Source organism: Zootoca vivipara, chromosome 1 (assembly GCF_963506605.1).
Source record: "Zootoca vivipara chromosome 1, rZooViv1.1, whole genome shotgun sequence".
Lineage (NCBI taxonomy): Eukaryota > Metazoa > Chordata > Lepidosauria > Squamata > Lacertidae > Zootoca > Zootoca vivipara.
Window position 1 is genome coordinate 86,759,274 of NC_083276.1, and position 72,089 is coordinate 86,831,362.

The window sequence follows — 72,089 nt, forward strand, 5'->3', positions numbered from 1 at the left end:
GGAGGAATTACCTGAAATCAAACAGAAGTCTCTTCCACCAGCCTTTTGCAGTTAAAAAAAAAATTCTGGCTCAGCATAATCCCAAATCCCAAAACTAATAAGGTGGCTCTGGAATTTCTTTGGAGTAAGTTGAGGCAGTTGGGAGGTGAGGAAAGGGGAGGGAAAAAGACAAGGCAGGGAAGGGTCTCTGCTTCATTGCCTCTTTCTCCCACTCCACCCTCATGGTCTACTACCACATAATTAATTAGGTTTCACACCCTAATTCACCATCAGGGCCATGTTAGGCTCCCAGTTTGGCTTGGCATTAGGGTTGGGGTAGGCTCAGATCAGTCCAGTTTAGGGCCTGATCGGGATCACTGAATTGGGCTCTGAACCAAATCCGGGGTACCTTGCACAGTCCTAATAATGAAAAGTCTCTTTTATTGCCAAGTGCAATTCCCGGTGTGATTCTACTGGGAATTGCAGGTGAGGCGAGTGCTGATGTGCTCAAGTCTTGCTTCCGGTTGTCCTGTTGGTAACTGGATGGCTGCTGTGAGAACAGGATGCTGGACTCGATGGGCACTCTATCCCAAATAATAATGCTGCTTCTTCTTCTTCTTCTTCTTCTTCTTCTTCTTCTTCTTCTTCTTCTTCTTCTTCTTCTTCTTCTTCTTCTTCTTCTCCTCGCTCTCTCTCTCTCTGTCTCCACACACACACACACACACACACACACACACACACAGTTTGAAACTCCCAGACCTTTATATTGCCATATTTGTTTTCCTTTTGGAGAGTGATTTGAGTGTTTGGGTTGCTTTTTCTACAAAGCAATGCCTCATCTCTCCTTATTGCCGTTAATTAAGCAGCACAATATTTTCCATGTGAAGTCACAGGACTTTGAACGAACACATTTTCAGCATCAGTGACATGTTCTTCTCATGAGAAAGGTCCAGCTGCACTCTGAGTTCTATTTCTAAGATGGTAAGAAGCCAGTCCTCACCACGCTTGGTTTGGAGCAAGCACTAGTCTGCGCCTTCTTGAAAATGATTATAAATATGTGGATCTCTCTCTTAAGCTTTTTTTTCTTTCCCAGAAACTATGTTGGATAAAATTTACTGTTTTTTTTAAAAAAAAAAACATAAAATAGGCTGGCAGCATTAAATCGGATGTTATTCTTGGTGACTGCTTAATTTTTTTCTATTTCCCTTGGAAAAAGGCATCCATCGAAAGTGTAAGCTGTTCCTTTGAACAGTTCTTTTAAGGGGGAGTCCAGGATGGTGTTTGGCACCTATCCCCTTGCAGAGACCTTTAAAAAATTATTCCAGAGCAGAGATTTAGAGATCTAAACAACTTTTCCTGATGGATGGCAGAGGCGGCAGGATCAGAGAAGAAAAATGAGGTTCAAGAAGAACTGGTAAACCTCAAGAAGGATTAAGCAAAGCCAACTTGAATAAAATAAGAAGTGACCAAAATTGAAGTGTTGCATTCAGTTCCAATCAACCTGACACTGGGGTGGGAAGAGAGTCATCTTACTCAAGAAAGGTCTATGTTGTCACAGCCTGTTCTCCTGACATCTGCTTCTTCTGGGTCATGATTCAGAATCTCCTACCCCACCCCTCTCCATGCGATTTACACTTCTAAGACTGGCTCCAAGCACTCCAAGATATTATTTGTTCTGAGACTTCACAATAGGGGCTGCATACTGGTGTTTCCAAACAATCATCCTATGTACTACACATTACAGCACATTACAGTCTAAATGTTCTGGATGCTAAAAGTCAGGTCATCTCTGCCCAATAGGGGCGACAGCTGATGTGACTGTCTATTGCATTAGTCTTCAACTGGTGGACCAGGACTCACTACATGGTCACAGCCTGGTCTATGGTTCTTCACAGCAGCAGAAGCACTACTGTACGAATACATGGGAAGAAGAAGAAGAAGAAGAAGAAGAAGAAGAAGAAGAAGAAGAAGAAGAAGAAGAAGAAGAAGAAGAAGAAGAAAGGAAGGAAAGAAAGAAAGAAAGAAAGAAAGAAAGAAAGAAAGAAAGAAAGAAAGAAAGAAAGAAAGAAAGAAAGAAAGAAAGAAATGGGTCCCCAAAATGCATATTTTAAAGCTGGATCCTGGGTCTGAAAATGCTGAAGACTACTGGTCTGTTGCTGTCAGTCTGTCCTAACATAAGCACATACATGCAAGACTTTGAGAAGAGCAGAACAATTGTCAAGCAGGTGGTTCTATTGACGTGGCACAGCTTGTAAGACAGTATCATTGTATTCTTGGATCACTGGGCCATTTTTTTAAAAAAAATAATTTATTAGGTAAAAGAATCTGCCCTGGTAATTTGTATTGTTCATTATTGTTCATTGAGCAACCTACCTGTGTTGTGACAAAGCAAGAAGCCGCAGATAGAAAAAGGGAAATCCATTTATTCCTCAAAGAAACAAACTTCATAATGTCCTATCCCCTATTTTAGGGGTGAGGAACCTGTTGTGCTCCAGATGTTTTTGGGGGATACAACTTGATCATCCCTGATAATCTGCTGTGTGAGCTAGGACTAATGGAGTTTCACAACATCTGGAGGGCCACAGGTTAGCAACCCGTTTCTAATTTTGACACTTTTCCCCCAAGACATTTACTTTTTGATCCAATTTGTCTAACTTCTGTGACAATACTTCCTTAGAGTTCTCTATATCTGACCTAACTTCTGCAAATTGTTTACTCATAGTCTGCTCCAGTCCTTTCCTGAATTCTAGTAAAAGTTCTGCCATATCTGGTCTTGATGCCTTCTCAATGTCTTCTTTAGCTGATGCTCTCCATTTTTCTAATGCTTTCTGTCTAACTACCTCCTGCTTTGCTTTCTCTGCCATTTCTGTCCTCAAAACAATTCTTACAAATCCAGCTCTGTCTCAAGGTCGTTACTCTTGCTTATCTCTTTCTCACTGTTCAGGCTGAACACAGAAATTCCCCTACCAATCCTATCCCCTCACCATATAACTCAGCACAGAGTGAAAGCCTTAAATTTCCAAACTCATTTTGATATTTTTGTCTAGGCACTGAAGTGCTCCTATCAGTGCAGTGAGGATGCCCCCTTGCTCTGTTTTATGTGGAGGAGAAAGGCTCCCCAAAGGAATGCAGGTCTTGGGTACCTCATTAATGGACTCTCTTTGAAAGAGGTGCACTTTAGAAGTCCATGTGGGCGCATCTCACTGCAAATTCTGAATGGTCTTTTGTGGGGCAAATCCAATTAAAGAGCTCAGCAGTAATCCATTTTAAAAGCCAGCAAGGTCTGGATGAAGGTAATAAGATCCAGATGTAGAAGCAAAGATTGTAATTCCCAATACATGATGGCTGCTACTCTCTACCCATGATCCCAGGACGACAAGTGAGTGTTAAAGACATACTTCTGGAGGAAAGTGACTTGAAATACTCTGCAAGATTCTTTCCACGAACCTGTCTTTACAGACAATTCCAGCTAAGCTTTCCTTATTTCAAATATTGATACCAAGAAACATCACTGTGCTGCTGGCAGGGATGGAATTTTCTGAAAATCTCAATGTTGAACTTAAATGCATTTCCCTCCTAATTCCCATCTTGCTCCATGATTGTGACATGAAGTGTGGTTTTTTAAACCAGTTCCACTAAAGAGATGAGCATGGGTAGGCAAACTAAGGCCCAATTGCCTTCTGGATCTGACCCACAAACAGTCCGGGAATTGCCGCATAGATCACCAGTGTGCGCGTTTTCCCCCCCTCTCTCCCTCCCTCTCCCTCACATGGTGGTGGTGGCGCCTCCTCCCTCCCTCCTCCTGGCTTCTCCCCGCCCTGCCTAGAGGAGGAAAGGGGCTGGGCTTTGTTGGTGCAAGCAGCAGCAGCACTTGAGCGGCCGCCATTTTAAGCAGCCCATCTCCAGAGCCCTTTCGCACACCACTCATCGTCCCGCTGCCCCCTGCCAATTGCAAGACACAGGTAAGCAGCCACCGGGGCTCGTGGTGCTTGTGCATCATCCCCCCTCCGAAATATAGTCTGCCCCCCCAAGGTCTGAGGGACAGTGGACTGGCCCCCTGCTGAAAAAGTTTGCTGACCCCAGGAGCCATTCTTGCCAGGGGTGGTGGCTATAGGGGGCAGAAGGGGCTTCAGCCCCCTCAATATTTTGAGGCAGGGGGCTGAGCTCCCCAATATTGTGGGGGCCACCATCCCCTGCTGCCCCTGGGTGGGGGAGGGAGGCTTGGAGGGCAATTTCCACCCCCTACCTAGATTGCCAGAGCATCTCAGCAAGTGCCTGCATGCCATAGCATGTGTGGCCAGATGGGGGACGTGGGGGCATTGCATGTGTGATATTATGCACACACGACAGCACCCCCAATGTTGGGCCTAACTCAGCACACCTGATTCTTGCACAGTATATGCATTATCATTCACATAGTTATGTGAGTGCTGTTGTACTGAGGTCCTGCTTGCAGGCTTCCCATAGGCATCTAGTTGACCACTATGAGAACAGGATGCTGGGCTAGATCAGCCTGGATTTGGTGGTGTACTGAATAAGAGCTTGCAGCATCTGAAGACAGAGGGTGCGCAGTTCAAGACTCCAGATAAATTATCAATTAGCAGCTTTGGATGGGATTATGCTGCCCCTGAAGGAACACGCTTGTAGTGTGGGAGTGCTCTTGGATCCAGCTCTATAATTAAAGACCCAGGTGACCTCAGCAGTTGTTGTTGTTGTTTAGTCGTTTAGTCATGTCCGACTCTTCGTGACTCCATGGACCAGAGCACGCCAGGCATTCCTGTCTTGCACTGCCTCCCGCAGTTTGGTCAGACTCATATTGGTAGCTTCGAGAACACTCTCCAACCATCTCGTCCTCTGTTGTCCCCTTCTCCTTGTGCCCTCCATCTTTCTCAACATCAGGGAGTCTTCTCTTCTCATGAGGTGAAAGTGAGGAGGAATTTAAGAACCTCAGCAGTTAGGAATGCCTTTTACCAGCTGTGACTGGTATGGCCATTTCAGGCTGACCCATTGTAGCCCATTTACTGGTAATCTCCAATGTGCACTGCCATTGAATTTTCAGCTAGTCCACAACTGCTCACCAGGGCTGAAAATCAACAACATATTATGCCGCTGCTGAAAGAACTGCCTTAGCCGCTAATCAGCTACTGGACTAATTTCAAGGTGCTAGAATACATATCCCTATACAGCTTGAAATCAAGATAGCTAAAAGAGCATATGACCATCCAATCACTGGAGAGCACCTCCTGCAGATAACATCTTAACAAGAAGTCTGTTCTGCACCATGTCAGAATCAGGCCATTACAGACAGTTGTTTCTTTATTGTTTTTTAAGATGTGTTGAAGACTTTTCTTTCTCAACAAGGCTTCAAAATGCCGAGCTAGACCTATGCTATAAAACAGGTGCAGTCACACCAAAGTCACAGTCCACCATCTTGATTCAAAATGGCATCCAACAGCAACAAGGTCCATGACCTCCAATTCAGGAGACCTCATGTCAAGTTTGATGGTGATACCTCAAGGAAATGGGTAAATAATGGGCAAAGTCGTGTCTAAGTGATATTTCAGTCCCCCATCTTGATTCAAAAGGGTGCCTGGCATACAAACATGAAGAGCACCATTGCCATTTTGGGAACTCTCATGCCAAATTTGGTGATGATATCTCAAGAGGCATCTGAATGTGTAGAGATCAAACAAACCACTTTCTAAAATATATAGTAGATTTTAGGGGTGTGCAAAGGCACGAAGATTAACCTTGTATCATTACATATTTTTTTTTTAAAAAAAAATCTGATTTGCTTCTCAGTGGCTGTGCGCTCTCTCTGCTTTGATCTAGGTTTTGGGTTCCAAGCTGCTCTGTTCAAAATGAAGCTGACTAAAATTAGGAAACAAAAACAGCCCCAAGTCCCCCCCCCCTTTGGACAAAGGAATGAATTTTACAGACACAGCTTTACAGGCACAGAGCAGATTATGCTTGCCAAACTTGAGACAAATAGTTCCAGGGGCTTTTTGTGGGAGACGTAAAAGGGATTCACTTTCCTTTATAATCCCTTGTGGTGCAGGGGAAGCAGGGAGAAGAATCTGAGGATCATTTCTTGCTCTTTCTAACCTTAACATAATTAAGAAGTGGCTGGGTAGTATATATGCTTGCTTTTACATAATATATATATGCTCCCTCATGCTGACCTTGCCTTTCTGGTCCTTGTGTCTTCAGACAGGGCCTATAAGCCTTGCAATGTGTCCCTGTATACAGGCAATATTTTGGACAGCCTCATTTCTTGTAAAGCACATGCCTATATGAAAACATGGAGCTATAAAGTATAGAAACTACAGAGCAACATGAGGGTTGTGGGTCCCTGACCTGACTTGGGGAGGAAAGCTATTTATAGTTTATTTATACATAATTATTTATATACAGCTATTTTTATTATTATTTACAGTTATTTATATTGTGTTTTGACTCGGGAGCTGGGGAAGCCTGTCAATTTACCCTGATAAACCTCATTATTCACTGAGAGCCAATGCAAGCCCCTAATATTTTTTTCCCCCCTGAAAGCATATCATATTTTCTAATACTTCGTCTTCTGAATTACAGAAGGGTGAAATATTTTGATATGGTGGTTTTCTGGTATTTGATGCCTTTCTTTTCCCGATTCCAAAATATAAATGAAAGGCATGAGCCACTTGAGTTTAAAGACCCGCTGTTTACACACATAGAAAATTTCCCAGAACCTCTGTGGGTTGGTATCAAATTGCCAGCAAATTCTGCTTCAAGTGGTGTTCAGATTTGAAACAGCAGCTAACCATTCTGCCCGTGTCGAAACAGCACTCAAATGGGCACATTGCCCAAATCCAGTTCATTTCTTTCATGGTTCTTGAGGCTATTGATGCCTCCATGCTGATATGGTACGGTGACATACAGAAGACTAAAAGTCTCTGTAAATATGTGAAGAGGCCTAGCAGTCATTCCAGGGCCATTTTGAATGGAGCCCAGAACAGTCATTCTGGAATCTTGTTGGCTACTCATGAATCCCTGTGATTCTTACATCCAGACTAAACAAATGTGTTCTGCTGAACTGTGCTGGCCTTCCTGGAATACCTGGATCTAATCCTGACATTTGAGCAGAATCCAAACTCAAAAAATAACTTTAAAAAAAATTAATATCCAATCCTGGTCAAATAGAGTAGAACCTGGCAGTTCAATCTTATCACTCTGTATGTTCAGTTTACATCTTCCAAGCCACTGGCACACAATCTGCTTTTTCCAGATAGAAGAACAGAACCGCTCTCTCATAAGGATTTTTTCCCCCAAGGATTAAGATCAGCTTTATCTGTTGGGTTCTATTCCACTTCAGTCCAGTATATGGCACTGTGTGTCTTTCTCCGACATGAATTATGTCCCGCATGGCATCTCATATCCTTCCATTAGCCTCCAAATTATACAAACAGGTAATTTAATCCATTTGAGGATGAGCACAGATCATGAGGAATCTCTCTCTTTTTCTGTCCCTTTTGACCAGCGGGGACAGGGGAGCTGCTAATGTGCCAGACTCATACGTGCAACAAAAGTAAACTCTGCCTCTGAAAATGAGTTTTAAGTTTCCTCAGAGTAGCTAGAAGAAGTTGCCTCCACATCAGTTCAGCAGCCCGTCTGAAATCAACATATCTGAGTTGCCTTCCAGAATGTTAAAGCTGCTGCCCCTATGCAACAATATAAATCTAGATTTACTTTCGTCCTGTTACAGGGGAAATGTTTATACGAAATTTACCAAAATCCAAACAAATGATGGAGTGAGCACCCATACGGGTATTTGCTTGCTTGCTTTTATTCTTATGGGGGGAAGAATTAGCTCTTTTAAGAAATGTCTTATTTTTCCCATCCATCTGGTTGCACTTAGCGCGGAGATATAATTTTCAGAACTGATCACTTATGGGCAGACCATGCAATTAAAGTATTTGAAAAACAAACAGCTCGAAACCACTGATTGTTAAGAGTGTGGCTTTGCACACGATGGCCCATTTTCCATGAAGAAATAATCAGCTTCCAGCCCAGGACTGCTTTTGGGGAAGAGAATATAAAATTCAGATTTAAAGGGAAGCCAAGACTAGGCAAAGGACAAGGCAAAATCATTGGTCTCTTTAGTTTTCACACACAGAGAGAGAGTTTAAAACCCAGTGTTGGAAGTGGACCAGCCAACGGTTCAGGGAAGGCAAATGAACCTCCATGACAGAATTTTTTTGATGAGGGAATGGGCGGGGAGGTGGAGGCTGGATAGGTTTAAATATCTGAGATGTTGACTGGAGCGAAGCCTTCTGGCCCATTCAGGTCTACATCAGGGGCGGAGTTACCTGGCCAGCTGACCTGTGATTGGCCAATTGGTAGGCAGTCTTCTACCCACTTCCTGGGCCAGCACGATGCTGAATTTGGGAGACGTGCTGGCCTGTGAAAAACTTCCACTCACATGTCCCTTGCCAGATCATGGGATGCAAAGGTGCCTGACCTTTGAAGGTGAGGGTCATTGCCAAAAAGGACAAAAAGAAAGGACACATAATAATAATAATAATAATAATAATAATAATAATAATAATTTATTTTTACCCCGTCCATCTGACATCTGTTGGGAGGGTGTTCCACAGGGTAGGCGCCAACACCGAGAAGGCCCTCTGCCTAGTTCCCTGCAACTTGGCTTCTCGCAACGAGGGAACCGCCAGAAGGCCCTCGGTGCTGGACCTCAGTGTCCGGGCAGAATGATGGAGGTGGAGACGCTCCTTCAGGTATACTGGACCGAGGCCATTAATTCATTAAACCTCTATGTGCTAATTTTTATTTATGAATGCTTATATAGAAATAATTATTGTAGTGTTTTATGCCACAATTGTAAGCAGTGTATTAATACTGCTGAGAAAATCAGTTAGTCTCACTCACTGCAACAGAACTGCATATTAGAAATTCATTACTGCAACAAAATATTACAAGCAAGATTGCATAGCTTGGCTTCAGCAGAGATAAACATGGACAGGAGGTTAACAAGGATTCCCCCCCCCAAAAAAAACCTTTTATTTTTATGTTGTTTGTGAAATTTAGTTATTAGAGGACAATTAGAAAATCTTCAGCTTTTTGCAAATGTCCCATAGCAATTTGTAAATTTCTTGTCTACTGTCTGAAAAATCTGAAAATGCAGTACAAAGAGCCCACAAATTCCTACATAATCATTCCTGAGGGTTCCACCTCGTGCAAATAAACACAGAAAAGAATATTTAAGTTTGCCACTAGACAAGCAATATAAGAACTTTTACAAACAATAATGTCAATGCAAAAAGGGTCGACCTTAGCGTCCACATTTGCCAAAAAATTGTGAATACTATGCATGAACTCCTCAGCCAAATGCTGTTCAACATTGACACTTCACCATTGGGGCAAACAAATTGCTGTTATATATAAGCCTGGAATATCCTCCCATTTCTGGGACCCAGTTAGCGCTGTGGGTTAAACCACGGAGTCTAGGGCTTGCTGATCAGAAGGTTGGCGGTTCGAATCTCTGCAACGGGGTGAGCTCCCGTTGCTCGGTCCCAGCTTCTGCCCACCTAGCAGTTCGAAAGCACATCAAAGTGCAAGTAGATAAATAGGGACCGCTCCGGCGGGAAGGTAAACGGCGTTTCCGTGCGCTGCTCTGGTTTGCCAGAAGCAGCTTTGTCATGCTGGCCACATGACCCGGAAACTGTCTGTGGACAAACGCTGGCTCCCTCGGCCTATAGAGCGAGATGAGCACCGCAACCCCAGAGTCGGACACGACTGGACCTGATGGTCAGGGGCCCCTTTGCCTTTACCTTTAATATCATCCCATTTGGTAATTGGCTTTACAATTTTAAATAACTTCTCAAATGGCTCTAGCTTACCTTCCTGGAGTCCAAATTTAGGATTGTGATGGACAGATTTTAATAACCCTTTGCATATAGTCCAGTGATCTTTCAGGTTGTCCATTATCTTATCCAGTGTCAGTAAAACTGACAGCAGTCCTTGCAGATGCTCATACATAGTCTGAAAATGAACTCCTGGTGTCTCTATAACTTTAGGTGCATTCCTGTTACTGGTATAAAGGACAGCCAACTGATGATCAACATTCATCACCATGCAGCATTTCCTTGTATAATAAGCATTTTGTACACATTTTTAACACAATACTTTTTCCTCTGTGCAACTTCACAAAATCCAGAGAAGCACATAACCTAGGTAGGAGTTGTGTTCCAACCCACAAACATATTTGGGAGCATCAGTTCAGGACCAAAAAAATATTCCCTCCTCCATTCCAAGCATGCAGACACCCAATGGTCACCTGCTCACTTCCCCTCGCAGAGCCACCCAATTGTTGCACCCTTATATGATATGAGGCTTTTCTTAGAAATAAGTGGGGCTTTTATTGCCCCTACTCCCAAGCTTCCTACTTGGCCTTGATCATTACACATCACCAGGAATGTTAAAGTTTGGGCTGATGTGTCTTTATTTGCTGCTACTTTGTCACAGCTGTTTTATGAGCCTGCAGGTGGCAGCTGGGAGATCAAAGTCTTCTTATCTTCAGTTCCAATTTTATTTATATAGCTATAAAGCCACAGGCCCTGTGTGCCAATATATTTCCTACTAAATATGGAGACATTATTATGTCCTACTTTAATTATACCAAATCTCTTCTGTGTGAGGAAAGTGGACAGACATCGTCAACTGAATTCATTTCTGGATTATTAATTGTTGTGATTAGTGAGACAAGCCTGCATTACCAGGAGAAATTAATCTAAATTAGTACCCCCAAAAATGACATCATATCTACATAATCCTGTATGAAATATATTCCCAAACTTGAAACATCACCCCTCTTAAAAATATGTAAAGAAAATTGAAGCCTAAACTGCTACAAGTGTAATCCAATTTAAGTAGGGTATGAACATCAATTCACTTGAAGGGTTCCAGGCCTAAAATCCTTGACTAGACAGGTGACTGGATCAGATCCATGGGTGATACTGAACACTATAAGCTATATGAAATATAAGAACTTGCAGTGAGGAAAATCCACCTTCTCAAATGTAGTTTTAAATATCCAGCTTTGGAATTTGCTGTGGTGGATCCCAGGTGAGTTCAGAATACAGAATTTATTGCAGAGTTGTAGCTGAGTGTCTTCCTTAGGACAGGATGGGGGGGAGACCTATAAGGCTGAGCCAAATATTCTCTATTGAAGGGAGATTTGGTGGGGCCAAAAAGTTTCCCCAAAGACCTTACAGAAGCTTACATATATCATAGTATTTCACTACTGTTTGTAGCTCAGATGAGCTGTAGCTTCAGTGCCAATTTCTGTCTGTAAAATAGCTCTACGTAGAAACCATGAGGTTGTCCGAGAACAATGCACATTGGGCTGGGTGATGTCATCACTGATGGAGAACAAAGGCAATTTAGAATAAAGGCAATGCTGAATAGACATTGGCTTCACTCTCAGCTAGCTTTGCTTGCTGTCTTAATGCCTGTGCCATGCCACTGGACGAAGGGGTGTTTTTCCTAAACAGATGCTGAATCTGCTACCCAGATCCAGTGTTCACAGTGGAGTGCAGATGCTGGAATATTAGAGGGGCATGGGCTTCTTAAATGCATTAGATGTTGGCACACCTCTGTACAGCTACCCCAACGAAAAGCAAAATTCCAAAAATGCCCACCCCCCAAAAAAAAAAATCCTCAAAAAGGGGGGTGGGCACATTTTGCAATGGAATAAAATATTCACAGTCTCCCCTCCATACTCTGTTTTGGTTCATTCCTGGTACCACAGAAGCAATCTGCATACACTATGCCAGTCTCAAAATCTAGACTGCATTCATCCATTCATCCCAAACCAAGTACTTTAAAGTCCACTGATTTCAACAGGACTTAGGGAAGGTTGAGGGAACTGCTCTTTGTCTGTTTGCCCAAGATGAACCCTTTATCATATCATTATAAGTGGCTTTTGGCAATAATGTTTAATCTTTGAGAACACCTAATATGCTTCTAGGATCTATATTAATCATTAGTAATGATAGTAATCAAAGATGAAGTTTCCAACCTGCTTTGTGCACATTTTCAACCACAATTAGTCTTACAAAAAACCACATTAACAGATTTTTGTCTTATACTTCAGTGTATCTGATGTGCACCCCATCGGCAACATAATTTTAGTCTTCCATTTTGTGCTCAGCTCAGCCAATAGGGCTCCTTCTGACATCACCTTTAAGGCAGCCTTCCCCAACCTGTAGCCCTCCAGATTTCTTGGACCACTAGTCCCATCATCCCTGATTACTGGCCATTCCAACTTAGTCTGATGGGAATTCTACTTCATCAGGCCACCAGGTTCAGGAAAGCAGTGTTTAAGGCAAAGGGCGTACTGCACAACCTGATCCCAGCCACAGAGTAGGATCCCAAGCTGGAACTTTGCCCCATGCTTTCAATCCTATAGTTTCTGAATGAGGCAACATTGGTCTGGGAGTTAGCAACAGCCTCAGCTGCCCCAGTATGTCCTGGGTTTTTCATCATTACCTGGGTGGTGTGGAACACTTGATGGTATCGTTGCTACCCTAAAAGCAATAGGTTAAGATTGCATAAAGCAAGGTGAGACTTAAAATAAGAAAACAGCTAATATCCGAAAGGGATTCAGCTATGGGAGATGGTGGGCTTCTGTGTGGAAGAAGTTATTGAGGAGCCGCAGGGTGATGGCACTGACTGCCTATCACATCACTGAAGCTTTCTGTGAGAAAATAACCGCTCTCTGGGCTGCGATTGGCTGCTTAGATTCTTCCCTTGTCATATAATTGCCTGTGAAATTGCAGCCCATACGGTTAAATTATTAAATGGGATAGCATTACACTCCTTAATCCACAGCTGAGACAAAGCGCAGATCAGGGGTAATCCACTTGACAACATGGTCTGATGTGGGAGATGTCAATTAGCCTATAAGTGGAAACACATTTTTGCAAGTTACATAATATGAAGCCCTTTTTCACCCACTTCTTTCTTTCACTCCTCAAAAAGAGGAAAAACCAAACATTATGACACATTCAACATCTCCAGGCCTGACGTTGCTGAATGTGAAGAGTCCACCTGCAGTTCTCTTTTACTCCTAGACCCATTACTTAGTGTTAATTGCTTTGTTTTTAGAGGTAACTTGTTTTTAGAGGCAACTTGTAATCTAGCAACATTTGAAGGGTCATAACTCCCGTCCTCTTTGACCATTGACCATGCTGGCTGGGGCTGATGGGAGTTCAGAGTCCAAAATCACCTGGCTGAAAATGGATTTTAAGTAACCTTCCTTAAGCCTTGGCCGTGTCTTGCCTCCATGTAGGCACTTTACCTAAAGAACCATGGCAGGACCCTCTGGTGTTATATAGCAATGTATTAGGTCCCTGTCACATAAGGATGAAGGTGGTACATGAGCCCATGAGAAAGTTTTCATCCTCTACCAATAGAAGTCTTAAGTCATTGTTGATGGTGGGGAACCATGGTGCCAATCCTGATTTCATGCAGTATGTCAGCTCTTGGGTGTTCTCCCTAAGTTCTAACTATTTCTGCCAACCTGAGTAACCCCAGAACATTATAAGGACTCCAACTAGGCATGGCCTCTGGTTCTTGTAAGACTTCCTAATCCCCCAGGACCTTGAAATTCCACAAAACGTTGCGAGTCATGGTCTCTTGTGGAGCCAAATCTGCTACTGAGGCAGTTGGCTGTTGTGCCCTGAGGGACATCCCATATTTCCAGATTCCCTCTGGAACAGAACTTGAGTAGCCTCATCACCAGCCACCAAATTGCCCTACCTCATACTGGATATCAAATCCTGAAGCAAATCTTACTTGGGTCACCTCTTCGACCCCAAAGCTGTCAATCTTGTCTTCTTTGCCTAAGCTTTTGAAATACGCATTAAAATTCTTATCACAAGATAGCAAGATAGCAATACTACCAGAGGGCTTTTCCAGTACAGTCCAGTACCTCGGTTTAAGTACACAATTGGTTCTGGAAGTCTGTACTTAACCTGAAGCATACTTAACCTGAAGTGTACTTAACCTGAAGCGAACTTTCCCATTGAAAGTAATGGAAAGTGGATTGATCCGTTCCAGAGAGTCCGCAAAGTACTTAAATTGAAGCGTACTTAACCTGAAGCAAACTTTCCCATTGAAAGTGGATTAATCCGTTCCAGACGGGTCCGCAGAGTACTAAACCTGAAGCGTACTTAACCCGAAGTATGTGTGTAATTGGTTCTGGAAGTCCGTATTTAACCTGAAGCATACTTAACCTGAAGCGAACTTTCCCATTGAAAGTAATGGAAAGTGGATTAATCCGTTCCAGATGGGTCCACGGAGTACTTAAACTGAAAGTACTCAAACCGAAGTGTACTTAAACCGAGGTATGACTGTATCAGCTTCTGACCTGGACTGATGCTCAGTGCAACAATGTTGTTATCTGTCAGACAGAAAGCTACAGTGTTTTCCAGATTTTGCAAACCTCTTCCAAATAATTATAGGAAGAGTTTTTGAAGGCGCTGATCTGCACCCCTATTTCCATTTTAGTTTATTCAACAGCACTGTGATGCTAGTCTCACTAATGTTTATGCAGTTTGGTCAGCATAACCTTGCACCTGCAAGGTGTTGCGAGTATCTCTTTATGGTGGGCTTCCACACCTTGCGACTCAACATTCTTTCCTCAGAAGCACCCAAAGGGGCATACGAATTCTGGTGCAGAGGGGGCGAGCCACCCTGCAGAGCAGCCGAGGGCGTGCACAGTCAGTATGGGTGCCATTGGCATGACATCCGTACGGGCTGCCTCTTGCACGGCAACTGTATGGGCTGCTGTGTGTGCACACTCTGTATGGGATGCTGCACATGCACAGTAAATACAGTCGCTGTGCAAGCGGAAGTCTGTACAGACACCTGTATGGACGGCACATGCGAGCGGCATCCCGTACGGAGTGCGCATGTGCGGCATCCCGTACGGTCGCCTCGCCCCTCGGTGTCCCACCCCGGGTGCTGGAGAGGGTTCCTCCACCACTGCTTGCCCATTCTGCAGCCTGTGTTTTTGTTCTGCTTCTCCTGGGAACATTCCTCCTTGCCAAGCATCACAAAGTCAATTCTGCTCTTTAGCAAGCAATGGTAGAATTGTAACAGTTCCCTCCTTTCCACAGGTGCTTAATCCCGTTCTTTGGGCTAAGGGGAAACAGAGGAACATCTGATTAGTTACAAATGTGATTTCCAAGTTTCCCAGAGCAGATTTAGATCCTATACTTCTGGTCCATGCAGGCCCTTCTGACCTCCATCCCACAGAAAGCTGCACTTGTTCAGCTAAACATTTCTTTTCCATTTTAGCCAAAGCTTCACATCCTTAAATCTTCCCCCAAATTTCACTTGAAGCAGCTGCAGGCCATTCAGTGCCAGGCCAACTCCTCCTCCCCATCAATCTTGCAATTCGCATCTTTTTAAAAAGGCTGTTCCATGCAGATGGGGGAGGTATTTGGGTAATAGGCTCCAAAAAGCAGAAGCTTCAGATATGTAGTTGCTATTCTCCTTGGGCCTTGGGGGGGGGTTATACGGCCTGTTCTTCTGGCATGGATTGCTCCTTCTTTATGCCTTTTCGGCCAGGCTGGGGATTGGAGTCTCATATCATCAGCCAGAGATGGACCTTCTAAGTGCAAGGCTAAGCTCGGGTCTCAGTGTGTCTGGTTGCTTTCCTCTCCTTCTGCTCCCTACGCAGCCAGAGAGAATCATTCCTTGGAAACTCCCCAATGTTGCTGATAGCTTGGCATTAACAAAACCCTAATGTGGGGAAAGAGCAACATGTGTGTATCTCTTTACTGTACACACTTGATAATCATATCTAAAGCTATAGGCAATGATTGAAAAAGCCAATCATGGAGCATTTCATTCTAAAGAAAAGTAACCATAGGTTCATCCTTGACTTGGGCTGTACACATAGCATGCATGACTTTCCCCCAAGAATTATGGAAACCTTACAGAGCTATAATTCCCAGCACCCATAACAACCTACAGTTCCCAGTGGGGTTTTTTTTGGGGGGGGGGGTCGTCACATGCTTGAAATGTGCTTTACATTTATACACAACCTTATTTAATCAGGGCTGGATATTTTCATAGGTATAAGAGCTTAAGCTAAGCCTAATAGTTCTGACAAACAGCTCTAGAAATCAACCTACCTAGTTATTTTAAAGAGAATGCCTGATCTGGATCAGGACACCCATAACTGCTATTTGCATGGGAAGAAATCTCCTATTGGTGGTAATTTGAGTTTTCCTCTTAATGCAATTGGAAGCTGGTGAAGGGCCTGCTCCAGATTGCATGGAGACAATTTGTTAGTCGAGGACCCGCCACCCGCTCGGAGAAAGAAAGACACGAGGACACAATGTATTCAGGTTAATGGGCAGAAAAAGGCCACAACTTTTGTAATTTGAAAAGGCAGGTTTAAATGTAAGATTTAAGCTTAGAAGCTTCAGTGTTATTGGGGATCCAGTAGAGGCTTCTAAGCACGTTTGGTGGCAATTCATGTTAAAAACAAGCAAACAAAACCTTTCACAACTTTGTGATGAATGTGTTTGGGGACAGTCGGTGTGCCAGGGGACAATTGTGAACAGGGTTTGCATGCGGCCCCTACCTGCCACTCTTCACACTTTTAACCCTTAAAAATCAGGCAAATACCTTGGAAACATTATTGTTGGTTCCTTCTAAATCCTACCTTGTATACTGATACCCTTAAAATGTGTGAACTGACAATTTTAAGGCACAAAGCCCTGGTTAAATGGGGCATGCTATGGGGATCTTTGATGAAATCCAAGCCCTGATCCCCCACCCATTTTTGAACCTCCCACTGATTCTCATTGAGTCATAAGCCCCACTCCAGCCTTTGTTCCCAAAGGCTGCTGTGGAAAGTCAATCTCCGGTAACTGTATGACGGGAGTCTCACCAAACCTCACCCCTGCTCATCCCATCTGATGTTTGCATTAAACTAAAAACAAAAGCATATAATGTCTAACTTGGCCTTAAAATGTTCCACAGTTAGTTCTTTCATACCCCCCATTTTAAATGGCCAGCAGGTGCCTTATTTTAAATGGCCAGCAGGAAGGAGCCACTTTGCTCATCTTACTAGCACAATGATATGTTTTTATGTTCCAAGCACAACCACAAGTGGAGATATCCTCAACAGATTTGGTCACAGCACTGGTCTCTGTTAGAGCTCTTTGCAACTTGGCCAGCTGATGAAAATACTAGGCACGTTTGTATGGTGTAAAGGCAGGGCTGAGCGATGGAATCCTCCACAGTGCCTTCTCACCCTGGCCAACAAGAAAACGTGTTTTCCAACTGGAAACTCTTCCTTAAGCAAAATCCTGGCATGAGGTGTGCCTTGGCCATTCACTGTTCTATTTGTCAAGGCTGGAGAATTCTGGCTTAGCATCTTTTTTGTGGCATTCCACGTCCGGGGCGGTAGCAGGGGCGGGACTCTCTTTCTCCTAGTGCCCATCTAACAGCAAGCAGTGGAGTGCCAGCAGGTAAATGCTCTTGATCAAAGCGAATTTTTAAAAATTACTTCCTTGAACATTAAAAAGCTTTCTCCAAAGCCTGTTCCAAACCGGAATAACAGGAGGTTGTTGTTGCCTATTAGTGTAGCCCAATGTTCCACATTATATTGCCCAGTGTACTTTAGGGAAACTGCTTTAGAAAACAAAAAAAGTGGAATTCAGGACTGGATTTGTGAGTTCACTCGTGGCATTCCAAAATTGAATGGTACCTGAACCAACTAGAATCTGGCAGGTCCAGAACATTGCAGGTCATACCATATGTGAACAGAAGCTCTCTGCACCAGAGTGACTCAATTATAGTATCATGCCATGTCAGCACAAGGATGCTTTTGCATAGATGCAACGTATCCTGCAATGGTAAAGAACCCTCTGGCTCAACTAGAACTTGCTGTATTGAATAATATTCATTTGGCGGGACCAAGGCATGCAGAATTCAGGATGAGAGCTCTGGGCTCACAAATATTTTGGTAGATTAGAGTCAGATGTTTTTGCTCTACTCTACTGCCCTTTGCTTTCCAATTGGATTGCTATTTACAAATCTTCATTTTGAAATGCTAGGGTCAAAATCCAAAACTGCTCATCTGGATCCATGAGCTCCTGCGTGTACTTGCTGCTTCTTGAAATTTCCTTCAGCTTAGACAGCTTTAAACAGAGATTAGACAAATTCATGGAGGACAAGGTTGTCAATAGCTGCATGTCATGATGTCTGTATTCTACCTGCAGGATCAGAGGGATTGTGCCTCTCATTACCAGTCCCTGGAGATCAAAAGCAGGAGAGGGCTGTTGCTCTGTTCTGCTTCTGGGCTTTTCATAAGCATCCAGTTGACCACGTTGGAGTAACTGGACATGGGAAAGTGTTGATTCCCTTCATGAGCGTAAATCACCCAATGGATGAGCTAATCTCAGGTGCAGGGGTCAGTCAAGCCAGTTGCTATGGTAACAACACAGTGCATCAACTATATCTGTGATTAATACATGTCAGCTCAGTCTGTGAGTTATCAGCCTGTTTGTGTTACCTGTTCAGTGCTACATCTTGAATTACTGGAGTTTATTTGGAGCAACTGAGATGATTTGTACTTCTGTGTATCTGTATCTGTATCTGTATATATCTACACCCAGATCTGTTTTACCAAGCCTTATCTTCTGCAACAGTAAGTAAGCTGCTTCTGTGTGGTGACCGGTATTGGGAGCAACTTTCAGTGCACTTGAAATTCCAACAGACCATGATTGGATACAAGAGGCTAGTCTAGATACAGGGCCGGCCCTACGGCAAGGCTGGGTGGCACAGGGTGCCAGGCTGCCAGGGGGGCGCTGAGCCGGGAAATGGGGCGGGGGGGGGGCGTCGGAGGGATCTTTGCACCACGGCGCCAGGGCACCAGATATGCTTAAGAAGGCCCTGTCTAGATAGTTCCAGCAGGGCTATTCTTATGATGTTGGCCATTGCAAGAAGTCCTCTATTTCTCTTTCTGGCAAAGTAAGTGACTAAACATTGCAGCATTCTCCATAAGATGTGTGGCTATGGGAAAGCATCATCTTAGTGGGTTTAGTGGGTTCACATGGTGATGGCAGCACTGTCTCCACCACTGCTATGTCAGCTGTGATGCTAGCAACAAGGCAAATGGAAGTTGTGTACCTGCAGAGTGGTGAAATTGTTCAGGTTCCCACTGTGCCTGATCTAGATTAGCAGCACAGGTCGTGTGAGGTGAAAGCTTGGGTTTGGCTTGAACCACAAACCTTTCTAAATTACATGGCCTCTCTAGTCAAGGCTTGTTGTGGCTTTTTGTGTCAGTGTCAGCGCACAATATTGGAGTCCTGGCTATTTGCTGCATGGTGAGAAAGTGCTGCAACGTGAATCAAAAGCAATTGCCCCCAGGCAGCCTCTCAGTCGAGTCCTCTGTGCAAATCCCATCTCTGCTGCTCTTTCTAAGCCTAGGTTTGGAGCATCTTGTTGCCTCTTTAATCCTCCCAGACACTTGCAGATGCCAAGACACTTTATTTTGTTGTCTATCCATAAATCTCTGCTTGGTGCAATCCAAAAAAACTTGGATCTCTTGCTGGCTTTCAGGGAGGAAAAGGCACACAGAAGCCCCCCCAAAGGCCAATCTGGCTGATGAGGAAGCTGAGATTTAGATGGCTCAGGACAAAGATGCAACTGTGAAAGAATAACAGTTGAGGTTGTGACTGTGCTGTGGGAGAAAAGCAGGGAAGACTTGACCTGATCAGTACCAGCCATATGATGCAATAGCCCTATTCGCTCATCTACCCCCCCTACCCCCACACACACCAATGCACAAGGGGGGAAATGGGAATGAGTTCATTGGCCTCATCCCCCTCCCATACAGCCAAGTTGCCATTCTTACAGCCTCCCATGTGCTGGGGTCTGAACACCTGTGGCAGGGAGACTACTCAAGTTAAGTAGACTCTTTGCACATTTGGAACCCTGGGGGAGCTGGGTTCTAAAATAGGGAGGAATACTTCTGGAGGACAGCAAGAAACCCACTGCAGGGCAGCCCCCAGTATGTGGGGATCTGCAAGAATAGTGATGGGGGATGCCAACTGGATTGTCCCTGCTCTCCAGCAAACACAATGCTAATTATCTTGGGTAGGGGACGACTCTTGGAATGACTCTACATTCCAAGAAGGCTTTGTTTGCAAGATAACCTGTTATCCTCAAATATGGGGGACCTGAACTTTTCCATGATATATTAACAATCATGAAATGTGGGAACTAATATGAAGTTATACGTGCTGTGAGTTCCCTGGGAAGAGGGATTGACTGTCGAACCACTCTAGGAATTGTGGCTTGGTGAGGGGAACAGGGGTTTCCTAACAACTCTCGAAACCCTCAACAAGCTATACTTGCCGGAATTGTTTACTGCAGATGGCACTTCAACTCCCATCATCCCTGACTATTGATTGTGCTGAGTGGGGCTCATGGGACTTGGAGTCCTGCAACATCTCGAGTGCCACGCTGGGTTCCCAAACTTGACATTACCACCCTTCTTGCATTTGGTGCCCACAGGTAGCAAGTACCTGAATAGGGTACATATCCTTCCTTGTAGACCTTAGAGATCCCATTTTGTAGTGAGGGAGTCATTCACAACTCAGGCCCAGGCCTTGTGAAACAGTGTCAAACTTTTAATTTTTTTTTTAAAAAAGCCTAAATTGTCTGAAACATTCTTCACTTGAAATATAATTACTCTTATTATGGTTTCCACCGTGGAGGAACCATGAGTGGCTTGCACTCCCTTTTTCCATCTTCACCATGTTACATGCAGAACAGCCACTCACCCAACTGCTCCATGAAATGCTTAAAGTTTGTGATTTTCAATTCCACCTTTCTCAACCACGGAAAGCCCCAACACCATTTGATGAAAATACCGTCCAAACCTCCCTATATTCCCCTGCAGCCATTTCCATTTTCAGTACTTTTCTTAACTATACAATTCAAAAAAGAAAGAATAATCTTTCCATGTACCTGGCAAGGGGAAGCGGCTGTTCTTGTAACTGAGAGCATGACTTGTAATACTTTAGTTACATCTGCTAACTCGATTACCCCCTGCAACTAGAAAAATTAATCATTTGTGTCTCGAGTTGGCCAAATGTGTATGTGTAGGGGAGGGAGGGAGGGAGGGACCTAGTAAAGCATTAATCTTGCTCCGCTTGTCTCTAATTCAGACAGGTTTTACTAGCCCCAGAGCCGAGTTCACTGGTTCCTTGCTCCCATCAACTGAGTAACCTGTTTCAGACTTTCTTCCATATTGGCATAATCAAAGCCAAACCCCCACTCCCCAAGGCACTACTGTGCTTTCTGTTCCTCTGTAGCTGTGTTTTATGTGACATAGGAAGAAGGAACACTGCAGATTTTCCAAATACATTGTTCATGTTTCCTTTTTAATGATGCGTAAAAGGAATCTGTTCATGGTGAATGCTTAGGAAAGAGTTGGGGTGACTGGGTGGGTGAGTAGATTGGCATAGCAATGCTCCTTGTCATCTGCCCTACTTCAGGAGAATGGGAAAGTACACACACACACACACACACACACACACACAGAAGGCAACTGGTGGGAAGGAAAGGCACAGTTTATAACATTGCTGATGCCCAGTCTAGTTGGGTGGCCACTTCTGCATCTCCCTACAAAGAGGAAACATGTGACCAAAGCAGAGGAAACGGATTTGCATAAAATTTACATAAGCATAGATAGATATAGATACTTACATGCACACAATAGATATATTGGAACATGGTTTGCCTGTTCACTAGGCATATGGTCACCTGCTGAGATATCATAAGCAACTTTTGCATGATGGTTCCTGAGATCAAGGAGCAGGTGTTTGTCTATTTGTATACAATTGGAAGACATTTTGAATCAAAGTGGCAGGTGGAACAATTCAAAACTGCACAAATTTTAACCACTGATATAAAAACTTCATTTTTTGGTTTCTTTGAATTCCTGAGCAACAAGGCTGCTACAGAGAGAGAGGGAGAGAGGGAGAGAGGGAGAGAGGGAGAGAGGGAGAGAGGGAGAGAGGGAGAGAGGGAGAGAGGGAGAGAGGGAGAGAGGGAGAGAGGGAGAGAGAGAGAGAGAGACTTAGTTGGCCAGTTTAAGCCATTCCTGAGGTGTGGCTGCTCTTGCCGCAGGTAAGAGCTGAGTGCAGGGTGAGGCCCAAAGGTGGACAAACGACTCCAGAAGGAGCATGACATGATGTCCCCCAGCAGAGATACTGCCCCTCCCCTAACACCCCATACAATAGGTGAACTAGGGTAAACTGTGCATAAAAACGCATATGTTGATGAAAACAGCATGCAGAAATGTGCAATATTAGGAGAGATCTTTGTGCATATTATGCAAAATTGCACAGAAGCATGTGTATATTAGGAGAAGTCCAAACTGAAATTCTGAGGAATTTTCATGAGGACTTTTAAAGAATAAACAAATTGCAAACTGATAGGGAAAAGTGGAGAACTGAATTTAGGACTGGAAAAAGGAGAAACTGGGAGAAACCAAAACTGACATATTGGCCCTCCCTGCTCTTAGTTACCGCAAGGTTTGCTTTCTTAATGCAGCATTCAGACATCCTCCCTTACTTTGGACTGAAGGAGGGGATATAGTGGCTCAGTCCCAGTCGGAAAGGTGTTCCCATCTCGGTCTGCAGCACTTTCTGCTTTTCTGGAGTCCCTTGTTGTTTCTAGCCCAGGTGTGTGTTTCCATAGCAAGTGGACAAGGCACAGCAGGACAGGAGGCCAGCCTTTCTTCCTCTCTCACTTTTGATGACTCAGAACAGAAGTCAAAATGAGTGCCAGTTGTTCTTTGTTACTTGAAAGCATCAAGGAGGTGGAGGCAGGGGGGAGAAAGAGAAAGGAAAGGACCAAAGCTGGGCTTTTTGTGGACTTTGTGCCAGTTCCCCCTCCTAATATAATCATTATGGGTAATGACTTCCAGATCTTTTCTGTCTGTTCCTTATTACTTTGCGATGATCTCTTCCATATAGTGAAACTGCAAGGTTCTGCGGCAGGTCTAGGTCTTTCAGAATTGTACTTCAGACCTTCTTTGGAGACTAGAGCAAGCACTCTCAAAGGACCTCTCATTTGACCTGACTGTCAAATGTATCCACAGCGGTGACCAGAGGAGAAATGACTGGTGGGTGTGGCTCAAGCCCACCCTTTTAATTTCTTATAGTGCCATAAGTATCGCTGTGGCACAGTGGGGAATTTAAATGGCACTCCAAGCTGCCTGATGCAGGGGACAAAGGGCAAGCGTCAATGCAGTAATACACCTCAGTGTGCACTGTCAAGGGGTGCAGCATGCTGGCACCAAGCCTGGCCCAACGTGCCCCCTCTCAGTCTTGGATTAGATAGAAAGATCATTTTTTTTGGGGGGGGGAATACAAACAACTGAATATGCAATTCATACAATGGAACTCATCTTTCATGCTACTGCATTCACCTTTCTCGCCCATACATTCCCTAAAACCTCAACGTCCTCATTTTGGCAGGTTAGTAAAGGACACAACCCATTGAAATAGCTCCTCTCTTAAATTAATTTGGTTTTATTTTAATGCCCCCGGGCGTACAGCACAGCCAAATTTTAACAGAATCATAGGGACACCTCCAGGTGACTTGAGGGAAGGAACTGACAATAGCAAGGAAGCCAAAGGATGCTGCCTCTTTACCCCTAGAATCTCTCTCTCTCTCTCTCTCTCTCTCTCTCACACACACACACACCCTTTTGAACAACAGGCTGCCCTGTGCTCTGGACAAAGTTCACTACTTTACAGACAGAGCTAATGGGAAGAAGAGTTCCCAGGCACTTTGTTCTTTACTGAAATTAAACTTTCTGAACTTTGGAAACTGGGTGGGGTTATTATGCAATCTCACCAGGGATTGGAAACAAAGGCTGTATTTTTTATTGTTCAGCAGTGTCCACCGTTTTAAAGTAAATATAAAGTGTCCTTGTTTCTCTAGCAGACTTTCTGTATGGGGAAAAGATATACAGTAATTATTAGAGCTTATATAGGTTTATATAGTGCAGAAAGCCTTCCTTCCTTCCTTCCTTCCTTCCTTCCTTCCTTCCTTCCTTCCTTCCTTCCTTCCTTCCCGCTAAAACAAAAGCTTTGCCAGTTGGGGGAGAGGGGGTGTTGCTTTGCTTTTCAAATACTTACGGTATATTTTTATTTGCTGTTGGCAATAGGTTGGCCATGTATCTAACTTTGCAGAGGACAATCTGCTTTGAAAGGCTGTCTGGTTTCAGTCTGGTATAAGATCATGAAATGCATATGAAGGGAAAGGAAGGGCTTTGAAGTCGCACATCATCAGTACCTGGCCAGCCAACTAGGTGGGTGACACAGGCCACCTGGTGACAGTCTTCCTCTCCAAGGTGAAATGCATTGTATTTATATTTTAATTCTGTTAATTCTTTCTATATTTGCATCTGCAACTGTAAATTGGAAAAGGCATATGTGAATTGTATGCAAATCGGTGAGCTCTTTTGTCCTCCTTTCTGACCTTTGCTTGGCACCCAGGGCTTGAAAAGTGCAGTTGAGTGTTGCAAGTGCTAGGTATCTAAACAATGTTTCTAACTGAGAACCATATCATTCCAATCTTATGTTAGTTACTTGTACATTCTACTGGGCCCAGTTAAAGGTCCTGACATTAACATATGAAACTCTGAATGACTTGGGTCCCTGTTACTTGAAGGAAGACATCTCTCCATATTTGGGGCTCAAGATCTGAAGGGGAGGCCTATAATGGTGAAGCAGGAGATGGAGGGGCTTCTCAGTTGTGGCACCCCATTTGTGGAATTTGTACCACCCTGAAGTCTGCCTGTTTGTCTCAGTTTAGGCATGGTCTCAAGACACACCATGTAATCAGGCCATTGGAACAATGGTCCATGGTTAATTAGACTGCTTTTGTTTTATTCCTGCAGGTTATTATTGTTTTTGTAATATCATTTAAATGTTGTAAATATACAGATTTATAAACTGACCTAGGATCGCACCTGATCGGGAAGGGTAACTTGAAAATTGAATAATTTAAACTTAATTAAATTTGGATTAGAGAGAGGATCCATCTAGCCAACCATCGAGCTTCTAGGAGGAGCCAGCCAGATAACTCTGGGAAGCTTGGATAGCTCAGTTGGTAGAGTATGAGACTCTTAATCTCAGGGTTGTGGGTTCAAGCCCCACATTGGACAAAATATTACTGCATTGCAGGGGTTTGGACTAGGTGACCATCGTGGTCCCTTCCAAATCTACAATTCTATGGTCCTGTGGTTTGAAGCCTCTGATTAGTGCAGGAAGGCTACATTATTCATGCAGTGTATTCATGGTTACATGTATGGCATACTGCTGAACATGGCAATTCCATTTAGCTATCATAGCTAATAGTCATTGATAGAGCTATCATCCCCTAATTGGTCACAACCCCACCCACCCTCTCTCAGGTATCTAAGCTAGTGACAATCATCACATTCTGTTGCAGTAAATTCCTTAAGCCAACCGATCGGGGTTAGTGAAGTCATCTCTGGTGACAATACAAAGATAGGCTGATCTCTGGGATGCAATGCACTGGCTCTTTCTAGCAAGCGAAGTTTAACAAAACCTTTTTCCTTCTTTCCCTTTCTTTTTTTTCTACAAGGAGCAGAATGAAATCAGGCTCCCTGTTGTTAAAATGATAGGAATGTCAAATAGAACCACAGGGAGATTTTCTGGTTGGGAAGGGCTTTGGGTCTTGTGAAACAATTTGGCTTCCCAAGGCAAGAGAGGGAGGAAAAGAGCAAGAAAGTCAATCTTTGTGTACAACTGTATCAGCTTACTGGACAACTCTTTAAGCCAAAATACTTGGCCTTCATGGTGATTGGAAACTCACACGTACACAGATTTACTCAGAAGTAAGTCCCATGGATTCTAGTTTAACCCACGTGCACCCTCATATATCTGGAATTATGAGACAGGGCTTCCTTGCCAAATGACAATAACTTCAAGGCAGACGTAAACCTTTCCCCACGCCTAGAAATTAACCTCTGCAGTAGGGAGCAACAACCTTAAAGGCACATTCAGATTTTGGAAGGAGTGCTTTGAGTGCAACCTCCTCTAGTCACTTTTCTCCGCCCTGAGGATCAGCTCCTACAGAGAGACAGAGAAAGCTTTTGCATACACTCTCTACTTTCCCAAAGGTAAAAGTAGGATCTGACAGAATTAAGCTGAGCCTTCACTCTTTCAACTTCTCCCTCCATAATAATAATAATAATAATAATAATAATAATAATAATAATAATAAATTTATACTCCACCCATCCGGCTGGGGTTCCCCAGCCCCTCTGGGCGACTCCCAACAGAATAAAAACAGAATAAAACATCAAACATTAAAAACTTCCCTAAACAGGGCTGCTTTCAGATGTCCTCTAAAAGTCAGATACTGTAGTTATTTGTTTCCTTGACATCTGATGGGAGGGTGTTCCACAGGGCGGGTGCCACCACCCAGAAGGCCCTCTGCCTGGTTCCCTGTAACCTCACATCTCGCAGTGAGGGAACAACCAGAAGGACCTCAGTGTCTGGGCAGAACAATGGGAGTAGAGACACTCCTTCAGGTATACTGGGCTGAGGCCGTTTAGGGCTTTAAAGGTCAGCACCAACATTTTGAATTGTGCTCGGAAAAGTATTGGGAGCCAATGGAGGTCTTTCAGGACTGGTGTTATATGGTCCCAGAGGCCACTCCCAGTCACCAGTCTAGCTGCTGCTTTATGGATTAGTTGTAGTTTCCGAGTCACCTTCAAAGAGTGCATTGCAGTAGTCCAAGCGGGAGAAAACCATAGCATGTACCACTCTGGTGAGATAGTCTGTGGGCAGGTAGGGTCTCAGCCTGCGTACCAGATGGAGCTGTTAGACAGCTGCCCTGGACCTGCGCCTCCATGGACAGCTGCGTACCTGGTCCTTAAGGGGCACAATTACCCTATTCAGGAACAGGGAGCCCTCCACACCCTATGTACTTTTCAGAGAAGGGAAAGATAGCAATGCAGTTGAGGCTGGTACATTAGGGGTGAACAAATCAGTATGTTTCCAGCCTGTGGCCTTTTTTACATGTGTTCACCCCTAAGTCTGTTTTGTCCCATTTTGGCATAGATCAGCGAACTTTAAAAACCACCACCGCATTAGCTTAAAAGGATACTTAAATATATATTTATTAATATGCATTTTAAAAGACATTTTATCTCGCTTTCAAAAAAAAAATCATATTTCTGTAGTACTTCAATACTTTGATACTGTGTGTAAATGTGTGTGCTGTAAACATCGTCAGAAAACTCAGGAAGCACAAAAGCCAGTGGATAAGTTGGGGAGGGGAGGGTTGCAGATCATGTCAGTTCATATCAGAATTCACATATATCAAATTCTTTAAGCATCCCTAGCTTAGGCTTCATTATGTCAGCAGCCAGACAGAGAGAGAGAAGTGGGGTGGAAGGAGCGAGGGAGAGAGGGAGAAGGACAGAAGCAGTCTACCATGAGCAGTCTGAGCTGTTTCACACCCTGCAACTGCACACCTGTAAGAGGTATAGTACCTGTGCTCTGGGTGCATCTTTTCTGCTCTGCACCTATTCCTGGAGTCTCCTCCACCCCTTCCGCCATCAAGACCCGTCTGTCTTACTTGGAAGCTATCAGTCGAGTTCAATGCTCCATGGAGCCCTTAAGATACTCAGAGAGCTCACACGGGGACAGAGGCTTTCTTGGGTAATTCCAGAGAACCACTTACCGAGGATGACCTCATCAAAGTGCACACATAACCACCTGGCAAGTTGCCAACACCCTGACTAAATCAGAAATATGGGGAAGAGAAAGAGGGGTGAAAGTTCTCCTTGCTGCCTCTGTATGTTATAGATGACTATGTACACACCATGGTAAGTCTCTGCTGCTGCTAATTAATGTCATCATCTCCGTCAAAGTCATCCATCATCTTTTATGAATGTAAGGGACAGCGCTGTACTCCCAGTGAAAATTATTGCACAACTGAATCGCAAGCTCCTGGCTCCTTCCTTAAGAGTTGTCTTTCTGTTCCTCACTATCAAACACAAGCTTGTTCATCAGTTGCTCCTCAGTTCCTGTAATGTGACCAGCTGCCTACATCAGCACATATTCTCCATCTGCCTTCTGCAGCATCAAAAAAGAACCATCTTTATTGATGATTATTAAAGGCCAATAAAGCATCCATCGGAATGTTGTGCTGTGCTTGCCAAGATGCACTCTCTGCCTGGGAGTGTGCTGTTGTGCTCATCTGCTGCTCGTGATCTTCCCACAGGCTGGCCACTGTGGGAACAGGATGCTGGACCTGATGGGCCTCTGGTCAGATCCAACAGGCTTTCTATCCAACTTTTTGCTTTCTCCAGGTCTCCTCTTCCCATTTTACCACCCACCCAGGGCATTTAACTTCCTCCAAGGGCAATCCCCTACTGTGTCTTGTATATGAGGCTACGGACACACTGTATGTTTATCAAGCCCATTCCCCCTACCTTTCATAGAATCATAGAATCATAGAATCATAGAATCATAGAATCATAGAGTTGGAAGAGACCACAAGGGCCATCCAGTCCAACCCCCTGCAAAGCAGGAAACACCATCAAATCATTCCTGACAGATGGCTGTCAAGCCTCTGCTTAAAGACCTCCAAAGAAGGAGACTCCACCACACTCCTTGGCAGCAAATTCCACTGCCGAACAGCTCTTACTGTCAGGAAGTTCTTCCTAATGTTTAGGTGGAATCTTCTTTCTTGTAGTTTGAATCCATTGCTTCGTGTCCGCTTCTCTGGAGCAGCAGAAAACAACCTTTCACCCTCCTCCATATGACATCCTTTTATATATTTGAACATGGTTATCATATCACCCCTTAACCTTCTCTTCTCCAGGCTAAACATACCCAGCTCCCTAAGCCGTTCCTCATAAGGCATCGTTTCCAGGCCTTTGACCATTTTGGTTGCCCTCTTCTGGACACGTTCCAGCTTATCAGTATCCTTCTTGAACTGTGGTGCCCAGAACTGGACACAATACTCCAGGTGAGGTCTGACCAGAGCAGAATACAGTGGTACTATTACTTCCCTTGATCTAGATGCTATACTCCTATTGATGCAGCCCAGAATTGCATTGGCTTTTTTAGCTGCTGCATCACACTGCTGACTCATGTCAAGTTTGTGGTCAACCAAAACTCCTAGATCCTTTTCACATGTACTGCTCTCAAGCCAGGTGTCTCCCATCCTGTATTTGTGCCTTTCATTTTTTTTTGCCCAAGTGTAGTACTTTACATTTCTCCTTGTTAAAATTCATCTTGTTTGCTTTGGCCCAGTTGTCTAATCTGTTAAGGTCATTCTGAAGTTTGATCCTGTCCTCTGGGGTGTTAGCCACCCCTCCCAATTTGGTGTCATCTGCAAACTTGCTCAGGATTCCCTCAAGCCCATCATCCAAGTCATTGATAAAGATGTTGAACAAGACTGGGCCCAAGACAGAACCCTGTGGCACCCCACTAGTCACTACTCTCCAGGATGAGGAGGAGCCATTGATGAGCACCCTTTGGGTTCGGTCAGTAAGCCAGCTACAAATCCACTGAATGGTAGCATTGTCTAGCCCACATTTTACCAGCTTCTTTACAAGAATATCATGGGGCACCTTGTCAAAGGCCTTGCTGAAATCAAGATAGGCTACATCCACAGCGTTCCCTTCATCTACCAGGCTTGTAATTCTGTCAAAAAATGAGATCAGATTAGTCTGACATGACTTATTTTTCAGGAACCCATGCTGACTTTTAGTGATCACAGAGTTTCTTTCTAGGTGCTCACAGACTGTTTGCTTAATGATCTGCTCTAGAATCTTTCCTGGTATTGATGTCAGGCTGACTGGGCGGTAATTGTTTGGGTCCTCTCTTTTCCCCTTTTTGAAAATAGGGACAACATTTGCCCTCCTCCAGTCTGCTGGAACTTCGCCTGTTCTCCAGGAATTTTCAAAGATTATTGCCAGTGGTTCTGAAATCACCTCTGCCAGTTCTTTTAATACTCTTGGATGTAGTTCATCTGGCCCTGGAGACTTGAATACATCTAAACTAGCCAAGTATTCTTGTACTACCTCCTTACTTATCCTGGGCTGTGTTTCCCCTGCTGAATCATCTGCTCCATATTCTTCAGGTCGGGCGTTTTTTTCTTTCTTGGAGAAGACTGAGGCAAAGAAGGCATTGAGGAGTTCTGCCCTTTCTCTGTCCCCTGTTTGCATTTCACCATCTTCTCCTCTGAGTGACCCCACTGTTTCCTTGTTTTTCCTTTTGCTACGGACATACCCATAAAAGCCCTTTTTGTTGCTTTTAACCTCTCTGGCGAGCCTGAGTTCATTCTGTGCTTTAGCTTTTCTGACTTTGTCTCTACACGTGCTGGCTATATGTTTGAATTCCTCTTTGGAGATTTCCCCCCTTTTCCATTTTTTGTACATATCCCTTTTAAATCTTAACTCAGTCAAAAGTTCTTTAGATAGCCAGCCTGGCTTCTTTAGGCACCTTCCATGTTTCCGTCTCATTGGTATTGCCTGAAGTTGTGCTTTTAATATCTCCCTTTTAACAAACTCCCAACCATCATGAACTCCCTTCCCTTTTAGTATTACTGTCCATGGGATTTCACCCAGCGTTTCCCTAAGTTTTCTGAAGTCGGCTTTCTTAAAGTCTAGAATTTGGACCTTAGTATGCTTGGTTGCTCCTTTCCGCTGGATAATAAACTCCAGAAGAGCATGGTCACTCCCACCTAATGATCCTGCCACTTCTACCCCACTAACCAAGTCATCACTATTGGTTAGGACCAGATCTAAAATGGCTGTAGTCATGCAACTACAACCCCCAGCACCCTTAAAACTCTTCTTCTAGGTCAGGGTGGTCCAACATATGGCCCTTAACACCTTTCTGGTATGCCCTCAACAACATTTGATGCTCCCAGCCCTCACACTGCCTTCTCAAAGCCAGGAAAATGAGACACTGCACTTTGTGAAGGGGGCATGAGGGCTCTGACAGAGTCCCAGAGTCCTCCCTCCTCCTTCCCAAAAACTACTTAGCACTTTCTCAGCTTTAGGAAGCAGTTGGGAGGCCTCTAGGAACCTCCAGAGCTTCACATCTTCTTCCCAAAGCCGAGCCCCTCACTTAGCTGGCTTTGGGAAGGCAGCAAGATGGCAGCGTGTGCCAAATTTTGGGCTCACTCCTAGCCCCCACATGACAAGACAGTGAGCAGTTCTCCTGTTCAATTAGAAGTATTCTAGTGGCCCACTTGGTATGAAAAGTTTGGCTGCCCTATCCTAGGTAATCTTCATGCAGAAACTCCTTGCAACACCCCTCCTAGTATTCGTTCTAGGATTAACTTGTCAAAGCCGGCACTGCCATTAGACAGAGTAGTGGTTGTCTCAGGCAGCAGATAGCTGGGGGTGGCAGCATCAAATCAAAGACTCAAAGAATTGTAGAGTTGGAATGGACTCCGAGGGTCATCGAGTCCAACCCCTTGCAAGGCAGGAAACTTAGCTAAAGCATCCATGACAGATGGCCATCCAACCTCTGCTTAAAAACTCCCTTTCAATGAGGCTGTTGCTCCTGAGTTCTGTTAAAGGATAGAAACATGTGTGCCCCCACCCCAAACCAGCTTGATGCCTTTAGATATACTGAAGTCAATTCAACCACCAGCCTAGGCAGCTTTTGTAAATGGAAGGGGTGGGTGCATCTTGTCCTTTGTCTCAGGCAGCAAAATAACCTGGCCCCTGGTTGGCTTCCTCACATCTCTGTGAGGAAGCAGTGCAATAGACTGAGAAAATCCAGTGCTTGAGAGAGAATCCCTGACCTGGTGTTTTCATATGTGATAACCCGGCTTGATCCAGCCATTCATTCAGACTGGAGGCCTAAGATTCTATATCCAAGCGGGTGCATACAGAACATGCCAGCACCCACGTGATCTCGCCACTTCATGAACATTTCTTCCCTTCCTGTTTTGATAGTGGCTCCCTCCCCTCTCCCCTCTCCATACAATTTCAGGCTAATGTATTATGTACATTTTTAAAAAAGAGATGTTTCTATTGAGTTGCCTCCAGGTTGGCAAGCAACACCTCAGACCCTCTGAAGGGGGTTGTTTTGTAGGATGGGGGGGCTCACCGCAGCTGGCCCTAGTGGCAGTGGAGTGGGGGGGGGGCTCAGCTGAGGATTTTTATATAGCTCCAAGTGAGGGCAGCCAACACCTCCTTGCCCCACCTGTAACACAGGCTTCTTCTCCTCCCTTCCTCGATTCCTTTCCCTTGGCAACCTATTCCAGACACAAAAAGAAAGCTCTATTCATGGGCTGGCAGGTGGAAGATTAATACTGTCAGGGGAAGAATTTGGAGGCAAAATGACTTCAAAAACAAAATACCTCGGATGGGGGAGAAGGAGGGGAGGGGGAAGCAGAGCTTGCCCAAAGGCAGGAGTGTGGTGGGGGGGGAGGGGAGGGTAAGGCAAGCTGGCATGGTGCCTTTTCATTGCTGAGGGAAGAAACTGCCTCCTCCCCACCCCACGCCTTCTGTGCTAGCATGAGTGGCCCAGCCCTGTATTTTTGCAGCTGTGCTTTTATTCCAGTGTGCCTCTTTTGGCGGGCACGCAGGGCACGGCAGCTTGTAACCAAAGACTGCACCACTGTCGGGTTTTTTTTGAAAGGAAATGTTCGAGGCGTGTAGCAAACCCCCTTGCTGGGAATACTGAGCCCCTTCTTCCTGTTCTACCTGGTGGAGCCAAGTGGACCAAATCAAGGCATTACATCTTACAAGTGCCGTGGGCCTCATTTGCTCAGTCACCCTCCCTTCCCTCCCCCCGCCAACGTGCCCTCCTCTGGGCCTTGTCCAATAATGCAGGGCCTATTTATATATTTATAAGTTCAGAGTTTAAGGACCGAACAAGGCATGGGGCGGCAGCCGGGGGGGGGAGGGTTATGGTGGAGCGTGGGCTTCCTTTCTGGATGTCCTTAGAGTGGAAATCTCTTTTATGAGGTGTCTCAAGGAGTCCAAAGCCTCTTTTGAAGTGCGAAAAGGAAATGAAAAATTGCACGGCGGAGGTGCCTCCATTCTGACAAAGAGGAGTTTGCAGAAAGACTCCAGCCATCTCGGATGAAGTGGGGCAGGCAGGCGGGTGGGTGGGTAGGCAAGCAGGGAGTGAAGAGAAACTGAGCAGATGCCTCTATGTCAGAGACCCATCTAGCACACATCGACGCCATGCGCCACATTGCAGTAGGTGTGCGCTGTGCAGGAAGTAGGGAGAAGGCTGTGATAAGCAACTTCCCATAGTGAGTGATCCCTGTACCCGTGTACACAGAAGGGAGTTGCTTCGGTACAGGCTACAGAATCTTGAAAGTGGAATGCTTTGATTTGATGTTTCTGGTTTAAATAAAGCTAGGTATCATGCTGGAGCAGACCAGTTTGGAGGCAGTTTTGCTATAGCTCCTCAAACATACTTATTGCCGTGTAATAACTAGCTAGGAAAAGGTCGAGAACCAGGAGCCTTGGGGACCCTAATTAAAGCCAAAAGGCAGTATAAAAAATAGCACCTTCTGATTCTGATAAATCAAGAAGCCTAGCTTTATGTCCCTCCATAGCAAAACAACAACAACAACAACAACAACAACAACAACAACAACAACCAGGACGTGCCTTTGCTCAAAGGCAATACAAAGAAGCATATAGAATCATAGAATCATAGAGTTGGAAGAGACCACAAGGGCCATTCAGTCCAACCCCCTGCCAAGCAGGAAACACCATCAAAGCATTCTTGACATATGCCTGTCAAGCCTCTGCTTAAAGACCTCCAAAGAAGGAGACTCCACCACACTCCTTGGTAGCAAATTCCATTGATGAACAGCTCTAGCTGTCAGGAAATTCTTCCTAATGTTTAGGTGGAATCTTCTTTCTTGTACTGTAGTTTCAATCCATTGCTCCGTGTCCGCTTCTCTGGAGCAGCAGAAAACAACCTTTCTCCCTCCTCTATATGACATCCTTTTATATATTTGAACATGGCTATCATATCACCCCTTAACCTTCTCTTCTCCAGGTTAAACATACCCAGTTCCCTAAGCCGTTCCTCATAAGGCATCGTTTCCAGGCCTTTGACCATTTTGGTTGCCCTCTTCTGGACACGTTCCAGCTTGTCAGTATCCTTCTTGAACTGTGGTGCCCAGAACTGGACACAGTACTCCAGGTGAGGTCTGACCAGAGCAGAATACAATGGTACTATTACTTCCCTTGATCTAGATGCTACACTCCTATTGATGCAGCCCAAAATTGCATTGGCTTTTTAAGCTGCTGCATCACACATATTGCTCACCCTGTTTTAAACTACCACAAAAGTAATGAGATAGAAAGTGCCCTACAGAGAAATGGCCCTTTGCAGACTGCTGCCCTGACATTTCATGCACTGGTTTTGACCCATAACATCAGGCATCCCCAAACTCGGCCCTCCAAATGTTTCGGGAATACAACTCCCACCATCCCTAGCTAACAGGGCCAGTGGTCAGGGATGATGGGAATTGTAGTCCCAAAACATCTGAAGGGCCGAGTTTGGGGGTGCCTGCATAACATCTTATGTGGCCCAGGATCCCAATACCTTAAGGAAAGCCTTTCTCCATATTAACTGACCAATACCTTGTAACAGTCATTCCATTACAGTATTTATTAATTCTGAACTTCTGCATCCCACTCTTCCGCCAAAATGCTCCCAGAGTGGCTTAGATACAACCAAAACAAGACAGTCCCCACCCACATGCTTACAATTTAAAAAACACAACACACAATGGAAAAGTAACAAGGAGAAAATCCAAATCCAAGCTCAGGCACCAATTTCTAAGCAGTTGCTCCTATAATGACCAGCTGGCACAGTTCAGGGGTCAGAGGTGCCTGATACAGTTGACTTCTCATGCCACAGCCAACAGAGGGAGCTCTGCTTCTCAGCTCTCCCATTGCTGGAATGGCTGTCCCCAGCTGACAGTTGAGGGGAGAGGAGGTCTGATGGCTCTGCTCAGTGCCTCCTCCATGAGAGGTCTTGATAGCGGCAACATGAGAACAGGCCTTTTCAGCGGTGCCTCCCCACTTATGGAAGACTCTACCTGGGGAGACTCACCTGGCACCATCATGCCATAGCTTTAGGCGCCATGCAAAAAGATTCTCTCTTTCTCTCTCTTTTTGTAAGTATCTATGGCTTTTTTTGTGTGGGTGGGGTGTTTTAATGAAGTTTTTTTTTTTTTTTAAATGTATTTTAGGGGTTTTTTTAAAAAAAAAACCTGCTGGTTTTAATGTATGTATGTGTTTTTGCTTAAAATATTGTAAATCACTTTGAGTCGCTGTTGCAAGAAAGTGGCAAAATGTAATTAATTAATTAATTAATTAATTAATTAATTAATAGGAGGCAATAATGAGAAATGTGCTTATATTTAGTATGCATAGTCAGAGTTGAGACTGTCCGCTCCCTTTCAGACATATATTTGGAACTGCTTGAAAAGTAACTCTCTCTCTTATGATTATTTTGGCAATGTCTCCACACATACATTTACATTGCCCTCTCTTACTTTATCTCATTTTGTCTCTCCCTCACCCCCACCTCGTTAGGTAGCTGCCCGGGGGACCTTTCTAAAGCTAGAAACATAGAAATGACTAAAAATCGGATAGGCTGTTACCTGGAATCCCCCATGTGGCTATTCCAGGCAGAGGTGGATTTAGGGGAGTGTGACTGGTTTCCCCACTGGGAATATTTCCCAGCATTTCTTAGTTGCTGAGCTAACAACTTTAGGCCTTACTTAGGTGAGGGCGGGCGCATTACAAAGAAGTGAGAAAAATCAGAAATGCACAAGATGGGTAGCACGGATCTCACAAATCACCCCATGGAGCACATTGTGAGTGAGAGCCATACACCTTCCTGTACACATTACAGAAGGGAAATTAAAGATGCTTCCATTGCCCCTTCCCTAGTGCATGAGCAGCCTCTCGCAGAGCTGTTCTGTAAAGATTATCTGTCAACACTGGGTGCACACACTCCATTTTAAGAATAAGCAGAATGCTGGGCTGGGCTCCGTCAAGTCATTTTGTTGCATGCTGTGGAAATTTTTGTAAACTGGCAATTAAAACCATGAATACGGCCGTTTCAAAGGGGCAGGGTAAATTGTTTATCCTACGAAGGCAAACAATGTTGTTTGGCTTCTCAGTGTTGCCGAGTGGAAACTGTGGGAATAGCCTGTCTGAGGAGAAGCGACACAATTCCCTGAAGGCGCTTGGTTTTGTTGCTGTCTGTCAGCCTTTTCTCACATTAAAGATTATGACCAATCTGCTCTATATATTGGCGCTCAAAGAAGCAATCTAACGTAACTGTTCCCCCCCCTCTCTTCAGTTCCAAATTCTAAAAAAAATGGGTCCTCCCTCAAAGAGGGCACATGTTGCGGTGAGACCTGGAGACCGACACCCTGTGTTGTTGGTGGGTAAGATTGGTCAGCCACAACACCCGATTGGTAGGTCCCTTGATGTTGGGTTCAATCTGGCCAATGGGGCACAGTCCAAACAGATCGAGGGACCTTTATATGCCCATGCACATGACCCAGAGCTTCATCTTTCGGTGTGTGCATTCGGAACAGCAATAGCATGTCCTCTGTGCAACCGAGAGAGAGAGCAATTTACCTTCGACGGATCGTCCTGGTGATCTTTTTCCTTTCTTCCCCTTTCTTCCCCTTGATTCTCCCAATAGTTTTTATTCCCTCCTGGTTAATTCCCTTCCTTTCCTTGCCTTTCCCTTCCCTCCAGAGGGGCTTCGGCCCCTTGAGCACTCCTGGTCCGTGGAGCTTGCCACTGCCTGTTAATTGTCGGCTTTCGCGCAGCGGCTTTTCCTTCTCAGTCCTGGCTGCAGCTGCAGCCTTGGGACTTGGATAATTTATTGGGCAACTGTTCGCTTTGGGGAATTTCCTGGGGCTGGTAACCCCCCCCCGGTTTAACGCAATTGCCATTTTACCTTCTTTCAAGTAGGGGAGGTCTTCACCCAGCTAATTTGGCGGGAGCACCATCTTGCTTTGGCAGGAGCGCCATTTTGATTGTGGGGTGCCCCCTTTTAATCCATTTGTATTTCTGTTATTTCCCTTGTTTTATTGAGAAGGTTTTGGGATGCCTATTAAGAGGAATCCCATTCCTGCTCTCCCTTCCAAATGGGTAATCAGAGGCCCATCTCAGTCACTGCGTTCAGTGCCTCCCCAAGCAGTTCCCCAGCATATGCTGGATCATTTGGGTGCAATTATGGCCGATATTGGATGAGTTCCTGTGGCCGTGTCAAGGTTTAATACTGAGCTGGAGTCTTTGGCTCAGCAGTTTGGAAGGCAGCCTGTGTCTCAGCCCGGCCCTTCCATGTCTTCTACTGTTTTTGAGGCTCATGGTCCTTTGGATGTGAGCGAAGGGAGCAAGGCTTTTGATTCTTCTGGTGCCTTGTTCTCCCAATTCCAACCTTCCAGGATCCCAGTCCCAGCTAGTCCTAGGAGTATGGGTGCTATGATGCAGTGGGCCTTCCAGTCTGGACTGCCTCGTTCGCAGTCAGCACCCCTGGGGCCTGGGAGTTCAGGGCTTCAATTTGCACAACATGCGGGAGGGGGATCTTCTTCCCAGCCAAGCTCATTGCATGCTTTTGGTTCCATGCAGGTCTGGTCTGCTCCTTCGAGGGGCTCAGCATCCAGTCTTCTGAGAAGGATCTTCCAGTGCCTAGAATCCCTTCTTCAGGTGGCAAGCGGCAGAAGAGTAGTTGCTCCAAATGCAGGGCTAAGAGGTGCAGAGATGGCGATTCCTCCTCTTCTACTGGTACGTCTTCTCAGACCTCTGACGATGATTCAGATGTGGCGTTGGGTCTGTATTGGGGTCATGTTGAGGAGGCTTCGGGCCTTCCTAGGTGGGCATGGAAAGGGCAAGGCTAGCTCCCTTAAAGTGGAGAGAACCTTTGAGAAGTGGCTTGATGCCTTCCAAGTATTTGGTGGGGTTATTTCTGCAGCTTACCCCAAGAGAAGTTTGCACCTGTGGATTTATCAATCCTCGGTGCATAAGACCTTTATGTTGGCTGGTGAGGTGGCAGCTATAAGCTACGATGAGTTTTTGTCGTATGGCTGCCGAGATCCCTTCTGCTCGATGAGATTGTAAGGATCTTGATGTGTGGACTATTTATGTCTCTCCAAATTTTGAGCAGCCAAAATCCAAGCAAGAGATTAAGAAGCCAGGAATACAATATTGTTGAGAATGCAATAAAGGGTCCTGCCAGCATCAGGGTTGTAGGTATTCCCATGTTGCACAAGATCCCGGCACCATCCGTACAGTGCTGGAGCAGTAGTGGCGGCAAACCGCTACATAGCACGCATGTGCAGCGTCACTACGTATGGCGCATGCATCATACATAGCGACACCCCGCCCCCGGGTGCACATCATGTTTGCCGCTCTGGGTACCCAACCAGCTTCCTCCACCACTGTTAATATGGGAGAGAATTTAATCATGTAAACTCCCACCTGTTTCCTGGAGTGGATTGAGCAGTCCCAGGAGGATGCATTCCCCCCTCCCCACATGCAAATTGGCTCAAAGTGAGGCGGCAAGAAAGCAGGAGGCTGGGCAAAGGGTAAGAGGTGATTCCTTGTTGGCACAGCAGGAGAAACTGGGCATACAGAATAGCAGGGATGGAGTAGAAATTGTGCAACAAAGTGATTTGTTGTTTCCAGATTGTATGGTTTCTGTAGACTATCAAAGCACACTCTCAAAACAAAACCATTCCTTATGGAATATTTTAACTGTGATGACATCTCAGCACCTGCAGCTTGCTGAGATTTAGCGTTACTCAAGGTGTGGGCTTTTCATCCTCTGAAACAAATGCAGATCTTGCGAAAGATGCCCTTCTGGCAGGCCAGCTCAGAGACAGAAGGCAACCTTATGAGTGGACCAGTGCCTAAAAATTTGGAGCACAAATTTGTCTTTAGCTTAGTCTGCTAATTATGTTCAGCCCCAGAGATTCTTGAACAGAATTTCAGATGTGTAAAAATCTGCCCAGTTTTGCTTTGTCTGCCTTCATCTCCTGACCCTGCCGACTTGTCTATTCCTTTCCCTATGCTACATGTCATTTTACACACATTTTACTTACAAAGCAAAACTAAATTATATTTATTTAACCAAAATATCTTTTGAATTCCCAAGTCATATTGCAACTTTTTAGCAACTGCCATTTTTCAAATTTGAAAGCTGGAGGATTCAACATGCTGTAGAGGGTCACTTCCTAGGTCAGCTCTAGCTAACAGTGATAACTTTCTCAGTGCTGAGTTGTTACTAGAATGGGCCCATGACATCTTGAAGTTCATTTATAGGGCGGATATATTTCCTGCGGCAACTGACACTCCCAAAGATCTCCACTCAAATGGACAATTCTCTAGATTTGAAAAGTGTCTTGCTTCTCTTTTTAAATAAATAAATAAATATGCACGACACATTTAAACAGGAATAAAACTGGATTATTGTAACTTTCATGGTTCCCCCACTTACCCTATCCATTCCCCCCCAAAAAAGAGCACTGGAAATGGCAGTTAATCAATGCACAGGAAGCAAGGGGCAGAGTGGGGCAGCATCATTCAGGAAATAAATAAATAAATAAAAAGGGTAAAGGACCCCTAGGCGCTTAAGTCCAATCAAAGGTGACTATGAGGTTGTGGCGCTCATCTCGCTTTCAGGCCAAGGGAGCCGGCGTTTGTCCACAGACAGCTTTCTGGGTCTGGTGGCCAGCATGCCTAAACCACTTCTGGTGGACGGAGGACTGTGGCGAGTGCGAAAGCCCGCGGAAATGCTGTTTACCTTCCTGCCACAGTGTTACCTGTTTATCTACCTGCACTGGTATGCTTTCAAGCTGCTAGGTTGGCAGAAGCTGGGACAGAGCAATGGGAGCTCACTCCATCAGAGGGATTCGAACCACCAACCTTCAGGACCTATTCAGGAAATAGGCTGTGGTAGAGAGTAAGTAATAGCAGTAAAGGCATAATAAAGCACAATGTGGCGGGTGGAGGTGTAGTGACCAGGTTGACTGGCACTTCTGCATCATGTGCTAAATAGTTAACAAGGCTATCCTATGAACACTCTCCTGGGAGTAAGCCTCACTGAGCACATTAGTACAGGCAACTCTGAGCACATTTAATTGATGTGTTGACTGCTGATGTGTGGGTCGCTTTGGACCTGGAAGAGGGCAGAATGGGGGCAGAATGTGACATCTGGGGCAGGGCAGGCTTATGCAAGCTCTGCTAATGCATGCATGTGCCAAGAATGCAGCCCCCCCCACAAAAAACGGGGGTTGCCTGTACTTCCTTCGGAATAAAACATGCAGAGGCTTGCACAATAGAAGAATCTTCAAGCCTCTGCAAGCAGGACAGTTGCCACACTGTTTCTGAGTGGTAAAATGGACAAATTCTTCAACAGTTCAATAATGAAAATTCTCTTCTGAATCTAAATTGTTAGTTCTTCTTGGTGGATGAGGGAAAGCTACTGTAGGCTTCCTCTGTCAGAGGCAATGTGCCACTGCATGATAGTCCCTGGGAATCACAGCTGGAGAGAGAGGGGGCAATAGTATGTACTAAGGTTCTGCTTGTGGGTTTCCCAGAGGCATCTCACTGGCTACTGTGGGAACAGGATGCTGGATTCTTGCACTCTTAAAGCAATGAGATATGTTGGGGTGGCTGGATCTGTTTCACATAAGTCCATTCCCTCCTGTTTCCACACTAATCTGCAATTTGGTTTTCAAATGCATGAAAGCTTCCATTGTTGTTAATCTATTTCCCCCACAAAATATGCATTTTTTTTGCCCTGAAATATGCGTCCTCCTATAAATATGCACTTTCGTATACATTTTTGGCATGGGTTTCTTTGGAGCCAAGAGCCTGTCCTGTAATATTCAGGGAAGCTGAATTATAACTGCATTTGATCCACCTATTTAGTCTGGGAAGTGGACAGTTCAGTTAGAATTGCAGACCAAACAAAATCCTCGAGCATCCAGGGATTGAAGAGAAAGGGTTGGAAGGAAGAGGTGCCATTGGAAGGAAGAGGTGCTCATTGCTTCCTTCAGCAACATTAAAACATACTGGATTAGATTTGCAGTTGCATTTGAAATCGACTATCCTGTTTGCACACAGTGAAATTGTAGGTGGTGAGCAATTATTCTCTGGGGCTGAGCACCTGGAATTATTCAGCAGTTCAGCAAGATCCTCAACATGAAAATTCTGAGAATGTCTTCACTCTATGTTAGGTGATTTCTGCTTGTTGAATTTTACTCCTTTAGCCCTCACTAAGTTGCAGAACAGCTCAGCTTCTTTCAGTGGTTTTTGAGGTGAAGGTAGTGTAGCCCAGGGTATCCCAAACTTGGGCCTCCAGCTGTTTTTGGACCACAGTCCCCATCATCCCTAGCTGGCAGGACCAGTGGTCAGGGGTAATGGGAATTGTGGTCCAAAAACAGCTGGAGGGCCAAGTTTGGGAAACCCTGGTGTTGCCAGACCTTGGCTTTTGGGAGTGGGGGACATAGAGGCATACCTCTATAAGAGCCAGTGTGGCATAGTTGTCAGAGTATTGGACTAGAATTGGGGAGACCCAGGTTCGAATCCCCACTCAGCCATGAAGTTCCTCGGCGACCTTGCACCAGTTGTGTGCTCTCAGCCTAACTCACCTCACAAGGTTGTAGTAAGGATAAAAAAAGTTCACCACTGCTTGAAACAGTGGTTGACTGCAATCCATCAGCTACTGCTATCCAGTAAAAATGTTTGAATGAGAAGCATGCTACATTATGGTCCAGCCTCGTTCCCAGGGGCAGCATTGGTTAAATAAAAAGGATGGCTAGTAGACACTGATAGCCTTATCCTCCATGAATTTGTCCAATCCTCACCTGTTGCTTGACCTTTTCTGGGCTCTCTGTAACATCAGACCTTTTGTCCTGCTCTCTCTTTTTCTGACATGTGAAAGTGGAAGCACTGTGGGAAACAAAAAAGACAAATTCAGCATAAGGATGGGTGTTTAGACTTCCTGGGAAGACCCATCTCTTCCATTTCCCCTCCTGCCCATTTTGTCACTCTCCCAGCCACCTCTCAGGCCGACGGTGCATGAGCTGGACTGTGGGAGATCAAGTGATGAAAGGGAGATGCTTTTACAGCTTTCATTAAGAGGAAGGAAAGCTTTGATATAATAAGACAATATCCACTGAGTTGATGCAATCCATTTATCTTGGCTGGCCCTCACTCTCGCCCCAGTCTGTGTGTTATTAGAGGGTGGTGCACTGCTTAGGCTTCTCTCGTCACACAGTCCCCGGGGTCAGTTGTTTCTTTTCTTGTCCCCCCCCTTTGCTCCACCAATAACATGACTCATCCCCCTGTAAAACAATCCTTTAGAATTATACCAAAGTGGCCGCAAAGTTCACTGAGTTTCCAAACCGCCCCAATCCAGCAGCGATGGCAACGACCCTGGCAGAACAATCTTTGGAGCTCCACACTAACCACAGAATGAAAGGCAGTTGTTGGTGGTGAGGAAAGCATTTTGGCTTTCACAGCACGTCATGAGAAAGGAGAACTTTCCTGCAAAACACTTAACCTAGGATTGACACTGACGGGCCCCCAGCCCCTGACCACCACCACCCCATATTTATCTAGTGAGTGAAATTTAAAATGATGTTGTACTGACTCTTTCGTAGCTTAAGCTTGCCCTTAAAATTGTGGCCTTCTGGGGTTTATTGGACTCCAAACTCCCACCAGCCCCAACCAGCGTGGTGAATGGTCAGGGATGGTAGGGGTAGAGTGTGATGGGAGATAATGTCTCACAGTGTATGGAGAGTCACAGGTTGGTTCAGGTGTTCAAAAGAAAGGGCCACTCAAACAAGGGATGTACAGACCCAAATCAACGAAATGTCACTTGCAAAAATATTTTTGGCCTTCACTTGAAATGGCTCAGATGTTTTACCTGACAAAGAACCTCCAAATCCACAATTAATTTCCACTGAGAGGTGAAACCCCGTGACAATCTAGGAATGCCCAGAGCCTTGTCTGAGATATTTCAGCACTGCCTCTTGTTTTCCTCTGTTTCACACTCAGCTTTTCTGATCCTTCATATTCAAGTTTGCTCAGAATCTATGCTGCTCAAATGCATCAGGATCTGAATTTATTTAGTGCAATTTGATCCTGACTCTCTGAGCCTGGAATCACTTTGCTCCTCCTAACCTGCAGCTCCCCAAACTTCACCTTGTTCTTGCGGGAAATGTTGCTGCTTTCAATCTGTGCAGAATTTTGCACCACCTTTACAATTCTGACTGTGATGAAAGAACGCAAAGCCAGACAATTCGCTGTAATCTGGAGGTCATTGCACTTTATTGGCGCAGGAGGTCCAGCCTCCAATGTCTCTGAAGCTGTCACAGACTGCCGCAATGGCCAGGAAGCTCTGTGGATTCTATCAACATTCAGTTGGGAAGCAGCATGTGGCCAGCTGTAAGGTGGGTCTAATCAACACCTCACTCTCACAGTCATTCACTCAGTTTTGTGAATAGGTCTTTGGAAGTTCTCTCCTCTGACTGGAGCACAGCTTTCATCCTACAGTCCCTTCTCGTGTGTTTCAACCAGGGCCTTCCCAAGACATTTTGCTGCCTGAAGTGAAGGACAAGATGTACAGAGCCAACTGGACTGGCAAGTGAATCTTGCTTTAACACTGGAGGGCAGTGTTCTTATACTGCACAAGCTAGGAGGGGTTTTTTTTGGGGGGGGGAGATGGGCTGTGTAGCCTGCACATCTCTGTCCTCCAACAGCCAGGAAATTTGGGGGATCAGTCAAAGGTTTGCCTTTGCTGCACCCACATCTGATTTTAATTTTAGTTGAAAGCTAGTGTGATGCTACTGATCGTTCGCCATCACACAGGCCCTCCATCCCTCTGTTTCATTCATTGGTCTTTTCTTTAATACTCCGATCTCATTTTCCTCCCTTCCCATCTAGGTAAGGTAAAGGGGCCTGTTATGTACTGAGCTGAATCCTAGAACAATAGGATTCAGAATCAGCGGGAGCTACCCAATCCAACTCCAGGTGGAAGTGAATCCGCAACCTGATTGGCCTGCTGGAGCAGCCAATCAGGCGGCTGGCAGAAGTGAATCTGCTACCTGATTGGCCTGTAGGAGCAGCCAATCAGGCTGCAGGCAGAAGTCAATCCACAATATAATTGGCCCACAGGTGTAGCCCTGAAGTAGCCAATCACGCAAGGCCCATTGTGTAAATAATGTATATAAGCAGATGGTTTTGGGAAAAGAGCCATTCGTCTTCTCTTCTCCTCCTTGATGACTATGAGCTGAATAAAGAGCATGAAATTCACTCTCGACTCCGAGTATATTTCACTGGCGACGAGGATGGGATCCTGCTGAGCTGACCGCCACCACGCACTGCACCGCAGCACCGCCACCTGCTGCACCGCTGCATCGCACCGTGCATCCAGGCTTCAGCTCCAGGACCCAAGGAACCCAGAATGGCAACCGACAGCAGCTTCTCGCCATTCAAACCAGCATCAAGAGACTGGGAAGGGTACGCCGCCCGTTTCAACTTCCTCCTGCAAGCGAAAGAAGTCACCAACGATGCCATGAAGAGGGCGACATTCTTCAGCGTCTGTGGAGAGGAGACGTTTGAAATCGCCCGGGCTCTCCTTGCACCTAGAGATGTCGCTACCGTCTCTTACAAAACAATAATGGAACGGCTGAAGGAGCACTTCTCACCACAGCCCTCGGTGGTAGCTTGCCGAAATGCCTTCTACGCAAAGCGGCAAGCCCCGGGGGAAACCATAACTGGGTTTGTGACCTCCCTCCGCCAAGCCGCCCGGTTATGCAACTTCTCAGAATTGGAGAACATGCTTCGTGACCGCCTCGTCGGTGGCCTGAGGGACGAGAAGTTGCAACGACGCCTCTACGCCAAAAAAGACCTCACGTTCCAGATTGCTCTGGAGGAAGCCCTGGCAACCGAAGCCGCCGAGAGGTCAACGCAAGAGGCACGACCGGCCCCGCCATCCCAACCGAGGGTCTACCATGAAGACCTCACCGACGAATCCGAATCTGACAGGGAGGAAGTACACCGAGTACAGCGGCGCACTCAAGCAGCACACACACCACAGCAGCCTCGACGAGAAGGAGGGAACTGTGCAAGCTGCGGGGAGAACCACGAGAGGAGGACCTGTCGTTTCCGCAACGCAGAGTGCAGGCAGTGCAGAAAATTGGGACACATCGCCCGGGTGTGTCGGGCTCGACTCACCCGTCGACAAGCATCAGATGACCGACCCAGGAGCCCCAGGTCACACGGCACCATGCACCAAGGCAACTCGACGGAGATCACGGACTACCAGGTATTCCAGTTGCCCCATCCCAGCACAGAGAAAATTTATATAGAGGTACAGATAGAGGGAGCCCCATGCCGCATGGAGCTGGACACGGGTTCAACTCTATCCATAATCTCGGCCCGAACATTAAGGGAACTGTGCCCTAATGGGGGTCCCAAACTAAGGCCGGCCCCATTCACCCTCCGGGACTTCCAGAAACGTAAGGTCCCTACTATGGGGGTGGGGACCTTCAGGGTGCAATATCGAGGGCGAAAGCAACAATTGGACTTGCTGGTAGTTAAGGGCCCCTACGTTAGCTTACTGGGACTGGCATGGTTTGGACCTCTGGGGCTAGCCGTTACCGGGGTGAACCGCACTAGCTTACAAGTGGACGTGGACGCCATATGCAAAGAGTTTCCAGGGGTTTTCGATGGGGCATTGGGACGATATACAGGACCCCCCATTGCCCTACAGCTAGACCCCGCTGTACGACCCATCAGGCACAAGGCCCGCCGGGTCCCGTTCGCCCTGAAACCCCGCATAGACGAGGAATTGGACCGGCTCGTGGAGCAAGGAGTGCTGGAGCCGGTGCCCAACGCCCCCTGGGAAACTCCAATTGTCACACCCGTCAAGCCTAACGGTTCGGTCCGCATCTGTGCAGACTACAAATGCACCATAAACAAGGCTCTCACGGCCCATGCATACCCAGTGCCAGTGGTCAGCCATGTCCTCGCCACCCTGGCTGGGTCAAAAATCTTTGGCAAACTGGACTTGGCCCAAGCGTATCAACAGTTGCCTGTGGACGAAGCCACAGCAGAGGCTCAGACGATTGTGACGCACAGAGGGGCATTCAGAGTAAAGCGGCTGCAATTTGGCGTTAGTGTGGCACCAGGCATATTCCAGAATCTAATGGACTCTCTCCTTAAAGGGATTCCTGGCGTCACCCCCTTCTTCGATGATGTACTGATCGCCGGGCCCACACCAGAGGAATTTGAGGACCACCTCCGCTCTGTCCTGCACCGTTTCCAGACGGCGGGCCTCAAGGTGAAGCGGGAAAAGTGTTTACTGGGAGTGCCGCAGGTGGACTTTCTGGGATTTAAGGTGGACGCAGAAGGGGTCCATCCAACCGGTGACAAGGTACGGGCCATTTGTGAGGCCCCAGCGCCCAAGAGCAAGCCCGAACTTCAGTCATTCTTGGGACTATTGAACTTTTACCATGCCTTCCTTCCCCATAAGGCAGCGGTAGCGGAGCCCCTACACAGACTCCTAGATAAAAGGGCCCCTTGGGTGTGGGGCCAGCGACAAAGGGCCGCATTCCAGGCAGTCAAGGACTTGCTCGTCTCGAACTCGGTCTTAGCACACTTCGACGAGAGGCTGCCAGTGGTGCTGGCATGCGACGCCTCTCCCTATGGCATCGGCGCTGTCCTGGGACACCAACTCCCGGATGGAAGAGAGGTGCCGGTGGCATACTTCTCCCAGACGCTTGCTGCAGCCGAACGAAACTACTCACAGATTGACAAGGAGGGTCTGGCAATCGTGAAGGGCGTAAAAAAATTCCATGATTTCTTGTACGGGCGGCCCTTTACCATAGTGACTGACCACAAGCCGTTGCTTGGCCTGTTTGCCCCTGAGAAGCAGACCCCCCAAGTGTTGTCTCCACGTGTCCTCAGGTGGTCAATTTTCCTTGCCGGCTACCAGTATGCACTAATCCACCGCCCTGGGAAGGCGATGGGCCACGCAGACGCCCTCAGCAGGCTACCACTACCAGAAACAGGCCCCGACCCAGCGCCTGCACAAGAGGTTATGACCCTGGAGCTGCTTCCCGACCGACCCATTCAGGCACAAGAAGTTGCGCACCATTCCACAAAAGATAGGGTCATCTCCCGGGTCCTGGACTGGGTGTGGCGAGGATGGCCCAGCAGCAGCCCCGGGCCAGAATTCGCTGGCTACACAAACCGCAAACATGAACTGTCGGCCCACAAGGGGTGCCTGTTATGGGGAAGCAGGGTTGTTGTTCCCCAGCCCCTCCGCAAAAGGGTCCTCACAGCCCTACACGAGACACACCCAGGGGTAGTGAGGATGAAGGCCCTTGCCAGGAGTTATGTGTGGTGGCCGGGGATTGACAGAGAGATAGAGGCCTGGGTCCAACACTGCCAGACCTGCCAAGAATCCCGCCCGGATCCCCCAAGGGCCCCAGTCCAGCCCTGGGAGTCCGCCCGACATCCATGGTCACGCTTGCACGTGGACTTCGCTGGCCCCTTCCAGGGAAAAACATTCTTCATAGTGGTGGATTCCTACACCAAATGGCTGGAGGTCGCACTGGTACCATCCACTTCTACGGCGGCAGCCATCCGGGTACTACGTAAGCTGTTTGCGACCCACGGGCTCCCTGACACCCTCGTCTCGGACAATGGAACCGCATTCACGTCAGAGGAGTTCCAGACCTTCACAGCGCAGAACGCCATCCGCCACATCCGATCAGCACCATTCCACCCTGCCACCAATGGCCAAGCGGAGCGCATGGTGCGGACCACCAAGGACAGCCTCCGCCGCATGACACAAGGGGACTGGGAATACCGCCTTGCCGCATTTCTTCTAGCACAGCACAGCACCCCAAGCACAACGACGGGCCGGAGCCCAGCTGAATTACTAATGGGCCGGCGCCTTGCAACTAGACTGGACCGACTTCACCCCGACAGAGCTCAGGATGAGGTAGTGGTGGGGAAAGGCAGGAACCCCCGGACATTTGTGGCCCAGGACCCAGTGTATGCAAAGAATTTTGGGGCAGGCCCAGCATGGGTACCCGCCACAGTCACCAAGGTGACCGGTCCCGTGTCGTACGAGGTACTAACGGAAGGGGGGCAATGTTGGCGCCGCCACTGCGACCAGCTACGGCGACGATTCCCAGGAGGAACCCGGGAGGAGAGCGGGACAGAGGGGTCCCAAGGGGACAGCAGGGCAGTGAGGCCTGTAGAGCGAGAGGGGTGGGCAGGGGAAGCAGAAGCAGTAGGCACAGAGGGGCGCCCCGAGGCTGGAAGGACACCGGAACCAGAGCTACAACCTAGTGGTTCAGTGGCGCCAGACCAGACAGCCCCGGCACAGCCAGCAGCCTCGGAACACGAGCCAGAACCAGAACCCCTGACCAAGGAACACCCCAGGCCACAACGCACACGGAGGCGGCCAGCAGACCTTGGGGACTACGAATGCAACTTCCCGGGCAGGACTGGAACTTAGAGGGGAGGGGTGTTATGTACTGAGCTGAATCCTAGAACAATAGGATTCAGAATCAGCGGGAGCTACCCAATCCAACTCCAGGTGGAAGTGAATCCGCAACCTGATTGGCCTGCTGGAGCAGCCAATCAGGCGGCTGGCAGAAGTGAATCTGCTACCTGATTGGCCTGTAGGAGCAGCCAATCAGGCTGCAGGCAGAAGTCAATCCACAATATAATTGGCCCACAGGTGTAGCCCTGAAGTAGCCAATCACGCAAGGCCCATTGTGTAAATAATGTATATAAGCAGATGGTTTTGGGAAAAGAGCCATTCGTCTTCTCTTCTCCTCCTTGATGACTATGAGCTGAATAAAGAGCATGAAATTCACTCTCGACTCCGAGTATATTTCAGGGCCCCTGACCATCAGGTCCAGTCGTGTCCGACTCTGGGGTTGTGATGCTCCTCTCGCTCTATAGGCTGAGGGAGCCGGCGTTTGTCCGCAGACAGCTTCCGGGTCATGTGGCCAGCATGACAAAGCTGCTTCTGGCGAACCAGAGCAGCACACGGAAATGCCGTTTACCTTCCCGCTGGAGCGGTCCCTATTTATCTACTTGCACTTTGATGTGCTTTCGAACTGCTAGGTGGGCAGGAGCTGGGACCGAGCAACAGGAGCTCACCCTGTTGCAGGGATTTGAACCGCCGACCTTCTGATCAGCAAGCCCTAGACTCCGTGGTTTAACCCACAGCGCCACCTGGGTCCCCCTTTCCCATCTAGCATGTGCCAATTCACGTGTGTTAAGAGGAGAGCCAAATCAGGTTGCTTTCAGCAGTGCTACTAACTAGCTACTTTATCACTAAATCTTCTGTATGAGCAGACATGTCTTAAGGTGTGTGACTGGACCAGCCATCACTCGTTTTGACATATTTGGTCTCAAACAAAAGATTTCAGGGGCGATAGGGCAATGTAACCGCCCCATCTGGATACAGTTTCAGGAAAAGATTATGGCACACAAACCCTTCAGAGCTAGATTTTATAATGCTAGGTATTTAAAACCCAATCCAAAGCTTTAATCGATACTATTATACAGGAGCTAATTTTACATAGTCCTTACCTGGCTGAGGATGGGGGCTAGTGGCAAGAACTCCCTGGAGAATATTTCCTTGTAATGGATATTTGTGAGAGGAGCTACCATTTCACAGAAACGTGTACTGCATTAGCAGCAGACCTTACAGGCAGGCTACCAGCCTGGGAGCACTGTGCCATCCTGAGAAAAAGAAATCTATGCTAACAATAACACAACTGAAGCTCAAGACTGGGCCAGTGTTTATTTGAACAAGATGTCAAGCCAGAGCAGAACGAGTTACACAACATGTGCATTGTTGAACGCACAGTGCTTTCAGTGCACTCCAGATAAGAAGCATTTGTAAGGGTTTGATGTGTTTCGAAAACAATAGAAGGCTTTCACTTTAGAACTGCGGGTCAAATGCAGCCCTCCAAACCTTTTCTCTTGGTACTCTCTCCAGACCACACACACCCCTCCAGGTGACATTTGTCTCCAGTGCTGCTCTGTCCCATCCTTGAGTGCCTTCACCTGGCTGGAATGTGTCCTTGAACTGTAATTACACCAAATGCTGAACGGATGGCAAGATGAATGGAATGTAGTCTTCTGTTTGCAGCTGTTGCTCCGCCCACTTTTGCCTCTGGCCCTGCCCACCACTGGAATGTGGCCCCCAGAAGGCAGTGCGACCGTGGCTGGTGACAGGTTCAAGATCCATACCCTCCAACATTTCTCCAATAAAAATAGGAATGATAATGATAATTTACCTCACACATCTCAGTAGGTTACCCTAGTCACTCTTGGCAGCTTCCAACTTATAAAAAACAATAAAAACCAGTAAACATTAATAAATCTTCCCTATCCAGGATCGCCTTCAGATGGCACGGGGGTCTGATAGAAAACTTTTCTATTCTGCCAGGCCTATGCAAGGACTTAAGAACACACCATTCCACTATGGTTAATGGATGTTGTTTTTAACTTTTGCATATATTTTTTAGGCTTGCCATAGGTCAGGAAAATTCCTCACATGTCCTGGTTTTCGGGTGTAAAAATGGCATCTGGGGGAATTTAGCCAAATCAACCAAATCTCAGGGAAAACCTGGATGTATGGCAACACAATGGAAAAAACCACGGAAACAGCCCCAGAAGCTTAAAATCACTATTTTGGGGGGAAGTTTCCCCAAGCTCAACAATTTTGGTGGGTTTCTAAAAGAACAAAAGCTCAACAACTTTACAGTACTTTTTAAAATATGGCAACCCTAGCGTTTTAGTGTATGTTTTTAATTTTTATTGCTCTAAGTAGCTTTGATTATTTTTTAATGACATAGCGGTATATAAATATTTTTTTAAAAAATAAAATTAGCCCCATTGAAGTCAGTGAAACTTACCTACTTATTACCTACTTATTTCATATAGAAATGTCTATCTTGCCCTCCTAGCATTTATGCATTACTCAAGGTGGCTTTCAACAATTTAAACTCACAATGACATAAAACACAATTTAAAAATGGAACATTAAAATACAAGAGTCAGAGACCACATGATCTTTACAGCAGATACTTAGCTGGCAAAGATCTGTATTTTATCAGCTAGCAAAAGGCAGCCACAGAGGGGTCATTCCACTTCCTTGGGCAAAGTGTTCTGCGGCATTGGTGCAGCCACTGAGAAGGATCTACCTTTGTTGTTATCAACCATGCTTCCACCTTAGGTGGAACAGAAAGAAGTATGTCTCATTTGTATGTCAAGGAGTGGGCTGAATGGTATGGGAGAAGGTGGTTTCTGAGGCATTTGTGGTTTTAAGGGTAATTGCTACCGCTTTAAACGGTGCCTGTAAGCTCACATCTGCGTACCGTAGAAAGGCACAGAATTTCCTGAAAACTACCAGATAACTTTTCATTTTATTTTGAAACAAATATTACTTACTATGCTGTGCCATAAAGATGTCTGGTACATGTACCTTTTAAAGCAGAGTGTGACATTCACACTGTATGCTTGACTAGAGGCGTGCTGGTTTTCTCTGCACAGAACTCTTATTTGTTTTCGCTCATTCCTGGCATCCACTATGCAAGACTAAGCCACATGTTAAAGAGCTCCCAGGTTTCATAACAATGAACATGAAGCATGATGGGTGTTGACCGGGGGAAAGCATGGCACCAGTGGATGGTTATTACTGGAGTCTGCTGGAGACCCAGCCACTTTTCCACTTGGAAAGCAAATACCAGTTGAGTCCACAATGAGTGAACTCACTGCAAGATGGAAGAAAGGGGAGATGGAGTAATGAGGTCAAATCTCAGTGCTGGATGAGTGTGAGTTAATGGCTTCCACAAGGGACAATTTGTGTTAGGTTTTTCTTGCACTGATTGAGAGGTTTGGACATGGCCTTCACAGCAAGTGAGTCAAGTAAGGTCATGCTGTGTGGAAAAAGAGAACAATGCCAAAAAGAAGGGGGGGGAATCTAAACAAATTTAGAGGATAAAAGATCTTGAATGATGCCAGCATCTTAGCAAAGTACAAGTCAAAACAGAAGTTTCCAAGAATGTAGATGCTGAATATTTTCCTCTTAATCCCTAAGAACATTGGAATTTCCCTCATACCAAGTCAGGCCATTGATCTATCTAGCACAGTACTATACATAATGAAGAGTTTTGTGTCAATTCAAAATTTTGTATACTCCTATACCAGAGAGGATGTATGGCTCTCTGACTCTTGCTGGACTACAACCCCATCATCCCCAGCTATTGCCCAAGACGGCTGAGGTGAACAGGAGTACAACAAGATCTGGCAGGTCACAGGTTCCCCATCCCTGTTCTGCACCAACATTGGGATCACAGGTGGGCAATATATTGTTGCACTCATGTCCTGCTTGTGTACTTCTGGTTAGCCACTGTGAGAACAGGATGTTGGTGCACAACTCATTTTACTTGGGTCAAAGCTTCAGCAGGAGATAATTTTGTGCTTATGCTCAATACCTGATGGAGAACTATATCTGGTCAAAGGAATTTATCCCCATTCAGATTTATAGCATGCATCAGTGAGAGCCAGTATGGTGTAGTGGTCAGAGTGCAGGGTTCAAATTCCCACTCAGCCGTGAAGCTCACTAGGCCAGTTGTTGCCTCTTGCCTAACCTACTTTGCAGGGTTGGTGTGGGGACTAAATGAGAAGGAGAATTACATATGCCACCTTGAGCTCCTTGGGGGGAAAAGATGGGCTATAAATGCAGTAAATAGCTAAATAATATAAACGTCAATCACACACATGGAAACATTCTGTATGAATGGCCAGTGCAAAGGAGTTGCTGCCTGAGGTACACATTAATTAGTATCCAATGCATTCATTCTGTTAACACAAGAGTTTCTGTTTGCGTGTGGAGGTCCCCAGAATCACCCCTCAAATAACTCACACCATAGACAGAATTTTTGTTTAATGGTTTTTGGCATGAATTTGGCCACAACTTTGATTGAAATACAAATATAAAATAAGTGAGTGGTTGCGTAGGCATTGGTTCTCCAACTGTCACCTAAGGACAGAAATAAACTCGCCTTGTCAACAAGGGGAAACCCTGCAAGGAGAGACAGGGAGTCGGGTGCAATAGGCTCTCCCCTCTCCCCTCAGGCTCCCAGGGGCTCATGCATGTTGCTGGTCCCCAACTGGGGTTAGGGACACTGCATAGAGCCCCTGTATTCCTGACCGGAATTTCCCCAACACTCAGGCATTAACTCAAGGGGCCAACACAGTCAACAGGCCCCATATACAACCAATCACCAATGCCTAACCGCCAACCTTACAAGTTGTGACTATTTGCTATGCAGTAGGCAAAAACCAGATGGCAGCAGCCAATCAGCCAAATGGAAAAAAATTCCTACCAGGCCCCTGAATACAGGCGACCCCATGAGAGGCACAGCAATGTCAACACAGAGGCCTAAAAACAGTGGAGGGAGGGTGGGGATCCGAAAACGCAGCCAAAGAGAAAGAGAAACCTTTCTCTTTGGCTTTCATACCTAAGGGGCTGACCCAGGCACCCCCAAACTTCGGCCCTCCAGATGTTTTGGACTACTATTCCCATCATCCCTGACCACTGGTTCTGTTAGCTAGGGATCATGGGAGTTGTAGACCAAAACATCTGGAGGGCCGCAGTTTGGGGAATGCCTGGGCTGACCCATCAACTTGCAACATCTGCCCAACACTTGCAAAATTTGCCCAACAACAGTCAGGGACCTATCCAACAGTGACCACTCATGCCCCCACATTTGGAACTCAGGAGTGGTTTGTTAAGCCCCCACTGTAAATCGTGCTCACCATGATGGTGAACCTGCATTGCACAAGGGAACACCCCCCTTCTCTCTCAGCATATGCCTCATGTCCTCCCCAGACAGATCTGCTCTGCAGAGTTGTGGGTAAACCCAGAACAGATTTAGTGGGGCTCTGGAAGAGGGATGGAAAGTTCAGTTGTGCAGACAAAAGTCCCTGTGCATGCTGCTTTTCAGTTAGGAGAATTGAGGTCTTCAAGCAACACGTTTGCACAGGAGTCAGGAATTGCTTGAAGACCTCCGTTCTCCTAACTGTGAAAAGCAGCATGCACATGGCTTCCCAATAGTGTGCATAATTTGACATATATTTCCCCTCTCCCGTATACTTGTTTTACATATTGCATGTACCTTCCAGTTAATTTATTAAACATTATCTCCAAAACAGCCATTTCATTTGCAGCCTGGAAAGCATGATTTCCTAAAGAGGATTTAGACGCTTCAGATGATGATTAATAAAAACGAGATAGCCACCCACTATCACTCAATCCCCTTTGCCAGCTGCTTGATTTCATTATCTTCTTGGTAACAAAATAATTCCTGGTCTGCAGCTTTGCAACCTCCATTTGTGTGCTTCTCTAAGGTTGCAATCCAAGATCCTTTGACCTTTTAAAGCAGGGATGGGGAATGTGTGGCCCTCCAGGTGTTGGACTCCCAACTCGACATCAGCCCCATCCAGCATAGTCAGTGGTCAGGGATGATGGAAGTTGTAATCTGACAACAGCTGGAGGGGTCATACATTCCTCGCCCCTGCTTTAAAGGCTTCTCTTTTCTTATTACCACATTGAAGGTCACTGTGACCTGATGTGATACATTATTGAAAAGTCAATATAATTGCAATGCCTCGGCAATTCAATTGCTATTTCTAGGGGCCAGTTCGCACACCAACCTGGCATGCACAATGCACATGTGGTAGAGTGTGCTAGTGAGCCTCAGGCATGAGAGCACTTCCCAACCACATGTTGAACCGCTAATGTCAACCAGGGCCTAACGAGTTTGCAAACAGATGTCCCTCCCATGCTTTGTCTGCCAAAAAGTTGAGTGAATGGATCACATGAGCAGAGCCTACATAGGCACATACACATACAATTTTAATACGCAGTAAATTGTGTGTGTGTGTGTGTGTGTGTGTGTGTGTGTGTGTGTGAGAGAGAGAGAGAGAGAGAGAGAGAGAGAGAGAGAGAGAGAGAGAGAGAGAGAGAGATGCTTGCCGCTGCATTTTTCCACATGTACAAAATTCATGTAATGTGTGTGGATAACCCAGCCACTGGGACAGGAAAGTCTTCTGGGAATGGTTTAAAAATATAATGTAAAAATGACCAATCACGTAACAGCAAAAGTGAAACATGCACACAAAAATCCCTGAATGCCATTCATTTGAGAAGGGCTCCCTTCCAGGATGCTCTCCAAATGTTGTTGGACTCCAAAACCCATAAACCACAACCAGCATGGTCAATAGTCAAGGTTAACAGGAGTTGTAGACCAACAACCGCTGGAGGGCACCACATTGGCTACTCCTGGTGGAGAGATTTTTTGGAAACAAAGAAAAGATTATGCCAACAAGAAACTATTTCCATCCCCTTTGACTTTGTTTTTTTTTTCCCCAAAGGAGGGGGAGACCTAATAATCTCATATTATTTTATTGGGCATTCAACCCCACCCAAAGATTATGTAACTGATGCTTTAACAAGAAATAACCCTAAAGCTGGAGTCACAGAACTCGACTCTTTGCATGACATGAATCACCATCTGTTGCTATCAGGAGCAGAGATGAACTGATGGTGAGCTCATGAAAACAAAATGCCTCCAGGAAGTGTGCCGGAAGGAGCTGTTGTCGTTTATGTCATTATTACATCTTTAAGCTCTAACACAAGGTGGCCTATTTTGACGTCTTTTATAAAGAAGCCAGGAAAACATCTTTATGAAGTTGTTTCAGTTGTAATAATAACATGGTGTTCATCTGTCAGGAGGTTCTCTTCTAATGAGTCAGTTATAAGAAAGTCAACAATCAGTGCTATTTAATTAGGATGTCTGGCTTCCAAATATCCTCCAAGTGTGTTTTGCAAGTAAATCACCAGCTCAGTTATATCTGGTAATGATCGTTTTGTTGTATGTTCTATTTCCTTCTAAAGTAAGCACTGTAACGAAGATCCCATCTGTACTACAAAGCAGTTGTTGTTGTTGTTGTTGTTGTTGTTGTTGTTGTTGTTGTTGTTGTTTAGTCATTTAGTCGTGTCCGACTCTTCATGACCCCAGGGACCAGAACACACCATACACTCCTGTCTTCCACCGCCTCCCACAGTTTGGTCAGACTCATGTTCGTAGCTTCGAGAACACTGTCCAATCATCTCGTCCTCTGTTGTCTCCTTCTCCTTGTGCCCTCAATATTCCCCAACATCAGGGTCTTTTCCAAGGGGTCTTCTCTTCTCATGAGGTGGCCAAAGTATTGGAGCCTCAGCTTCAGGATCTGTCCTTCCAGTGAGCACTCAGGGCTAATTTCTTTCAAAATGGATAGGTTTGATCTTCTTGCAGTCCATGGGACTCTCAAGAGTTTTCCCCAGCACCATAATTCAAAAACATCAATTCTTCAGCGATCAGCCTTCTTTATGGTCCAGCTCTCACTTTCATACATCACTACTGGGAAAACCATAGCTTTAACTATACGGACCTTTGTCGGCAAAGTGATGTCTCTGCTTTTTAACATGCTGTCTAGGTTTGTCATTGCTTTTCTTCCCAAGAAGCAGGCGTCTTTTAATTTCGTGGCTGCTGTCACCATCTGCAGTGATCATGATGGAGCCCAAGAAAGTAAAATCTCTCACTGCCTCCATTTCTTCCCCTTCTATTTGCCAGGAGGTGATGGGACCAGTGGCCATGATCTTAGTTTTTTTGATGTTGAGCTTCAGACCATATTTTGCACTCTCCTCTTTCACCCTCATTAAGAGTTTCTTTAATTCCTCCTCACTTTCTGCTATCAAAGTTGTGCCATCTGCATATCTGAGGTTGTTTATATTTCTTCCGGCAATCTTGTTGTTGTTGTTGTTCAGTCGTTTAGTCGTGTCCGACTCTTCATGACCCCATGGACCAGAGCAATCTTAATTCACTACAAAGCAGTAGCTTTGTAGCTTTGATCCCCCCAAGTATCCTGGGAAATGGAGTTTGTGACAGATGCTGAGAGCTGTCCTAAAAATCTTCAGCCCCATTAAGAAATTACATTCCCCAAGATTCTTTGAGGGAAGCCATGATTGTTTAAAGTGGTATGACACTCCTTTAAATATGTAGTGCACATGAGGCTAACATCACAGAGATCTCCTTCCCTACGCCCTTCATTTGAGGTATTAGGAATGGTCATAATTGGAGACAGGATGTTAGATTGCAGGAGAATTGTCTCTCAAGGGAGTATGGTGATGGATCAGTCCTGATCATCATACTCATGAATGTATGTTACACAAATATGTGGTAGTGGAAGGATTATTTCCTAAGGATCACATGCATTATCTTTCCCTGCAGCATGTTTACCATGTAGAATCATAGAATCGTAGAGTTGGAAGAGACCACAAGGGCCATCCAGTCCAACCCCCTGCCAAGCAGGAAACACCATCAAAGCATTCCTGACATATGCCTGTCAAGCCTCTGCTTAAAGACCTCCAAAGAAGAAGACTCCACCACACTCCTTGTGATTTCATAAGGCCATGACTCTTGCTGCTGGAGTTCGTCTCTCGGCTTGCTTCCCTCTCTGTTCCTCAGTGAACATCATGTGGTGATGAGCTGCTGTTTCCACCCCTCAACCATGCTTCACAGCCACCCCCAAACCAGTGGGATCCCTCTCCCAGCACCATTCGCTCCTGTTCTGGTGCTTTGCTTGTTTCTTAGCCTTTCTTTGCCTCCATTTATCCTTCTCTTTGGGACATGGAAGTGCTATTACAAAGGTTTCTACCATCTGCTGCCGTTCTGAAAGAGCTACCCTTGAAAGAGTCCTGCCTTGTGCAATTCCCTAATATATGAACCCTAACCATGGGACATCACAACAAGCATCAAGCAATTTTGATATAGTGTTTTTGTTTCTCCTTTATGCATATGGCTATTGTTATTATTATTCCACCCATCTGATTGGGTTGCCCCAGCCACTCTGGGAATCTCCCAAAATATTAAAAACATAATAAAACTTCAAATATTAAGAACCTCCCTGTACAGGGCTGCCATCAGATGTCTTCTAAAAATCATATAGTTGCTTATCTATTTGACATCAGTTGGGAGGGTGTTCCACAAGGGCAGGCGGGACAATGTGGTAGAGACTTTGCATAAGAGCATAAGAACCCTGATGGGTGAGGCCAAAGGCCCATCTAGTTCCACATCCTCTTCTTCCCAGAAGATGCTTGTGGGAAGTCTGCAAGCAGGTCCTGAGAGCAACACTGTTCTCCCCAGTTGTGATTCCCTGCAGCTGGTATTTAGAGGCACACTGCCTCTGATAGTGGAGGTAAAAGATCGCTTCATCCTCCATGAATTTGTCTAAACTTTCAAAGCCATCCAGGTTGGTGGCGATTACTGCTGCTTGTAGAATCTTGTGGGCATCTACCTATGTTGTGACCCGATGGACAAGAGCACGCCAGGCACTCCTGTCTTCCACTGCCTCCCAGAGTTTGGTCAAACTCATGTTAGTAGCTTCGAGAACACTGTCCAACCATCTTGTCCTCTGTCGTCCCCTTCTCCTTGTGCCCTCCATCTTTCCCAGCATCATGGTCTTTTCCAGGGAGTCTTCTCTTCTCACGAGGTGGCCAAAGTATTGGAGCCTCAGCTTCAGGATCTGTCCTTCCAGTGAGCACTCAGGGCTGATTTCCTTCAGAATGGATAGGTTTGATCTACTTGCAGTCCATGGGACTCTCAAGAGTCTCCTCCAGCACCATAATTCAAAAGCATCAATCCTTCGGCGATCAGCCTTCTTTATGATCCAGCTCTCACTTCCATCTACCTATACTTTACCACATTTCCACCGAGACTCAGAGACAATTTACATGTTTGAAACATGCCATTTACTTTTAACTCACAACTCAACTCAGCTACAGGTAGGTAGCCGTGTTGGTCTGAGTCGAAACAAAATTAAAAAATTCCTTCAGTAGCACCTTAAAGACCAACTAAGTTTTTTATTTTGGTATGAGTTTTCGTGTGCATGCACACTCAGCTTTGAGGGTGGGCCACAAATTTCACAATTTTACATTAACCCAAGGAGAGAATCTCACTATACAACATAATACAACTGACTTGAATTCAATGCATCCTCTTTCTCATGATGCTCTCTTGACCTTTGATATATTTCAGTCTTATGACCCAGTGTTTTTCGTTTTTTTTACAGTAAAGCAAATCTCTTTTTTTTAAAAAAAAGTGAGACAGCTGTTTACAAGCTCAGAGACTGTCCGGAGATTATGAAATCAGGTGATCCCTCCCAGGAAATGGATATTGTCCAGAGACTGGGACAAGCATCCATCATCCCCAAAATACTTGCCACGGAGAGGCCATCTGAATAAACAGAGAAATTTACCCGACCACTGTGCAGAATTTCTCCAGTTCCCTCTTGTCCTTGTGACAGAAGGCAGCTGTGCTGCTCGTGAGGTCTCTTTCAAAAGTGCACAGAGGGGGTGGAGAGATGTGGGCCTGGAACCTGAAGGCCAGCCAACACAAAGACCACATCTTCAGTTCCTGCATCAGCACCCACTCTCCTCCTGCATCCCATTAGTGCTCCCTGCTTTCATCTTCAAGGCCATAACCCCACTTATGCATCATTGGTCCTTTCATCCTCCAGTTCCTCGCCCTTCCCCATCATGTTCTTTTGCCTTTAATCCATGGTTTCATGCAGAGAAGAGCCACCCACCCCATATGGGATGCGCTCCACTTATTTCCGACTTCATTTCCCATCTGAAGGACCACCATATCTTCCACAAAGTACTCATGTTGGTGACCATCATCACCCATCTTGTGGTTGTGAATTCAACCATTAAACTGCGCCCTGTGTGAAGAAACGCTTCCTTTGGTCTGCCAGCTGCACTGAGTGACCCTTGGTTCTGGCATTATGAGAAAGGGAGAAAAACTATCCCCTGCCCACTTTCTCCAAATCACACTTAATTTTATAAACCAGTATATCTATCATGTCTCTTCCCCTGGCTTCCTTGTCTTCTTTTCAAAACTAAAAAGACCTAAGCATTGTAACCTCTCCTTGCAAGGGAGTTTCTCCTTTTCTACATAATTTCCAACTCTACTGCAGTATAGGCAACCTCCCCTTTTTGCATGTTCAATATGTTTGTGACTATGCATATGTGCAGCACGCCAAACACAGAAGTGAATTTAAAAATTGCAAAAATGGCCCTGAAAGAGCCCTGAAAGGTCAGGAAAGAGACGAAAACAGCTCCTAGCAATCCCACAAGCCTTTGTGGCGAGTTTGAGTTTGAGGAAAGAGGTTGGGAGGGAGCAATTGTAGTGGAGTTTGGCAGAGTTTGGAGTTGTTCTTGGAGGAGTTTTTTTGAGCCGTTCTTTGAGAAAACATCTAAACTTCTTCTTCTTCTTCTTCTTCTTCTTCTTCTTCTTCTTCTTCTTCTTCTTCTTCTTCTTCTTCTTCTTCTTCTTCTTCTTCTTCTTCTTCTTCTTCTTCTTCTTCTTCTTCTTCCCCTGCCCATCTGGCTGAGTTTCCCCAGCCACTCTGGGCAGTTCCGAACAGATTAAAAACAGAATAAAACATCAAATATTATAAACTTCCCTAAACAGGGCTGTCTTCAGATGTCTTTTAAAAGTCAGATAGTTGTAAGGGGAGCACAATCCATACAGTGGGCAAATGGTGGGATTTGAAAATGTAAAAAATGAAAATTGGCATGGGGAAAGTGTAAAAGACTGTGTGCAGCAGAAACAGAATGGGAGGGTGGGAGAACAGCAGGGAATGGAGTGGACAAGAGTTGGTGTAGGCTGAAAGACTTAGGGATTTTAATTGATGGACGGATTAAAAAGGTCTGATCTGGATTGGTGTAAGGGACTGGTCGGGACTCCTAGGGAAATGTTTTCCGGGGAAGGGAGGGCGGGTCTAGATGGGATTTTGTTTATTTCAATTTTTTTTCTAGAGTATTAGAACTGGAAAATTGTGGGGTACTTATGGGGGGAATTTAGAGGCTAAAAGGGGTTTAATTAGAGATAGATATGTGTATGTATGATTTTTATTTCTCTAGTAATAAGTATTATGGAACTTAAGATATGGATATGTAAGATTCTGTTTTTTTTTGTTTGTTTTTTTGCATATTATGAAAGCTGTCTGAATGGGGTGTAGAGTAGATTCGGGAAGGGGAGGGCGGGGAAGTCGGGAATTTTTGTTTTTCCTTTTTGTCCTTCCTTTTTTCTCTTTTTTCTTGCTCTTTTTTGTATTTTTGTATATTTTTTGTCTTTTTGTGTCTTGTATTTTTGTATGTTTTTTGGTTGTTTGAAAAAAATCTCTAATAAATATATTTTAAAAAATAAAATAAATAAAAGTCAGATAGTTGTTTATTTCCTTGACATCTGATGGGAGGGCGTTCCACAGGGTGGGCGCCAGCACCGAGAAGGCCTCATTGTCTTCCTTGTGTGATGACAAACCCAAGAAGCAGTGAGTGGTGCCCACGCTGGAGGAGAACTTGAGAGTGCTGGACTGTTTACTGGTTGGCATGAGCGTGTGTGCTCTGGCACTCATGTCTGGAAGGAAGGAGTCCAGCATTTGTGCCGTTTAAAAAATCCGGGCATTGGGGCAATGAGTACCTGTACATTTACAACTGCCAAGGTCTCCAGCCAGGTACAGGATGAGGCCTTGAACCTGTGGCTAGAGGACATGAACCACCAGTGTATCCCCATCAATAGCAGCACCTTGCACAAGACAGCTCTCAGGCTGTATTCACACTTCATCAGCCTCCAAAGGAGTTTCAAGCCAGCTCTGGTTGGCTGACACTTCAAATGATGCTTTGAAGAACATCAACCCCAGTGGTGAATCTGCTTCTGTAGACCAGGAGGCTGCTCAAATGCTCCCTTGACCAGCTGAAGAGACAAAAGCAGCAGTTGCCCATCACCATTTTCCCCTGCAAGACACCATTAGCCCCACCAAGTGAATCTGACCTGCTGCCAAGCTCTTCGGGATACTGGTCTACTCTGCTTGTTGTGGTTTGAATTGTCCTCCAGCAATGAGGAAGACTGAGTGCATACTGGACTGATATTTTTATTGAGCTAGTAGTCACCATTTACCCCAAGACCTCTTTCTAGGACAGTCACTTACAGCTCAGGACCCATTTTTTTGCCCAAAGTGCATCACACATGAAAGTGGTGTGAGAACAATCTGCCCACAGATGCTGCAGTAATTCTCAGTCAATGTGTCCACACAGCTTCTTTGGTTCAGTAGAGCCTGAGGGGGCCAGTTAGGCAGGAACTACTCACATTCCCCCTGTGGTATCATATGCACTAGTGTATAAAAATAGTCTGCTGTGAGGCTGAGATAAACTCCCTAATGCCCATGTATTAGTTATGCAATATTAAATAAGGACCCAGGTAGGTAACAGAGTCTAGGGCTTGCTGATCAGAAGGTCGGCGGATCTGCAACAGGGTGAGCTCCCATTGCTCGGTCCCAGCTCCTGCCCACCTAGCAGTTCAAAAGCACATCAAAGTACAAGTAGATAAATAGGGACCGCTCCGGCGGGAAGGTAAACGGTGTTTCCGTGCACTGCTCTGGTTCGCCAGAAGCGGCTTAGTCATGCTGGCCACATGACCCGGAAGCTGTCTGCGGACAAACGCCGGCTCCCTCGGCCTATAGAGCGAGATGAGCGCCGCAACCCCAGAGTCGGACACGACTGGACCTGATGGTCAGGGGCCCCTTTACCTTTACCTATTAAATATGTGCATAATGGGGGCAATGGTTCTGCTGAAACTTGCTAAAAATAAAAATAAATCCAGGTTTACTGCAAAATAAAATTTTAAAACGCCCAAAGCTAGCTATCAGGCCATTTTTGTCATTCCCTCTTTCACACAAAATCCTGGCAATTTGTCCGGTAGGCAAGATTAGTTACCTACCAACCAGTAGACTAGGTTTCTCCTCACTTGGCGGAGAGTCCAAATAAGAAGCCTGCTACTTATCACTGATTTGCCTGATTTAACTAAGCCCTCTCCAGATAGTGAATGTGTAGAGGCGAAATCAGAACTACATCCACTGGCTACACCTCCCTGATATCTATGTGTTTGTGCAGTGTCTTAAAGGGGAGCCTGTGTGCATAAAGCTGTATTTCTAAATGTTCTTCATTTTATGGATATACAAAACTTGGGGCGTGGATCCAGCAAGCACAACTCATTAAGGCAGGGCCAGCAGGCAGGACCCCACTTTCCTCTCCGTGTTTATACTTGAAGAGGGGAAAAGGAACTGAACTGTTTAGAGAACACCTTTCACTTCATAATGTGCAGCCGCAAACCATAGGTCTCAATTAAGGTCCATAAGCTGCAAGCCCATGAGGCAGAACTTTCATGCATTGCTACATTGATTCGTATTATTATTTTTTATAGATATAGCTCGAAGTTCTTTCCATCTTGGAGAAGGCCATATAATAGGAATGTGCAACCACTCTGGCCAAATTTGTTGTTATTGTTTAGTCGTTTAGTCGTGTCTGACTCTTCGTGACCCCATGGATGGACCATAGCACGCCAGGCACTCCTGTCTTCCACTGCCTCCCGCAGTTTGGTCAAACTCATGTTCGTAGCTTCGAGCACACTGTCCAACCATCTCATCCTCTGTTGTCCCCTTCTCCTATTGCCCTCTATCTTTCCCAACATCAGGATCTTTTCCAGGGAGTCCTGTGTCCCAAACCAAACCCACCCGGGATTCAGCCAGAGCAGGTTGAGGCAGCCCCAGATCAGATTGGGGCCAATCAAAACAAAAAGGGGCTGTCGAAAGGAGGGGGCAGTTGGGCAGCAAGGAAGGGAGGAAAAAGGTGTCTGCCTGCGTGCCTCTTCTTCTTGCACTCCTCCCAACTGTATGTTTAATTAGGGTTTAATCCCCTCATTAAACGCTATGCAACATCCCCAATTCATTTTGGCCCCTGGATCCAGGTTGGGTTGGATTGATCCCTGAATAAAATCAGGGGGCAGGGGTGAACATGCACAGTGCTACGATTGAATCCTGATTGCTAGACCCATCATGGCAAGTGTGAGATGTTCTTACAAGTCTTTTCATGAAATTCTACTTGTTGGGTTTACATTATAACAAATCCATTGCAGCATTTCTTAAAAGATTTTTTTAAAAAAACAATGTTGTGAAGGAGGGTGACACTGAAAGAGCAGCAGCCTTGGATATGATCAGAGTGCCCGCAGGGAATGTCAGAAATATTCTCCAAGCACACATTTCTGCATGTGTCCACATGGTAACCACAGGTAAAATGGGGAAAAGATAAAACACTGGGGATGGGGAGCAAATGGAGGAGGGAAGTTGGCAATTTTCTTACAATTAAAAAAAAGTAAGATCAAGGGCTTTTAAAAGTGTCTAACCATCAAAAATTCAAACAAAAGGACAACATTACCAATCATGTCATTAAAATTTATAAAATCAGAAATTGTATTGAATGCCCAGAGTTTGCAATGACTGCTTGCCACATGTCGGCTTTGCCGAAAAGAGCATGAGAAGTTCGAGACACACACTCTACAGTATAACCAAGCGCCTCTCTGGAGCGAGCTTTCAAATTTGAGGGTGAATCACTAACATTGTGCAGAGCGTCATCAGAGGAAAAGGTCAGAATGACTACTAGGCTGGACACTGACTAGACTGTGCTGCAGATCTGTCAAGCAGCTGAGATAACAAGAACACACGCGGGAGAGTTAAGTGGAGGAGGAAATGGGTGTTCAGTGTGTGCCATAAATTATCGAAGGGGAACAGTCAGGGTGTGCATGGGAGACTGCGACCACTATTTGCAAAGGTCAGGGCAAGCCACTAAAATGGAAAGGTGCACGTGGGATGCAGCAGTAGCCTCTAACCTAACTGGCTTATGGGAAAACCTTGCAATCGTCGTGGGAAAGGAAATCATTTTGCCAAATGTTACAGGTCAATAGCAGAGAAAAGTCCAGGTATAGCTGTCTGAGTCAATTCTCGGAGGCTAAATCCTCAGCTGCATGTGAAGTTAGTGGTGTTTTGACACAAATTAACGTATGATAAACAGTGCAGTTTATTGCTTTTGACACAGCTTAATCAGAGCAACTACAGGCATTAATTCACCCTGCTAAATCCACTCTTTTATGGATATGCGTTGCTGCTCACCATCAGCGGCATATTAAGCGCCCCTGTCGCCTGAATGGGATAACTGGGAGGACCAGGTGCACAGCCTGGGAGTCATTTTGGACTCACAGCTGTCCGTGGAGGCACAGGTTAATTCTGTGTCCAGGGCGGCTGTCTACCAGCTCCATCTGGTACGCAGGCTGAGACCCTACCTGCCCGTGGACTGTCTCACCAGAGTGGTGCAAGCTCTAGTTATCTCCCACTTGGACTACTGCAATGTGCTCTATGTGGGGCTACCTTTGAAGGTGACCCGAAAACTGCAATTAATCCAGAACGTGGCAGCTAGACTGGTGACTGGGAGTGGCCGCCGAGACCACATAAAACCGGTCCTAAGCTCCCAGTACGTTTCCGAGCACAATTCAAAGTGTTGGTGCTGACATTTAAAGCCCTAAAGGGCCTCGGTCCTATATACCTAAAGGAGTGTCTCTACCCTCATTGTTCAGCCCGGACACTGAGGTCCAGTGCCGAGGGCCTTCTGGCGGTTCCCTCACTGCGAGAAGCAAAGCTACAGGGAACCAGGCAGAGGGCCTTCTCAGTAGTGGCACCCGCCCTGTGGAACGCCCTCCCATCAGAGGTCAAGGAGATAAACAACTACCTGACATTTAGAAAACACCTAAAGGCAGCCCTGTTTAGGGAAGTTTTTAATCTGTGATATTTTAATGTATTTTGGTATTTGTTGGAAGCCGCCTAGAGTGGCGGGGAAAACCCAGCCAGATGGGCGGGGTATAAATAAATAATAATAATAATAAAGATGGTGTGAACTGGCCCTTACTGGAGTCTGGCTTCTTCTAAGTCTGCCCCGCAAAACAGTGGAACACCAAACACAGATGAGATAGCTAATAGCAACTATAAAACAATTCTCACATTTACTGTACGCACGATAACTTAAATCTTCATGCTACCTCTGGCACTTTGGTCTGAAATTCTCAACATTTTGATGCTGGCCTATGCATCATCCCCACCCCCTAAAGAGAGGGAAATAGGAAACATCTATATCTAAGTAGGGTGTTGTTTTTAAATGCAGTCTGTTGCAAAATGTTAACTTCTGCAAAATTTGGGTGATTTGTTTTGGCTGGGATTAAGGGGTGGAGTACAAAGGAAGGGGTGGAGCTCACTAAAGGGCACTCCATGTACAGAAGCAAACGGAAGGAAGTGAAGAGGTGTGGGTAGAAAAGGGAAGGTCAGGAAGATGTGCAGATGGCAACTGTCCTGCTTCCTGAATACTGGAAGCTCCACGTGGATTTCTTGCCTTAGTCAAATGAGGCATTCGTATTTGTCCAGTCTTTCCTCTGCAATGATAAAAGTCAAAGAATGCTGGCTTCTTAGGGCCAAACTGTTATAGTGGTGGTGGCTAAGGAAGGAGGAGAAATTCAACTGAGTTCACATTTGAAAGTGAACCTACCGACCTTGCATTTATTGAAATGCAACCATCCTTCAAAGTTTATCTGAATTTAGTAAAGCAGTTCTCCAGCCAAGTAATGTGCAGAAAAAAATAATATACTGGAATAAAGTGTATATTAAAATGCATATATTATTGAAAATAATACTGCTTGGGAAAATGTGCATATTAGGCAAAATTGCAAACAATCATGTGTTATCTTAACAGAAAATTTTCAGTAAAAGGCTGATGAATTTTCATGAGGATTTTTTTTTAAAAAAATTGCAAACTGATGTGGAAATGTGGAGAACTGGACTTAATATTGGGAAAATGAGAAACAGAGAGAAATCGAAACAGACAGATTTGACCATCCCTTACAGTGGTCCCAACATTTGGTTGCTCACATACCTGCCCTGTTTTCATGTAACATGGTTTGTGGGGCTCCCATTTTAGCCCGACACTCCCCGCCCGACACTCCTGCGGTGCTCTCCCTCCCAAATCAAGGCCAAAAGACCCAAATCATTCCCTTTGATTACTAGCTTAGCCTGTCACTCATAACAGAGCTGTATTCCCTTCCCTTTCTGCTTCAGGTTCCTTGCCCTCATTCCCTGAAGATGAAGAATGTGACTCTTGGGTCATATCAAAATTAAACTCTCATGGCCCACTGTTTCACATACCAGCAAGGCAGACACATGTATAACAAACGGCTGCCTCTGTCACATCTAATTTGTTCCTTAAACACATGCTGAAATAATGGGGATGTGGCATCAGTTCTGTGATGCAGTGAATGTCTCACCGTAAAAATCTGACTACCCACAGAAGTCTTTGCACATCTCTGATTTTATTTTATTTATATACAAAATAATTTATTCCTGAACACATCTTAAAGGTTTTGACATGGCTCAGATGCTTTTTCTCAACCACACAACCTCAGAGTGGTACCAGACAAGTTGCAGTCTTAGACCACACTACCTTGCAAGGCTGTTGCATGATAAAATATGATAATCCTTATGTAGCATTGATAGTTGATGATAATTTAGAGCTGATGCAGTATGCCATACATTTTGCCTCTTGAACCCTGTGCATGCTGCAGTCGATGGCACCAAGGTGGGCCTCTGCCCTGAGAGTCCACTTGGCAGCTTCCCAGAATCCTAATCAAGATGCCCAGCCTGACAGGCCCCTCTCCATGATCCATGTCCTCCACTACCCACATCCCCCTGCCCCTCTCACCAGTCCCACCAAGACATAAGGCTCATGCCACTGCTCCGCTTATCCCAGTTTGTCACGGGTGACCCCTGGCCTGGATCTTAGCTTCCCTCCCATTTGTAGACGAGGACTTTCTCAGCTTCCCATTGCCATTCCTGCTGCAGCCCCTTCTGCCCCTTGAAAATCTGCTCCTGGGACCTGGAAACACCTTGGGAATGGTATGGAAGTGAAGTAGACATACCCTGATTGTTGTCAATCACAAAAAGAGACTCATAGGCATAGCTGCCAAGTTATCCCTTTTTTAAAGGGATTTTCCCTTATGCTGAATAGGCTTCCTCGCGAGAAAAGGGAAAACTTGGCAGCTATGCTCATAGGTAACATTTACAAATGATTAGTATAATTAAAAATAAATACCAATCTCAACCTAGCAAGAAATAAGAGTGTGACCAGGTGACCTGTTTTGCCTGCTGTCCGGGTGCTAAACGCTGGCGGGCAACTCCATCAGCTATTTTCTCTCCTTGGGGTTCATTCTCTTTGAACTAGACTTGGACCAGAGAGCCCTTCAAGCAGAGAACTCCTTCTAATATAGCACTCTCTTCTGAGGGCCCTTCAAATAGAGGACTGTTCTCTATAATGGAGGAGGCATGGCCACCCAATCTGTTGCTTTCAACTCAGTCAGTGACAACCATCATGCTTCTTCCAGTTGCTTGGAAAGGAGGAGGAAATGCTAGGACACAATCATGGACTTCAGTGCAATTCAGTTTCGGGTGGTGTTTGTTTTCCTGACGTCAAGGGCCAGGAAAAAGCTATATACTTTGCTGACTCATCTTTGTTTCCTTGTAGGGCATGGGGGTTGGAGGGTGTGCACTCTGTTTACTTTTCTAAAGTTTTCAATAATTGTTATTTTGTCTTTCCCAGACGCTCCCAGGTCCCAAGGTCAGAGCTGATGTGGATCCTTGGGACGCATCCTGTTTTGTCATCTAATCACTTAATTGCCCTTCGAAGAGAGCTTATGCAACTGACCTTTCACATGGCAGAGAGTCTCCCCTATGGTGTTTTCCCTTTGCTGACATCTGAAGGAAAGCTGAGCAACTTCCTCTGGTTAAGGCAAAAGCTTCCCCGCAGGGACAGCACAGCAGAGTCCACAGGTGGGGTGAAGCCTCCAGGAGGAACTTGCAACATGTGCCACAGATGCACGGCACAAACAGTGCATGCGTCGGCTTGGGTTTCTCTTTCCTGAAGCTGATTGCAAGGTACAAAGTTAACCATCCTGCAATTTGGGCAGTTTTACAGAGTGGTTTAGAATTAGGGATTAAGCAGAATGATCTCATCTCCTTCTACTGTAGCATTTGGACAGTGTAAGAACATCTTCATCGAAAGGCTGCCAAAACCTCAGCCCCAAACTTCAGGAAGCTTAAAAGATAATGCTTCTTTAAAGAATTCAACAGGCCAACCATCTGAAAAATCAGTGTCTACGTTCTTTGTGCGGAAAACCTGGCCTAAAAAATGCTAATCAATTTCAGGGAAACATCATCATCTTCATCATTATCATTATTAAGTTGCAAAGTTGGAAGGGACCCTAAGGATCATCTAGTCCAACCCCCTTCAGTGCAGGAATATGCAGCTGTCCCATATGGGGATCGAACCTGCAACCTTGGCATTATCAGCACCATGCTCTAACCAACCAAGCTATCCAGGCTTCCCAAGTTATTATGATTGTTGCCCTCCCCACTATTATTATCAACTGATTCTGCTAAATATAGTAGAATATCCTTTTTGGATTTTGCTCCATGCCATTTGGGGTCAATATGGGTCAAGCCTTCAAAGGCCCTTAGGACCAGGCATTCAATGATGGTGTCACTGCCTGGTGCTAGGGGCGTTGCCCTCATACCCTGAATTAAAGAATGATTTCCAGGCTTGGATTGAGAAATCTGGCAATCCATAATGATCCCCACCAACACAAAAGTGATCCTTTTGACATCTGAGTTTTTCCTATATCTTTGATTTTCACAATAGCCAAAGAACTCAACTCTTTTCCCTTGCCAAAATGGGTTCACCAGGCAGCCTTTGCACTCCTTCCCATCTGCTTATGGGAATGCTTTTTGGCAGGCAGAATGGAGGAAGGCCTCTCCCCCCTTCTACCCTACTGGATCAGAACAAAAACTCATCTTCTAGTCCAGTATTCTTTTCTCACAATGGCCCTCCAGATGCTTGTGGAAATCTATCAGCAAGACACTCTTCCGCTGCCATTCCCCAGTATACTGCCTCTGATAGTGGAGGTAGTATGTAGCCATCAAGAAACCATGGCAAGAATTGCTATGCCGGTCACCCATTTGCCAGCAGTTGGCTTAATCACCTGCTGTTAACTTTTGTGTAGGTGGGAGGAAATATTTGTCACATCACTTTCCCTTTCTTATAATTTTTAAGTATGCTCGCAATACAACTTTCAACTTAAGTGGGAGTGTGACCCCTCTCCTTTAAAAAAACAAAACAAAACTGTATTATTCACTTCCTGCATGCTGTCTTGTCTTCTAATTATGTGAAATGTTGCTTTATCCATGTATCGGGCATCCAACATTTGTTCTGTTGTAACTGAACATCCTTTTAAATTTCTATACATTACAATTGCATGTAATTTAGATGATATCAATTTTACATTTTTTTGGGGGGGGGAATCCCCTGAGTAAGAAGAAAGTTTGGCATGACATCTCATCTTGAATCTTTCTCTGCTGAGAGCCTCACAAAAAGGGGTCACATAGATAGGGATTATTTTCAGCCGGAACTCGAATGAAACTGAGTTCCAGCACCTCTCAGGTGGCCGCCATTGCCATTCTAAGAGAACAAGGGAGGTGTTCATAGTGAGTTCCAGCACCTTTTTTTGCTACAAAAATAGCCCTAGGTATAGATATCCCCACCACCACCTTGTTAACTTTGTTGTTGTTATTGTATCACAAACTGAACTTTCCTCCATTTGAATGTGTGTTGTGACTACCAATTCACTTATTATGGGACACCTGGGGGTTCTAGTCACTTTTAGCTTCCTTTTCGTAGCTTAAAGAGGAAAGGCTAATAAGAGAGTGCATGACCTGTTCTAGGTGGAGAAGCTTGTCCCTTGTTCTTAATCGCTTAGATGATTTGTCACAGGAAAAAGCTCCTGTGAGAACGTCTTTTTATTCCTAATGAAGTCCCCAGTGAGAGCAATCATTCTAAAACAAAATCCATGTTATAAAATAGACCAAGAATTTCTCCATAAAAACCATTGGATGTTGGAACATGGAATAACTCATAATCTATTTCATATGTTCAGCATCTGTGGGTTTCACCTAAACATTCCCTGACTGATGTTCATCTAAGCTCTGGGAGGGATCTTAGCTCAGCTGGAGGAATGCACCCTTTGCTTGCAGGAAGTACCGTGCTCAATCACTGGCATATCCAGGTAAAAGGATCAGGCAGTGGCTGTTGGGAAAGACCTGGGACTCCAGAGAGCTGCTGTCAGGTAGACCAAGCAGCTGGGTAGACAAATCATCTGACCTGCCAGTAATGGGCAACTTGCTTCCTAAGTTTAAATATTTTGAAAGACTGCCATTCTGATCCATTGAATAAAGTCTACAAGGGTTTGAGGATCAGGTGATGTGGGCTCACCAGGTGTGTTAACCTCTCAACTTCAACTTCTTATAGCTCAGAATAGTCACCAGGATTTAAGAGGGGAGGTTCAAAAACCCTTTGTGCCCTGATCCTCAACATTTGTAGGATTGTACCCATTTGCCACACCGGAATAATATTGCTAACGGTACTGGATCAAAGTCATGCAGCAAAGCCCAGGTGTAACAGAAGAATGAGCACCATTCTTCTAAGCACTTAGGATGCAGTCCTGCCAAAGTGAAGCACTTTGTGTTCCACTGATGCCAACATTTCTTAATTCTGACCAAAGCATGTCCTTAATTACTTGTGCAGGAAGTGTTAGGACTGAGTCCCAAAGTTCATTACGAATGCTTGGTAACTGGAAGTGAAGGAAGGTGAAATTGTAGTGTTCAAATTGGCATGCCTGGCATATGAAATTATCCAAAATTGGGATGTCAGTAATAAGGCACAGATGTTTCTATCAATACTTGCATTTGAGTGGTGTGTTGATGATATATGTGTTGAGCCTTAGAATTCAGTGTAAAGACTTGCTTTCAGGATTTGGATTTTGACACCTCCTCATCCCTCCCCAAAAGCTCATATTGC

General features: G+C 45.5%; 1 protein-coding gene and 1 non-coding gene across 2 annotated transcripts; both read left to right on the plus strand.

Moving 5' to 3' along the window:
• Window positions 1-25,176: 25,176 nt before the first annotated feature.
• TRNAK-CUU (transfer RNA lysine (anticodon CUU)) lies at window positions 25,177-25,249 on the plus strand. Its single transcript has one exon. It is a non-coding gene; the product is annotated as a tRNA-Lys (tRNA).
• Window positions 25,250-44,961: 19,712 nt separating this feature from the next.
• Window positions 44,962-48,975, plus strand: LOC132592618 (uncharacterized protein K02A2.6-like). The gene has a single exon (XM_060278434.1). The coding sequence runs from the start codon at window positions 45,396-45,398 to the stop codon at window positions 48,639-48,641; it is 3,246 nt and encodes a 1,081-aa protein (XP_060134417.1). The 5' UTR covers window positions 44,962-45,395; the 3' UTR covers window positions 48,642-48,975.
• The last annotated feature ends 23,114 nt before the right edge of the window (window positions 48,976-72,089 follow it).

What these genes read in the sequence shown, in the direction of transcription:
- LOC132592618 (XM_060278434.1), top strand. Translation starts at nt 45,396, where the DNA reads ATGCACCAAGGCAACTCGACGGAGATCACGGACTACCAGGTATTCCAG.